The sequence below is a fragment of the Phyllobates terribilis genome, unplaced genomic scaffold (assembly GCF_046119375.1).
Source record: "Phyllobates terribilis strain yellow unplaced genomic scaffold, ASM4611937v1 Scaffold_8__6_contigs__length_399053987, whole genome shotgun sequence".
In the NCBI taxonomy this organism is placed as follows: Eukaryota; Metazoa; Chordata; class Amphibia; order Anura; family Dendrobatidae; genus Phyllobates; species Phyllobates terribilis.
The window spans coordinates 147,776,729-147,848,817 of NW_027362768.1; positions in this window are offsets into that span (position 1 = coordinate 147,776,729).

Sequence of the window (72,089 nt, forward strand, 5' to 3'; positions counted from 1 at the left end):
ACCATGCCTGGCTGTAGGTTCAGCGGTTTGAGTCACAGATCGGCCTGCTCTTTCAGAGCTGTCTACAACTCTTCAGCATTGTGCGGTTTGTCACCTAAGCATATTAGCTTCAGCACAGCCTGTTGCCGCTTGGCCGAGGCATTGCTTCCAGCTTGTGACTGATGTAGTCATTTCGGAGATGGAGGCTGAAAAGGAGGAGGAGGCTGAGGAGGAGGAGGTGCAGGAACTGTAGACTGTGGGGGCAACCTTGATTGACCTAGGGCCCGCAATCCTTGGCGTTGGGAGGACGTGCTCCGTCCCAAGGTCCCACTGGGTCCCGGCTTCCACTATGTTAACCCAGTGTGCCGTCAGCGAGATGTACCGTCCCTGCCTATAAGCAGTTGTCCACGTTTCCGTGGTTAGGTGGACTTTCCCGGTAACTGCGTTGTTGAGGGCACGGCTAATGTTTTGGGACACGTGCTTGTGTAATGAGGGGACGGCACACCTGGAGAAATAGTGGCGGCTGGGGGCCGAGTACCGAGGGACTGCCGCCACCATCAGGTTGTGGAATGCTTCTCCACGAGCCTAAAAGGCAATATTTCGAGCGTAAACAGTCGTGAAATGTGAGAATTTAGTAGTGTGGCCTGTGGGGCGTTGGCTGCGTATTTGCGCTTGCGTTCCAAGGACTGGGGTATGGACAACTGAACGCTGCGCTGGGACAAGGACATGGACGTGCTTCCTGATGCTGCTACTTGAGAGTGTGCAACCACAGGTGCACGGCAGGAGGCATCTTCGCATGCACCATGGACAGGGGATTGGCTTGCATGCACGACAGCAGAAGAAGCAATGGTGCCACCCGCAGACACTGTTCCTGGACCCTGGGGTTCGTCCCACAGAGTCGGGTGCTTTGCTGCCATGTGCCTGATCATGCTGGTGGTGGTCAGGCTGGTCGTTTTGCCACCCCTGCTGATGCTGGCCTGGCAGGTGGTGCAAATGGCCTTTTTGGGGTTATCGGCAGAGTCTTTAAAAACAACCAGACTCGGGAAGATCTAACAGTTGTACTGGCAACTTCCTTTGTGTTGGTGTTACGGGGAACGGTTGCCTTCCTTCTGTCTGCAGCCACCACACTGCTTCTTCCTGCCTGTTAGGGTGCTCTGCCTCCCTCCCCCTGTGTGCTGCTCTCCTCACTCTGCATGTCCTCTTGCCAGGTTGGGTCAGTCACTATATCATCCACCACCTGGTCTTCCACTTCCGCACCCTGGTCCTCCTCCTGACTTTCTGGCAATTGTGTCTCATCATCGTCCACCTCTTGTGACACTTTCCCACCGTCGCCTTCATGTGACCGTGGCTGCTCAAATATTTGGGCATCGCTACATGCGATCTCCTCTTGCCCCACTTCAAGTGGACCAGACGAGAGGCCCGAATCAATAAATGGAAAAGTGAACAGCTCTTCAGAGTGTCCAAGTGTGGGATCAGTTGTCCCTGGGTACTCGGCATGGTGGGAGGAAGGAGGATCAGGGTGAGGAATATGTGGTCCAGACTCACATCTACCGAGACTTGACCGTGTGGAAGACAGGGTGGTGGTGGTGGTGGCTAAGTGACTGGAAGTGACGCACCCCTGGGCCTTCGTCGGCACCCCTGGGCCTTCGTCGCGCGGCATCGCGCGCACGGGAGCTTACTCGGAGCCGGATCTGTTGAGGGTTGTAGTCTCGTGGCGGTGACCCGGTCCGTGCCCAGGGAGTCAAACTGAGCGGCGATGTATTAGCGGTAGATGTTGGACGACTACGCCACCCGTTGAATGCAGCGAAGGAGCTGCCGCTGCAGGGCAGACCGCTGAGGCCGGTGGTAGGATTGTGCAGCGTGATAGTATCACCCCCAACGGGAGGGGTATGGCCTCAGGGCAGTCGACGTGGATGATGGGGGTAGCAGGAATCACTCAGAGACGATGCGGTGTAATTCAGGGTCTTTACTGGTGATAAAGATAGACCCTCCCGGAGTACTGGCTAGCGATCGGGGCCTGGTCAGTCCTTGAGCAGATGGGATCTCCCCTGGCCAGGCGGAGTTGTAGGCCTCCCAAACTGACTGTACTCTTCTGGCTACCTTGCTAGAGGCGGGTATAAGTAGCCCACGTCCCTGAGTGTACCGTGTGGTGCTCACCCGTATGGCCGGTGACTCGGGGCCTTCTAGTGGCGTCCGCTCCACGACGGCGGTGCTGGTCCCACGCGTGTGACCGTGCCTTCGGGTTTCTTGGCCAGAGGACCTGAAATCCCCTGCCGGGCGGTTTCTGCTGCTGGGTAAAGATTAGTCCCCACAGCCTCGGACTCCGGGTCCGGTGATAGCTTCTCAGTCAGGGCGAGCTCTGCAGCTGCCAGCCCTGACTCCTTATAGCACTGCTCCCACAGAGCTCCTGATGTTCTTTTCCTAGATCTGCTTCTCTTCTCTGTCTCTACTTCTTCTCTACTCACTAACCCTGCCTCAGCCCTAGGTTTATATAGGGGAAGTTCTTCCCCTCCCAGGACTGGGCAGGAGGTGTGGCATGCACAGGATCCCTGACCAAGAGACCTCCCACCTGCTCTCAGACATAACATTGCTGTTACTGTGGAAACCAGACCCCTGGGGTGCCACATTCCCCCCTAGTGAAATTTAGTACTCCGGGACTAAACATATTTTTAGAAAAACATAACAAGGTATAAACAATAATAATACAATAAGAAAAACACATAAAGATGGTTACGGCGTGTCCGCAACCGGGTGCAGTCTTTGAAGAAAACAAAGGTGTCCATTTCACCAAAACAGGGAGACGTAACCAGGTAGCAGTCTTTTAGTCCATTCCTGGGTTACGCTCCAACCAATTGTACAAGGATTCCCGGTAAATCCACCAAGGACTCCTAAAAATAACTAGAAACACATAATTATTTACAAGTAACAGACAGGTGACCACAAATAAAACAATTTAAACACTTCAAATCCTCCAACGTGCGGGTAACTGGCCTCTAGTGGCCCTAGTGGACCTACAGAGTTGACTGTCTGGCCCTGAACTACAGGGTGTAGGAGCTGTCAAGGGTAAACTGGGCAGCTGTCTACGGGCTCTTTGGCTCACTAGGGGTACGGCAGGCTCACTATGAGCAGAGGGTTGATCCTCCTGTTCTGCTTGTGTGGAGTCTGCTGCCTCCTGGACCGGCTGCTCTTCCAGCTCTACCTGTTGCTCCGTAGGCACTTGGGATGCTGGTTGGAGGAACGTGAGGACGGGTACCACAACTGCACCACTGACTTGAGTCCAGGATCGAGGGAAGTCTCCGAGCACAGTACTAACCATATCTTCCCTTTCCTCTACGGGTCGAGGGTCTTCTTGCTCTCCTTCTGGGTTCCGTAGCTGTTCGGGACACTTCTTCAGGTGATCCCGGGATACAATGGCTGTGGTTTCCCCTCCGTCTTTACTGATGGTACAAACCTTTGGGTTGTCGTGGCTTGAGGGCAGTACGGTGTACGGGTCCTTCTCCCACTGGTCGTCCAACTTGTGGAGCCGTCTCTTCCTCTTCAAGACCTGCTCTCCGGGTACCAGGGGAACAGCGGGAGCATACTGGTTGTAATTTTTCTCTTGTCTTTCCCTAGCGAGACAGAGACTTCGCTCCACGCTCTCCTGTACTTTCCGGTACTGCTGCTGCCTCTCTGTGTCCCAGTCTGCTTCCGGTGAAGTGTCCTCGGGTGTCAGGACTCCCATCTCCAGGTCAACAGGTAGCTTACCAGGCCTTGCCCTTATTAGATAAGCCGGGGTACAGTTGGTGGAACCTACAGGGATGTAGTTATATAGGTCCACCAGGTCGGGCAGCTTCTCAGGCCACAGACTGCGTTCTTCCAGGGGCAACGTTTTCAGAAGATCCATTACCACCTGGTTCATTTTCTCACAAAGTCCATTAGTTTGCGGATGATAGAGTGTCGTCCTTATCTTCCGGCAGCCATACAGATTGCAGAATTCCTGGAAGACCTCCACTTCAAAGGCAGGTCCCTGGTCCGTCAGCACTTGGTCCGGGTACCCGTGTGGACGGCAGAAGTGCTGCTGGAAGGCTCTAGCTGCTGTTTGGGCTGTTAAGTCCTTAACGGGGACGACAACCACGAACCGGGAGTAATGATCCACAATGGTTAACGCGTAGACGTAGCCACTTCTGCTTGGGGTCAGTTTTACATGATCCAAGGCTACCAGTTCCAACGGCTGCTTGGTGACAATGGACTGAAGGGGGGTCTTCTGGCTGGCACGGTCCTTCCTTCTTAGGTTGCACGGGCCACAGTCTCTGCACCACCTCTCGATGGTTCCCCTCATGCCTACCCAGTGGAACCGCCCGCGCAGCAGGAACTCCAGCTTCTTCCATCCGAAGTGTCCAGCCCCGTCGTGGTATGCCTCCATCACCATGGCTGCGTCTCTTCGTGGCACCACTACTTGCCAGATTAGTTCATGCGTCCGGGAGTTAACCATTCTGCGGCACAACTTCCCCTTGTAAAGGAACAGTCGACTCTTCTCAGCCCACAGTTGTTTGGCTTCCTCCGGAGCGTCTGGGTCAAGGCGGGCATCTGGCTGAGTGAGCATCTCCTTCACTAGTCGGACGGCAGGGTCACTGTCTTGCGTTTCCTCCCAGTTGTAGTGAGGCAAGGGGTTAAACGTAGCGGCTTGCTTACTCCTTACCCGATGGGAATACTGGATAGTCCCATGACGGTGGAACGCGGGGAGTTCGACTTCTTCCAATCCCTCTGAATCTTCTCCTACGTCCGGTAGGTTTGGCATCCTGGACAGGGCGTCCGCGTTGGTATTGGAGCGTCCTGCCCGGTATTTGATTGTGAACTCGTAGTTGGACAGATGGGCCATCCATCTCTGCTCTAGGGCACCGAGTCTTGCCGTGTCCAGGTGTGTCAACGGGTTGTTATCCGTGTACACGGTGAACCGGGAAGAAGCGAGGTAGTGCTTAAAGCGTTCGGTGACTGCCCACACCACTGCCAGGAACTCTAGCTTAAATGAGCTGTAATTCTCAGGGTTTCTTTCGGTGGGTCGCAGTTTTCGACTGGCGTAAGCGATTACTCGTTCTTTCCCCTGCTGGATCTGGGACAGTACGGCTCCTAGCCCGATGTTACTTGCGTCGGTGTAGAGGATAAAGGGCTGGCTGTAATCAGGGTACGCCAGGATTTCATCCCCCGTGAGGGCCATCTTCAGCTGGCGGAAGGACTCTTCTTCTAACTTCTCCCATTTGAAGGGCGGCTTCTGGTTCTTGGCCTTCCGGGACTGGCCTATCAGGAGGTCCTGCATAGGAGCTGCCTTTTTGGTGAAACCGGGGATGAATCTGCGGTAATAGCCTACCAACCCGAGGAACTGCCGCACTTCCTTTACACTGGAGGGACTTGGCCATTCCTTAATTGCGGTGATCTTATCAGGGTCGGGAGCCACTCCGTCAGCGCTCACCACGTGTCCCAGGTACTGCACCTTTGGTTTTAGGAGGTGACACTTGGAGGGTTTTACCTTTAGGCCGTAGTTTGCCAGAGCTTCGAACACTTCCGCCAGGTGTTTCAGGTGGTCCTCATAAGTCTTGGAATATACGATGACATCGTCCAGGTACAACAGGACCGTCTCGAAGTTTCTGTGGCCCAGACAGCACTCCATTAATCGTTGAAAGGTTCCTGGTGCGTTACAGAGTCCGAACGGCATGCAGGTAAACTCGCTAAGTCCCATCGGGGTGGTGAATGCGGTCTTCTCCCGGTCCGCCTCTGCTACAGGAACCTGCCAGTACCCGCTAGTGAGATCCAAGGTAGAGAAGAAGTTAGCAGATCTTAAAGCAGCCAAAGACTCCTCTATCCTTGGTAAGGGGTACGCATCCTTGTGTGTGATACGGTTGATTTTCCGGTAATCTACACACATCCTCATGGTGTTGTCTTTCTTTTTGACTAAGACTAGTGGAGCTGCCCAGGGGCTACAGCTATCCCTGATCACCCCAGCCTCCTTCATGTCCCTAAGCATCCCCTTGGCGTGTTGGTAGTGTGCAGGGGGTACGGGTCGATACCTCTCTTTTATGGGAAGATGGTCTCCCGTGGGGATGTGGTGTTCTACCCCCTTGACTCGCCCGAAGTCTAACGGGTGTTTACTAAACACTCTCTCGTACTCTTGAACCACCCGATAGACTCCCTGTCTCTGGTGTGAGGGAGTGGAGTCAGTACCCAAATGTAGTTGCTGACACCAGTCCTCCATTGTTTCCTTAGAGCCGTTACTTTCCTCCGGGGAAGATGGAGGCAAGGGTTCTACGGACTGTATGGAATTTTGATTGATGGTATACAATTTGGCTAGCGTGGCATACCGGGGCAGGTACACTTCCCTCTTCCCGATATTTATTATGCGAACGGGCACCCTCCCATGGCGTACATTGACCACCCCCCGTGCTGTCAAAATGGTGGGCCTACTGTCTGAGTAAACTGGTTCTACCATTGCCTGGTAATCTCTACCTCTCAGACCAATAGCTGCCCGGCACCAAATCATCATTTTACTTTTTGGGGGCATGGCAATAGGAAAAGGGTCACACATTCTTACGCTACCAATCTCACCACCGGAGAGTTCTATCTGTTGCCGTCGCATCAGTGCCCGGATCTCTTTCTGGAGCACTCGCTGCTGGCCGGAGCTGGCGTTCTTGGCAACCTGCTGTAAAAGGAAAATCAGGTCTGCAAGACAATTTTCAATTACATTAGTTCCTAGAGTTATCTTTGGGTGACTCTCGCGCTTGTCAATGTCTACAATGATCAGTCCCTGTGCCGCCAATTCGACTCTACCGATTTTAATGGTTGTAGCACCCTGAGGATTCGGTTGCTACAGGGGTATTGCACCTCAACCCAGAGGTGTGATATTCCACTCCCGGGTAAGGATGGAGTGTGGAACTGAGCTCAGTTAGCTGCATGCACTACACACATCCCATTTCCGAGGAACAGACCGATGGTACTCCCACTAGAGAAATGTGCAGGTACAACAGTGTCTGTTCCTGGCTGGAGTGGGAGGGGGGTGGAACATCCCAGTAGTGTAGGGGCAGATAGGGGGAGCAGTCTGGGTAGTGCTAGGGGCTCATTGGGTGCTGGTCACCTGAGCTCACACATAGAGGGAGTATATAAGGTGGGCACCATCTTAGGACAGGGTCTTTTGCAGAGTGAGGTCAGTCTGTCAGAGCTGAGTCAGAGAAGCAGAGCAGAGGAGAAGAGCAGCTCCAAGGCCAAGAGTGAGAGAGGAGAAAGAAAGACCCAGAGGGGGAGAAAGAAGGAACTCCAAGAGCCCAAATTAGACCAGAGGGTGAAGAGTTGGCAACAGGGTACCGGATCCCAAGCTGGCAGAGGCTACAGCACACCTTAGCCAGGAACCGGAGGTCGTGGGCAGGATCTGCCACGATCACCCACTAAATCCACCCGGAAGGCAGACCACGAATAGGGTCAGGGAACCCAGAGACAAGGGTTTACCACCAAGAGGCCCGAGGGAGCCGGACATAGGTGGATCCCTGGTGGGGAAGGCCAGAGAAGAGGACAGGACAGAAAGGGAGCTCAGAACCATGCTCCAGAACTACTTGGGGGTTGGCCGAGTCCAGGACCTGGTGGACGCAGCACGGCTCGGGTGGTCACTCAAGGCCGGAGTGACCGGTACAAGAACAGCAGTAAGTAAACAAACCCTGAACTGCACAGCCCGACTCTGACTCTCATTACCATCCTCACTGCACCTCCACAACCACCATCCTCTGCACCTGACCCCCTGAGGCTATACCCCTCCCGTTGGGGGTTATACTACCTGGGCTGCACAAACACCATCAGCCTCAGCGGACCCTGCTGCAGCGGCGGCCGTAGTGACCGCAATTCAACGGGTGGCGTAGTCGACATAAAGAACTTTAGTAACATCAGTAAGGACTGCCACACACTGAGCTTGACACCCTGGGCACGGACCGGGTCACAGCCACTCGGAGACTACAACCCCCATCTGATCCGGCTCCGGGTATCCCCAACAACACTGGCCCAGGGGGCGCGTCAACTTTGGCGTAGTCGGCAGGATAACGTGCCCGCAACAACCGGGTACTGCGTGCCTGAAGAAAAGTACATCGTTACCTTAAAAAGAAGTCTCCTGCCGGTTCCGGAGGGTCCCCGCCATCGGACCCCATCACAGGTCGTTTCCCGCCGGTTGTCCGCCATTTGCAGCTTTTTCCCGCCATCCATGGAGTTTCCCGCCACTGGGAGACGATTCCCGCCATTTCCGAAGATTTCCCGCCTTGGGGGAGCGGACGCCATTATGGGCGTGCCGGAGGGTGGCAAGAGACCACCTCCCATCGTGGGCCAGGTCGAAGAATGGCGCCAAAAGCGGAAACCGCGCCCACCAACAGAGACTGTGATGCTGGAAGTGTCCATCAGCGTAAGAGAACTGCCCCTGGAACTGAAGTTGCCCCGGGACCACCCTCGATGTGGGCGGAGACAGAAGAAGAGAACAAAGATGGGTGTCGTCTGGAGCAGTCTGGAGAGAGCGCACCCGGAGACAAGACGTCTGGAAGAGAGTCCAGAGAGAGCCCACCCGGAGATGGAGGGAGAGCCAGGCAGCACCGACCCAGCGGTCAGGAGCCTGATGCGGGCCGCCACTCCAGGCAGCACCGACCCAGTGGTCAGGAGCCTGTTGCCAGTCGCCATTCCAGAAGGCCGGCTGGAGACAACGGGAGGAGAGCAGAGCAGCACCGACCCGTTGGTCAGGAGCCTGCTAGAAGCAACAACCCCACTAGGCTTAGTGGAGATCCTGGCACAGCTCCCCCGAGACCGGGAGTGTGCACAGACTGCGCTGGAGGGCCTCGCACGGAGGATGGCCCGGGTGCAGCGAGAGACGTTAGCAGAATGGAGCCGTGAGATGGCCCAGCAGACAAGAACCCGTCAGCGGAGCACGCCACCCGAGACGAGGAGACAGACTGCCTCTGAGGATGGCACAGGAGGACTGAAGGCCGGAGACGGCGCCGAGAAGGGAGCCGAACGAAAGGAGGCAGGTAAAGGGGACGTCTCTACCCCAAACCGGGAAACCGCGTACCTGCCCCAGCTCCCCGTCGCAGAGCCCGAAGTATCCCCTGCCGTGCCCGTCGCTGCAACGTCACCGCCGCAGACTAGGCCTCAAACGGGAGCCGCGACCCCTGTGACGTCACACGCCTCGACCCCGAGCGTGACCAAGCAGGAAGTACCATCGGCCTGGTCGCAAGGCCTAGTACCCCCGGGCGCCGCAATACCAACAGCGCCCCCTACCTCCGCGGAGCCACCGGCCTGGCCGCAGGGCCGAGTAACCACGGGCGCCGCAGTTCTTACGGTGCCCTTTGCCTTTAGGGTGCCCCAAGCCTGGTCGCAAGGCCTGGGCAACCCAGGCGCCGCTACCACCACGGCGCCCATAACACCTAAAGTACCGCACCTGGGTGAGAACCTGTTCGCCCAGCATACGTGCCCGGATGGGCAGCCCTTCGTATGGCCCCAGGAATACATCCAGCTGGAGCTGCAAAAAGCAAGGGCCATGTGCGAACCCCTGATCCCGGCTCCAAAGCCCATAAAGAGGATCTCGCCCCCGCTAGAAGAGACCCAGTTTGAGTGGGATCCCACCGGAGAAGACCTCATGGGGTTCACTCAGGAGACTCGGGCAGCCGCAGCGGAGCGTGCAGAGTGCTGCCGCCAGCAGCTCGAGGTCTTTGAGAGGGAGCGGAGAGAGAGGCGGGTCCGGGAACAACAAGCCCAAATAAGGAGCGCGGAGCAGAAGAGCCGGACCAGGAGAAACCCCCGTGCAGCGCATGGTCCCCGTACCATCGGGACTGTGATAAAGTTCAATCTGCAGCATGGGTGGGGTTTCATCAGGGATCACCGCACCCCAGGCGACGTCTTCGTGACCAGGAGAGACGTTGAGTCCCACCTACCGGAGGGACACAGAGGTCGTGACCTGTATTTAGGGGACGAGGTCACCTTCACCCGGCACAAGTGTGCCAAAGGACCCTACGCCCTCCATGTGCATCGCCTGACGGTGGAGGAGCTGCGGTGTGAGGAGGAGCAAGAGGACCCGGACGGGTCTGAAACTGAAACCAACCAACAAGAAAGAGCAGGAGGACGCCGTCGTTGAAGTACGGTAGAGAGAGACTGTATATAGTTACCCGTCAGGGTATAAGAACTGTTCTAGTTAAAATATAGTCCCCGTTGGGACCAGCCAAGAGTGAACTGTTAATCCCGTGTGTCCCTATTTCCACGGACTGAGAGCGGTCATTCCTCCCTAATACCTGGCCGAGGACTGAGAGCGGCCATATCCCCTTGTATATAGTTGCGCTTCCTAAAGCGCCCCCTACCGGTTTTATAGGAAACTGTTTTATTCCAAGAGAGACTGTCGCACTTTACCCGGTCACAAGTTGCACCGTGACCGGAGGAACCAGAGACAGGAATGTTTACAAAAATGTTATTTATATGAAAAGTTTATTGCTGCTGATGATGTTTTATATGTTTTATATGTTTATGTTTTATGAAAAAAAATGTATGTTTTTGGATGTTTATATCTTACAGCCCGAGGACGTGCTGTGATTTACCAGGGGGGAATGTAGCACCCTGAGGATTCGGTTGCTACAGGGGTATTGCACCTCAACCCAGAGGTGTGATATTCCACTCCCGGGTAAGGATGGAGTGTGGAACTGAGCTCAGTTAGCTGCATGCACTACACACATCCCATTTCCGAGGAACAGACCGATGGTACTCCCACTAGAGAAATGTGCAGGTACAACAGTGTCTGTTCCTGGCTGGAGTGGGAGGGGGGTGGAACATCCCAGTAGTGTAGGGGCAGATAGGGGGAGCAGTCTGGGTAGTGCTAGGGGCTCATTGGGTGCTGGTCACCTGAGCTCACACATAGAGGGAGTATATAAGGTGGGCACCATCTTAGGACAGGGTCTTTTGCAGAGTGAGGTCAGTCTGTCAGAGCTGAGTCAGAGAAGCAGAGCAGAGAAGAAGAGCAGCTCCAAGGCCAAGAGTGAGAGAGGAGAAAGAAAGACCCAGAGGGGGAGAAAGAAGGAACTCCAAGAGCCCAAATTAGACCAGAGGGTGAAGAGTTGGCAACAGGGTACCGGATCCCAAGCTGGCAGAGGCTACAGCACACCTTAGCCAGGAACCGGAGGTCGTGGGCAGGATCTGCCACGATCACCCACTAAATTCACCCGGAAGGCAGACCACGAATAGGGTCAGGGAACCCAGAGACAAGGGTTTACCACCAAGAGGCCCGAGGGAGCCGGACATAGGTGGATCCCTGGTGGGGAAGGCCAGAGAAGAGGACAGGACAGAAAGGGAGCTCAGAACCACGCTCCAGAACTACTTGGGGGTTGGCCGAGTCCAGGACCTGGTGGACGCAGCACGGCTCGGGTGGTCACTCAAGGCCGGAGTGACCGGTACAAGAACAGCAGTAAGTAAACAAACCCTGAACTGCACAGCCCGACTCTGACTCTCATTACCATCCTCACTGCACCTCCACAACCACCATCCTCTGTACCTGACCCCCTGAGGCTATACCCCTCCCGTTGGGAGTTATACTACCTGGGCTGCACAAACACCATCAGCCTCAGCGGACCCTGCTGCAGCGGCGGCCGTAGTGACCGCAATTCAACGGGTGGCGTAGTCGACATAAAGAACTTTAGTAACATCAGTAAGGACTGCCACACACTGAGCTTGACACCCTGGGCACGGACCGGGTCACAGCCACTCGGAGACTACAACCCCCATCTGATCCGGCTCCGGGTATCCCCAACAACACTGGCCCAGGGGGCGCGTCAATGGTCACCTCTTTAAATCCAATCTGTGGCACGGGCTGACCATTGCTGGCGATGATACTCAAGTCGTCGTCAGGGTAGCGGGTGATATCCGAGTCATTCCAGTACTGCTTGAAGAGCACGTACGGGATAGTGGTAACCTGTGACCCGGTGTCCAGTAGGGCACTCATGGGGATGCCATCCAGTACCACGGGAAAGACTGGACGTCCTCCCACATATTTGTCGCGCCAGTTCGATGGGCCTGATGATCTTTTTCCTGGGGTTTGGCCCTCTACCCCAGGTTGTGCCAGTTTAAAGGACAGTACCTTGCCATATGTCCGGGTTGATTGCAGCGGCGGCAGATGGGTTGTCCGTCCTCGTTGTATCGGTCGCTGGGTCTTCCTCTGGCCGGTGGGGTCCTCCTTGGTCGACGTCATGGGATGTCCTCCGGTCCGGATGCCAGCTGGATCTTCCCTGGAGTGGAAACCTGTAAAGACTGCACAGTTCGGGTTAGCGCGGCAACGCTTTTAGCTAGCTCTTGGACCTGATGGTGCAGGTCTGGAGCCGGGTCATTGTTCAAAGCCTGCGCATCAGCTCCCACAGGCCCTGCCGACAAGGGTGCCACCTCCTGGTGGTAAGTGGTAGTGGGGCGTCTGTGGGTCACAACGCCACCTGGTGCTGGTTCTCGGAGCACCCGGATGGCTCTGTCCTTGAACTGTGCAAATCCCAGATGAGGGTCTTGTAAGGCCATTGCCCGCAACTGGGTTCGGTGGGCATTGCAATATAAACCCTCTATAAATTGTTCAGTCAACAGCCTGTCCTCGTCTCCCACGCCGTCAGGGTCGGTCTGCTTAATGGCTCTCAGGGCCTCTTGTAGGTTCAGGGCATAGTCCCTTATACTCTCGTGTGCTCGCTGTGTGCACCAGTAGAATCTAAGCTTGATCTCGGCTGAGGTGCGGGTATCAAAGGTGTCCCTCAGCCGGGTTAGTATCCCTGCAACAGTCCTTCCCCCAGGTGGCCAGGACTTTACCTCCCTTTGGGCTGCCCCGGTTAATTGGGCCACCAGGATGCTCACTTTTTGGTCTTCTGTGAGGGGATACACCTGGAAGAGGCTATCCAGCTTTTCTCTAAAGTCATGCAGGGTATGTGACTACCCTGAGTACTGGGGTAGCCAGGCCGCTCCCGGGATATAGGGCATGGTGAAAGGCATGACTGCAGCAGCGATGGCGCTGGCGGGGGTTGAGGCAGTGAAGCTCTCCTCCGTATCCGACATCTTCCTCCCCCCTAGTGGACCGTGGCCTACCTTGCGATGATCCTCTTCCGTAGGCCGCGGCTCCACAGTGGATCGTCAGGGTTGAGGACCTTCCGTCGCGCTCCTGTGACGTCGGCGTCTGCTGGGCTCCTTCCAGGACCTTACGCAACGTCCGGACGTGAGGCGGGGCTTCAGTTCTCGCGCGCTTTCGGAGTCCACGCCCCTCTTCTTCCCGCGCGGCGTCTTCAAGATGGCGTCCAACGGCGGGAAAACTCCACGGATGGCGGGAAGAAGTCAGAAGATGGCGCCGGATGGCGGGAAAACTTCGCGGATGGCGGGAAGAAGACAGAAGATGGCGCCGGATGGCGGGAATCTTCACCACTGGTAAGTTTGAACAGTCTTTTTCAGGCACGCAGTACCCGGTGGTTGCGGGCACGAGATCCTGCCGACTACGCCAAAAGTTGACGCACCCCTGGGCCTTCGTCGCGCGGCATCGCGCGCACGGGAGCTTACTCGGAGCCGGATCTGTTGAGGGTTGTAGTCTCGTGGCGGTGACCCTGTCCGTGCCCAGGGAGTCAAACTGAGCGGCGATGTATTAGCGGTAGATGTTGGACGACTACGCCACCCGTTGAATGCAGCGAAGGAGCTGCCGCTGCAGGGCAGACCGCTGAGGCCGGTGGTAGGATTGTGCAGCGTGATAGTATCACCCCCAACGGGAGGGGTATGGCCTCAGGGCAGCCGACGTGGATGATGGGGGTAGCAGGAATCACTCAGAGACGATGCGGTGTAATTCAGGGTCTTTACTGGTGTTAAAGATAGACCCTCCCGGAGTACTGGCTAGCGATCGGGGCCTGGTCAGTCCTTGAGCAGATGGGATCTCCCCTGGCCAGGCGGAGTTGTAGGCCTCCCAAACTGACTGTACTCTTCTGGCTACCTTGCTAGAGGCGGGTATAAGTAGCCCACGTCCCTGAGTGTACCGTGTGGTGCTCACCCGTATGGCCGGTGACTCGGGGCCTTCTAGTGGCGTCCGCTCCATGACGGCGGTGCTGGTCCCACGCGTGTGACCGTGCCTTCGGGTTTCTTGGCCAGAGGACCTGAAATCCCCTGCCGGGCGGTTTCTGCTGCTGGGTAAAGATTAGTCCCCACAGCCTCGGACTCCGGGTCCGGTGATAGCTTCTCAGTCAGGGCGAGCTCTGCAGCTGCCAGCCCTGACTCCTTATAGCACTGCTCCCACAGAGCTCCTGATGTTCTTTTCCTAGATCTGCTTCTCTTCTCTGTCTCTACTTCTTCTCTACTCACTAACCCTGCCTCAGCCCTAGGTTTATATAGGGGAAGTTCTTCCCCTCCCAGGACTGGGCAGGAGGTGTGGCATGCACAGGATCCCTGACCAAGAGACCTCCCACCTGCTCTCAGACATAACATTGCTGTTACTGTGGAAACCAGACCCCTGGGGTGCCACAGAAGCATTATCCGCTATCCAACCGACAACCTTTTGACACTGCTCTGGGTTCAATAGTGGTGTGCTGCGGTCCCCTAGAAATTGAGACAGGAAGGTCGGGAGAGAAGATGTGGGTGTTTGTTGTGGCACAATTTCAGCTTGCCCACGGCCTTGTCCTCGGCCTCTGCATGCACCATTGCCATCACGTCCAGTTTCCCATACCTTGCCACGTGCTTTGCCCATTTTAAATGGAGGACAGCATATTCCACGCTCACTACAAATGACTGAGTTTGGAGGGAACTTATATGTGATCCGTGTGACAGAGAAAACAAAGTTTTATATACCTGGCCTGTAGGTAAGTAGTTTGAACAGCAAACTGGTGTGAATTGCTTCACTGACACACTGAAAGAAATTTTTAATGGAGGCCAGAAATGGCAGTATTTTCTGACAACGTATATGTGATCCGTGTGATGGAGAAAACACAGTTTTAAATAGCTGGATTTCTAGAGCTGTAATATAGAAAGGACCTGGCTGTATTCTGCAGTGCAACCATGGAGCTGTAAAACGGTGTTCTCTGGATTGCTTTTTAAGCAAATAATGAGGACTAAGATCCAAAAAAAAAGTATTCCTGGCCCCTGAAACCTGGGCCTTTGTATAGAAATATCTAACAGCAGCAGAAGGCAGAGCTGGAATGGAGCCTCTTGTGCTATATGTGACGCGCCCCTGGGCCTGTGTCGCGCTGCGTTGCGCAGGCGGGAGCTTACCCGGAGCCGGATCTGTTGAGGGTTGTAGTCTCGTGGCGGTGACCCGGTCCGTGCCCAGGGAGTCAGACTAAGTGGCGCTGTATCAGCGGTAGATGTAGGACGACTACGCCACCCGTTGAATGCAGCTATGGAGCTGCCGCTGCAGGGCAGACCGCTGAGGCCGGTGGTAGGATAGTGCAGCGTAGATGGTATAACCCCCAACGGGAGGGGTATGGCCTCAGGGCAGCCGACGTGGATGATGGGGGTAGCAGGAATCACTCAGAGACGATGCGGTGTAGTTCAGGGTCTTTACTGGTGACAAAGATAGACCCTCCCGGAGTACTGGCTAGCGGTTGGGGCCTGGTCAGTCCTTGAGCAGATGGGATCTCCCCTGGCCAGGCGGAGTTGTAGGCCTCCCAAACTAACGATACTCTTCTGGCTACCTTGCTAGAAGTGAGTATAAGTAGCCCACGTCCCTGAGTGTACCGTGTGGTGCTCACCCGTATGGCCGGTGACTCGGGGCCTTCTAGTAGCTTCCGCTCCACGACGGCGGTGCTGGTCCCATGCGTGTGACCGTGCCTTCGGGTTTCTTGGCCAGAGGACCTGAAATCCCCTGCCTGACGGATTCTGCTGCTGGGTAGGAGTTAGTCCCCACAGCCTCGGACTCCGGGTCCGGTAAGAAATCTTCTCAGTCAGGGCGAGCTCTGCAGCTGCCAGCCCCTGACTCCTTGTGACACTGCTCCCACAGAGCTCCTGTTGTTTCTTCCTATGCTGCTTCTCTTCTCTACTTCTGGCATGGCCCAGGAGCTGGGCCCAGCCGGAGCCACAGCTCCCTGTCAGCCCTCCTGGCTGCACTCTCCCTCTGAACTCTCCAACCCTGCCTCAGCCCCAGGTTTATATAGGGGAAGTTCTTCCCCTCCCAGGACTGGGCAGGAGGTGTGGCATGCATAGGATCCCTGACCAAGAGACCTCCCACCTGCTCTCAGACATAACATTGCTTGTTACTGTGGAAACCAGACCCCTGGGGTGCCACATTCCCCCCTAGTGAAATTTAGTACTCCGGGACTAAACATATTTTTAGAAAAACATAACAAGGTATAAATAATAATAATACAATAAGAAAAACACATAAAGATGGTTACGGCGTGTCCGCAACCGGGTGCAGTCTTTGAAGGAAACAAAGGTGTCCATTTCACCAAAACAGGGAGACGTAACCAGGTAGGGGTCTGTCCTGCCCCGAGTCCTTAACAGTCTTTTAGTCCATCCTGGGTTACGCTCCAACTATACACAAAGGATTCCCGGTAAATCCACCAAGGACTCCTATAAATAACTAGAAACACATAATTATACACAAGCAACAAGAAAAACAGGTAACCACAAATAAAACAATTTATACACTTCAAATCTTCCAACGTGCGGGTAACTGGCCTCTAGTGGCCCTCTACCCCAGGTTGTGCCAGTTTAAAGGACAGTACCTTGCCATATGTCCGGGTTGATTGCAGCGGCGGCAGATGGGTCGTCCGTCCTCGTTGTATCGGTCGCTGGGTCTTCCTCTGGCCGGTGGGGTCCTCCTTGGTCGACGCCACGGGATGTCCTCCGGTCCGGATGCCAGCTGGATCTTCCCTGGAGTGGAAACCTGTAAAGACTGCACAGTTCGGGTTAGCGCAGCAACGCTTTTAGCTAGCTCTTGGACCTGATGGTGCAGGTCTGGAGCCGGGTCATTGTTCAAAGCCTGCGCATCAGCTCCCACAGGCCCTGCCGACAAGGGCGCCGCCTCCTGGTGGTAAGTGGTAGTGGGGCGTCTGGGGGTCACAACGCCACCTGGTGCCGGTTCTCGAAGCACCCGGATGGCTCTGTCCTTGAACTGTGCAAATCCCAGATGAGGGTCCTGTAAGGCCATTGCCCGCAACTGGGTTCGGTGGGCATTGCAATATAAACCCTCTATAAATTGTTCAGTCAACAGCCTGTCCTCGTCTCCCACGCCGTCAGGGTCGGTCTGCTTAATGGCTCTCAGGGCCTCTTGTAGGTTCAGGGCATAGTCCCTTATACTCTCATGTGCCCGCTGTTTGCACCCGTAGAATCTAAGCTTGATCTCGGCTGAGGTGCGGGTATCAAAGGTGTCCCTCAGCCGGGTTAGTATCCCTGCGACAGTCCTCCCCCCAGGTGGCCAGGACTTTACCTCCCTTTGGGCTGCTCCGGTTAATTGGGCCACCAGGATGCTCACTTTTTGCTTCTCTGTGAGGGGGTACACCTGGAAGAGGCTATCCAGCTTTTCTCTAAAGTCATGCAGGGTATGTGACTCCCCTGAGTACTGGGGTAGCCAGGCTGCCCCCGGGATATAGGGCATGGTGAAAGGCATGACCGCAACAGTGGTGGCGCTGGCGGGGGTTGAAGCGGTGAAGCTCTCCTCCGTATCCGACATCCTTCTCCCCCCTAGTGGACCGTGGCCTACCTTGCGATGATCCTCTTCCGTAGGCCGCGGCTCCGCAGTGGATCGTCAGGGTTGAGGACCTTCCGTCGCGCTCCTGTGACGTCGGCGTCTGCTGGGCTCCTTCCAGGACCTTACGCAACGTCCGGACGTGAGGCGGGGCTTCAGTTCTCGCGCGCTTTCGGAGTCCACGCCCCTCTTCTTCCCGCGCGGCGTCCTCAAGATGGCGTCCAATGGCGGGAAAACTCCACGTATGGCGGGAAGAAGGCCGAAGATGGCGCCGGATGGCGGGAAAACTCCACCGATGGCGGGAAGGAAGCGGAAGATGGCGCCGGATGGCGGGAATCTTCACCACAGGTAAGTTTGAACAGTCTTTTTCAGGCACGCAGTACCCGGTGGTTGCGGGCACGAAATCCTGCCGACTACGCCAAAAGTTGACGCGCCCCTGGGCCTGTGTCGCGCTGCGTTGCGCAGGCGGGAGCTTACCCGGAGCCGGATCTGTTGAGGGTTGTAGTCTCGTGGCGGTGACCCCGTCCGTGCCCAGGGAGTCAGACTAAGTGGCGCTGTATCAGCGGTAGATGTAGGACGACTACGCCACCCGTTGAATGCAGCTATGGAGCTGCCGCTGCAGGGCAGACCGCTGAGGCCGGTGGTAGGATAGTGCAGCGTAGATGGTATAACCCCCAACGGGAGGGGTATGGCCTCAGGGCAGCCGACGTGGATGATGGGGGTAGCAGGAATCACTCAGAGACGATGCGGTGTAGTTCAGGGTCTTTACTGGTGACAAAGATAGACCCTCCCGGAGTACTGGCTAGCGGTTGGGGCCTGGTCAGTCCTTGAGCAGATGGGATCTCCCCTGGCCAGGCGGAGTTGTAGGCCTCCCAAACTAACGATACTCTTCTAGCTACCTTGCTAGAAGCGAGTATAAGTAGCCCACGTCCCTGAGTGTACCGTGTGGTGCTCACCCGTATGGCCGGTGACTCGGGGCCTTCTAGTAGCTTCCGCTCCACGACGGCGGTGCTGGTCCCATGCGTGTGACCGTGCCTTCGGGTTTCTTGGCCAGAGGACCTGAAATCCCCTGCCTGACGGATTCTGCTGCTGGGTAGGAGTTAGTCCCCACAGCCTCGGACTCCGGGTCCGGTAAGAAATCTTCTCAGTCAGGGCGAGCTCTGCAGCTGCCAGCCCCTGACTCTTTGTAACACTGCTCCCACAGAGCTCCTGTTGTTTCTTCCTATGCTGCTTCTCTTCTCTACTTCTGGCATGGCCCAGGAGCTGGGCCCAGCCGGAGCCACAGCTCCCTGTCAGCCCTCCTGGCTGCACTCTCCCTCTGAACTCTCCAACCCTGCCTCAGCCCCAGGTTTATATAGGGGAAGTTCTTCCCCTCCCAGGACTGGGCAGGAGGTGTGGCATGCATAGGATCCCTGACCAAGAGACCTCCCACCTGCTCTCAGACATAACATTGCTTGTTACTGTGGAAACCAGACCCCTGGGGTGCCACATATGCACTGCAGTTTGCTATATACACTGCCTGCCTATATACACCTGTGGCACCCCAGGGGTCTGGTTTCCACAGTAATGTAATGTTATGTCTGAGAGCAGGTGGGAGGTCCTTTGGTCAGGGATCCTGTGCATGCCACACCTCCTGCTCAGTCTTGGGAGGGGAAGAACTTCCCCTATATAAACCCGGGGCTGAAGCAGGGTTAGCAGTCAAGGAGAGTAGAGACAAGAAACAGCAGAAGCAATACTACTACGAGTCAGGGGCTGGCAGCTGCAGAGCTCGCCCTGACTGAGAAGCTTTCTTACCGGACCCGGCGTCCGAGGCTGTGGGGACTAACTCTTACCCAGCAGCAGAAGCCGACTGGCAGGGGATTTCAGGTCCTCAGGCCCAGAAACCCGAAGGCACGGTCACACGCGTGGGACCAGCACCGCCATCGTGGAGCGGAAGCCATTAGAAGGCCCCGAGTCACCGGCCATACGGGTGAGCACCACACGGTACACTCAGGGACGTGGGCTACTTATATCCGCTTCTAGCAAGGTAGCCAGAAGAGTACAGTCAGTTTGGGAGGCCTACAACTCCGCCTGGCCAGGGGAGATCCCATCTGCTCAAGGACTGACCAGGCCCCGTTCATTAGCAAGTACTCCGGGAGGGTCTATCGTTGTTACCAGTAAAGACCCTGAATTACACCGCACCGTCTCTGAGTGGTTCCTGCTACCCCCATCATCCACATCTGCTGCCCTGAGGCCATACCCCTCCCGTTGGGGGTTATACCATCTACGCTGCACCATCCATCCACCGGCCTCAGCGGACTGTCCTGCAGCGGCAGCTCCATAGCTGCATTCAACGGGTGGCGTAGTCGTCCTGCATCTACCGCTGTTACATCGCCGCTCAGTTTGACTCCCTGGGCACGGACCGGGTCACCGCCACGAGACTACAACCCTCAAGAGATCCGGCTCCGGGTAAGCTCCCGCGTGCGCAACGCAGCGCGACACAGGCCCAGGGGCGCGTCAACTTTGGCGTAGTCGGCAGGATTTCGTGCCCGCAACCACCGGGTACTGCGTGCCTGAAAAAGAGACTTTTCAAACTTACCTGTGGTGAAGATTCCCGCCATCCGGCGCCATCTTCAGCCTTCTTCCCGCCATCGGTGAAGTTTCCCGCCATCCGGCGCCATCTTCTGCCTTCTTCCCGCCATCCGTGGAGTTTTCCCGCCATTGGACGCCATCTTGAGGACGCCGCGCGGGAAGAAGAGGGGCGTGGACTCCGAAAGCGCGCGAGAACTGAAGCCCCGCCTCACGTCCGGACGTTGCGTAAGGTCCTGGAAGGAGCCCAGCAGACGCCGACGTCACAGGAGCGCGACGGAAGGTCCTCAACCCTGACGATCCACTGCGGAGCCGCGGCCTACGGAAGAGGATCATCGCAAGGTAGGCCACGGTCCACTAGGGGGGAGGAAGATGTCGGATACGGAGGAGAGCTTCACTGCCTCAACCCCCGCCAGCGCTACCGCTGCTGCAGTTATGCCCTTCACCATGCCCTATATCCCGGGAGCAGCTTGGCTACCCCAGTACTCAGGGGAGTCACATACCCTGCATGACTTTAGAGAAAAGCTGGATAGCCTCTTCCAGGTGTACCCCCTCACAGAAGAGCAAAAAGTGAGCATCCTGGTGGCCCAACTAACCGGGGCAGCCGAAAGGGAAGTAAAATCCTGGCCACCTGGGAGGAAGACTGTCGCAGGGATACTAACCCGGCTGAAGGACACCTTTGATACCCGCACCTCAGCCGAGATTAAGCTTAGATTCTACGGGTGCAAGCAGCGAGCGCATGAGAGTATAAGGGACTATGCACTAAACCTACAAGAGGCCCTGAGGGCCATTAAGCAGACCGACCCTGATGGAGTGGGAAATGAGGACAGGCTGTTGACCGAACAGTTTATAGAGGGACTGTATTGTAATACCCACCGAACCCAGTTGCGGGCAATGGCCTTACAGGATCCCCATCTGGGCTTTGCACAGTTCAAGGACAGAGCCATCCGGGTGCTCCGAGAACCGGCACCGGGTGGCGTTGTGACCCACAAGCGCCCTGCTATCACTTACCACCAGGAGGCGGCGCCCTTGTCGGCAGGGCCTGTGGGAGCTGATGCGCAGGCTTTGGACAATGACCCGGCTCCAGACCTACACCATCAGGTCCAAGAGCTAGCTAAGAGCGTTGCTGCGCTAACCCGAACTGTGCAGTCTTTACAGGCTTCCACCCCAGGGAAGATCCAGCTGGCATCCGGACCGGAGGACATCCCGTGGCGTCGACCAAGGAGGACCCCACCGGCCAGAGGAAGACCCAGTGACCGATACAGCGAGGACGGACGACCCATCTGCCGCCGCTGCAATCAACCTGGACATATGGCAAGGTACTGTTCTTTAAACGGGCACAACCTGGGGTAGAGGGCCAACCCCCAGGAGAAAGATCACCAGGCCCATCGAACTGGCGCGACAGATATGTGGGAGGACGTCCAGTCTTGCCTGTGGTACTGGATGGCATTCCCATGAGTGCCCTACTGGACACCGGGTCACAGGTCACCACCATCCCGTACGTGCTCTTTAAGCAGTACTGGAATGACTCGGATATTACCCGCTACCCTGACGACGACTTGAGTATCATCGCCAGCAATGGCCAGCCCGTGCCACAGATCGGATTTAAAGAGGTGACCATCAAAATCGGTAGAGTCGAACTGGCAGCACAGGGACTGATCATTGTAGATATTGACAAACATGAGAGTCACCCAAAAATAACTCTAGGAACTAATGTAATTGAAAATTGTCTTGCAGAGGTGATTTTCCTTTTACAGCAGGTTGCCAAGAACGCCAGCTCCGGCGAGCAGCGGGTGCTCCAGAAAGAGATCCGGGCACTGATGCGACGGCAACAGGTGGAACTCTCCGGCGGTGAGATTGGTAGCGTAAGAATGTGTGACCCTTTTCCTATTGCCATGCCCCCAAAAAGTGAAATGATGATTTGGTGCCGGGCAGCTATTGGTCTGAGAGGTAGAGATTACCAGGCAATGGTAGAACCAGTTTACTCGGACAGTAGGCCCACCATTTTGACAGCACGGGGGGTGGTTGATGTACGCCATGGGAGGGTGCCCGTTTGCATAATAAATATCGGGGAGAGGGAAGTGTACCTGCCCCGGTATGCCACGCTAGCCAAATTATATACCATTAACCAAAATTCTATACAATCTGTGGAACCCTTGCCTCCATCTCACCCGGAGGAAGGTAACGGCTCTAAGAAAAACATGGAGGACTGGTGTCAGCAACTACATCTGGGTACTGACTCCACTCCCGCACACCAGAAACAAGGAGTCTATCGGGTGGTTCAGGAGTACGAGAGAGTGTTCAGTAAACACCCGTTAGACTTCGGGCGAGTCAAGGGGGTAGAACACCATATCCCCACGGGAGACCATCCTCCTATAAAAGAGAGGTATCGACCCGTACCCCCTGCCCACTACCAACACGCCAAGGGGATGCTTAGAGACATGAAGGAGGCTGGGGTGATCAGGGATAGCTGTAGCCCCTGGGCAGCTCCACTAGTCTTAGTCCGAAAGAAAGACAACACCATGAGGATGTGTGTAGATTACCGGAAAATCAACCGTATCACACACAAGGATGCGTACCCCTTACCAAGGATAGAGGAATCATTGGCTGCTTTAAGATCTGCTAACTTCTTCTCTACCTTGGATCTCACTAGCGGGTACTGGCAGGTTCCTGTAGCAGAGGCGGACCGGGAGAAGACCGCATTCACCACCCCGATGGGACTTAGCGAGTTCACCTGCATGCCGTTCGGACTCTGCAACGCACCGGGAACCTTCCAACGACTAATGGAGTGTTGTCTGGGCCACAGAAACTTCGAGACGGTCCTGTTGTACCTGGACGATGTCATCGTATATTCCAAGACGTATGAGGACCACCTGAAACACCTGGCGGAAGTGTTCGAAGCTCTGGCAAGTTACGGCCTAAAGGTGAAACCCTCCAAGTGTCACCTCCTGAAACCAAAGGTGCAGTACCTGGGACACGTGGTGAGCGCTGACGGAGTGGCTCCCGACCCTGATAAGATCACCGCAATTAAGGAATGGCCAAGCCCCTCCAGCGTAAAAGAAGTGCGGCAGTTCCTCGGGTTGGTAGGCTACTACCGAAGGTTTATTCCCGGTTTCACTAAAAAGGCAGCACCTATGCAGGACCTCCTGATAGGCCAGTCCCAGAAGGCCAAGAACCAGAAGCCGCCCTTCAAATGGGAGGAGCTGGAAGAAGAGTCCTTCCGCCAGCTGAAGATGGCCCTCACGGGGGACGAAATCCTGGCGTACCCGGATTATAGCCAGCCCTTTATCCTCTACACCGACGCCAGTAACATCGGGCTAGGAGCCGTACTGTCCCAGATCCAGCAGGGGAAGGAACGAGTAATCGCCTACGCCAGCCGAAAACTGCGACCCACCGAAAGGAACCCCGAGAATTACAGCTCATTTAAGCTAGAGTTCCTGGCCGTAGTATGGGCAGTCACCGAGCGCTTTAAGCATTACCTCGCTTCTTCCCGGTTCACCGTGTACACGGATAACAACCCGTTGACACACCTGGACACGGCAAGACTCGGGGCCCTGGAGCAGAGGTGGATGGCCCGTCTGTCCAACTACGAGTTCACAATCAAATACCGGGCAGGACGCTCCAATACCAACGCGGACGCAATGTCCAGGATGCCCAACCTGCCGGACGGAGGAGAAGATCCGGAGGGACTGGAAGAAGTTGAACTCCCTGCGTTCCACCGTCATGGGACTATCCAGTATTCCCACCGGGTAAGGAGTAAGCAGGCTGCTACGTTGAACCCCTTACCCCACTACAACTGGGCGGAAACGCAAGACAGCGACCCTGCCGTCCGACTAGTGAAGGAGATGCTGACTCGGCCGGAGGCTCGCCTTGAACCAGACGCTCCGGAGGAAGCCAAACAACTATGGGCAGAGAAGAGTCGACTGTTCCTTTACAAAGGGAAGTTGTGCCGCAGAATGGTTAACTCCCGGACGCATGAATTACTCTGGCAAGTAGTGGTGCCACGAAGAGACGCAGCCATGGTGATGGAGGCATACCACGACGGAGCTGGACACTTCGGGTAGAAGAAGCTGGAGTTCCTGCTGCGCGAGCGGTTCCACTGGGTAGGCATGAGGGGAACCATCGAGAAGTGGTGCAGAGACTGTGGCCCGTGCAACCTGAGAAGGAAGGACCGTGCCAGCCAGAAGACTCCCCTGCAGTCCATCGTCACCCGGCAACCGTTGGAACTGGTAGCCTTGGATCATGTAAAACTGACCCCAAGCAGAAGTGGCTACGTCTACGCGTTAACCATCGTGGATCATTACTCCCGGTTTCTGGTTGTCGTCCCCGTCAAGGACTTAACGGCTCAAACAGCAGCTAGAGCCTTCCAGCAGCACTTTTGCCGTCCACACGGGTACCCGGACCAAGTGCTGACGGACCAGGGACCTGCCTTTGAAGCGGAGGTCTTCCAGGAATTCTGCAATCTGTATGGCTGCCGGAAGATAAGGACGACACCCTACCATCCGCAAACTAATGGACTTTGTGAGAAAATGAACCAGGTGGTAATGGATCTTCTAAAAACGTTGCCCCTGGAAGAACGCAGTCTGTGGCCTGAGAAGTTGCCCGATCTGGTGGACCTATACAACCACATCCCGGTAGGTTCCACCAACTGTACCCCGGCTTACCTAATGAGGGCAAGACCTGGTAAGTTACCTGTTGACCTGGAAATGGGAGTCCTGACACCCGAGGACACTTCACCAGAAACAGACTGGGACACAGAGAGGCAGCAGCAGTACTGGAGAGTACAGGAGAGCGTGGAGCGAAGTCTCTGTCAGGCTAGGGAAAGACAAGAGAAAACTTACAACCAGTATGCTCCCGCTGTTCCCCTGGTACCCGGAGAGCAGGTCTTGAAGAGGAAGAGACGGCTCCACAAGTTGGACGACCAGTGGGAGAAGGACCCGTACACCGTACTGCCCTCAAGCCACGAGAACCCGAAGGTTTGTACCATCAGTAAAGACGGAGGGGAAACCACAGCCATTGTATCCCGGGACCACCTGAAGAAGTGTCCCGAACAACTGAGGAACCCTGAAGAGGAACAAGAAGACCATTGACCCGTAGAGGAAAGGGAAGATATGGTTAGTACTGTGCTCGGGGACTTCCCTCGGTCTTGGACTCAAGTCAATGGTGCAGTTGTGGTACCCGTACTCACCTTCCTCCAACCAGCATCCCAAGCACCTACGGAGCAACAGGTAGAGCTGGAAGAACTGCCGGTCCAGGAGGCAGAAGACTCCACACAAGCAGAACAGGAGGATCAACCCTCTGCTTATAGTGAGCCTGCCGTACCCCTAGTGAGACAAAGAGCCGGTAGACAGCTGCCCAGTTTACCCTTGACAGCTCCTACACCCTGTAGTTCAGGGCCAGACAGTCAGCTCCGTAGGTCCACTAGGGCCACTAGAGGCCAGTTACCCGCACGCTGGAGGATTTGAAGTGTATAAATTGTTTTATTTATGTTTATCTGTGTATTGTTGCTTGTGTATAATTTTGTGTTTCCAGTTATTTTTAGGAATCCTTGGTGGATTTACCGGGAATCCTTGTACATAGTTGGAGCGTAACCCAGGATGGACTAGAGACTGTTAAGGACTCGAGGTAGGACAGACCCCTACCTGGTTACGTCTCCCTGTTTTGGTGAAATGGACACCTTGCTTTCTTCAAAGACTGCACCCGGTTACGGACATGCCGTGACCACCTTTATGTGTTTCTTATTGTATTGTTATTGTTATATCTTGTTATGTTTTTCTAAAATGTGTTTAGTCCCGGAGTACTAAATTTTACTAGGGGGGAATGTGGCACCCCAGGGGTCTGGTTTCCACAGTAATGTAATGTTATGTCTGAGAGCAGGTGGGAGGTCCTTTGGTCAGGGATCCTGTGCATGCCACACCTCCTGCCCAGTCTTGGGAGGGGAAGAACTTCCCCTATATAAACCCGGGGCTGAAGCAGGGTTAGCAGTCAAGGAGAGTAGAGACAAGAAACAGCAGAAGCAATACTACTACGAGTCAGGGGCTGGCAGCTGCAGAGCTCGCCCTGACTGAGAAGCTTTCTTACCGGACCCGGCGTCTGAGGCTGTGGGGACTAACTCTTACCCAGCAGCAGAAGCCGACCGGCAGGGGATTTCAGGTCCTCAGGCCCAGAAACCCGAAGGCACGGTCACACGCGTGGGACCAGCACCGCCATCGTGGAGCGGAAGCCATTAGAAGGCCCCGAGTCACCGGCCATACGGGTGAGCACCACACGGTACACTCAGGGACGTGGGCTACTTATATCCGCTTCTAGCAAGGTAGCCAGAAGAGTACAGTCAGTTTGGGAGGCCTACAACTCCGCCTGGCCAGGGGAGATCCCATCTGCTCAAGGACTGACCAGGCCCCGTTCACTAGCAAGTACTCCGGGAGGGTCTATCGTTGTTACCAGTAAAGACCCTGAATTACACCGCACCGTCTCTGAGTGGTTCCTGCTACCCCCATCATCCACATCTGCTGCCCTGAGGCCATACCCCTCCCGTTGGGGGTTATACCATCTACGCTGCACCATCCATCCACCGGCCTCAGCGGACTGTCCTGCAGCGGCAGCTCCATAGCTGCATTCAACGGGTGGCGTAGTCGTCCTGCATCTACCGCTGTTACATCGCCGCTCAGTTTGACTCCCTGGGCACGGACCGGGTCACCGCCACGAGACTACAACCCTCAAGAGATCCGGCTCCGGGTAAGCTCCCGCGTGCGCAACGCAGCGCGACACAGGCCCAGGGGCGCGTCACACTGCCTGCCTGATATCTCTGCAGATGGATTAGTCCTCAGAAGGACTGTTTGTTGAGATTGATATGTGTAATGTATGGGTTTTCTCCCTACACTACCTAATACACAAGCAAATCTCTCCCTAGCTCAGCAGCTCCTCTCCCTACACTGCCTGATTCCGGAGTGACTGTGACGAGCACAGCAGCGCCAGGTCTGATATAGACCTGATGACGCTGTGCGGTCAGCTAATCACTGTAATGCCACAACCAACATGGCTGCAGCATTACAATGCATAGCAGGCAATCCCTGCATGTTGATTGGTGCTCTAAAGAGCGCCAAACATGCAGGGAGGGGACCCGAGCATCCGCCCGAGCATCTCGCAAGTACTCGGCGAGCTCCGAGCATCTCGAGTACTGAGATGCTCGGTCGAGTACCGAGTACTTTCAAGTATGCTCGCACATCACTAGTAGCACTATAGACAAAGGCACATGGCTTTGTGGCTACAGCCTATAGCACATACTGTAGTTTGCAGTTACAGTCTATGGCACACAGTTTCAATTTTTAGCATTTAGCTTGGTAGTTATAGTCTATGGCACACAGCTTGGGGGTTACATTCTATGGCACACAGCTTGGTGCTTTCAGTCTATGGCACACAGCTTGGTGGTTAAAGTCTATGGCACATAGTTTGGTAGTTACAGTCTATGGCACAGAGCTTGGTGATTACAGTCTATGGCACACAGCTTGGTGGTTACAGTCTATAGCACACAGCTTGGTGGTTACGGTCTATAGCATACAGCTTGCTAGTTATAGTCTATGGCACACAGCTTGATGGTTACAGTCTTTAACACACAGCTTGCTAGCTATAGTCTATGGCACACTGCTTGGTGGTTACAGTCTATGACACACAGCTTGGTAGTTATAGTCTACGACACACAGCTTGGTGGTTACAGTCTATGGCACACAGGTTGGTAGTAATAGTCTATGGCACGCAGCTTGGTGGTTACAGTCTATAGCAAACAGCTTAGCAGTTAAAGTCTGTGGCACAAAGATTTTTTGTGTCAGTCTATTGGACATTGCTTAGCAATTATAGTTATTGGCACACAGCTTGTTGGTTACAGTCTATGGCACACAGTTTGGTAGTTATAATCTATGGCACACCGATTGGTGATTACAGTCTATGACACATGGCTTGGTGGTTACAGTCTATAGCACACAGTTTGGTGGTTACAGTCCATGGCAAACTGCTTAGAAGTTAAAGTCTGCGGCACAAAGCTTTGAGGTGTCAGTCTATGGCACACTGCTTGGTGGTTACAAACTTTGTTTTAGCTTTTAAAGCATTCACTATACGCCAAAAATGACATGTTTGTGATGGGGTGGCGGAGCTATGGAGATAAATTGTTCATTCCGGTGGCTTCTTTTAGAAAAAGGGTTGACTTTGATGAGACAATCAGTTAACCACTCCAAGGGATAAGCCGATTATAAGGACGAGACAGTTATAATCCTCAAAACTTGGTGATTATCAGTAGTAAAAGCTGCATCGCATTTCCTCTGCAGTGATCCTTACTATGAGATCCCTATGTTGGAGATAAGAGGTGCCATGTGTCTGGATGCCCCTTATCCATTATATCTACTAAAGTAATGTGCACAATAGTCGAGTCTGCTAGCTGCTAACCTTCATCTGTGGCCACCTGCAGGAAATTAGCCTTTATTGGGTATAAATAATCTAATTATTAACCTATTAGTATGTAATTGGATACGATACAATTCCTGAATTCGGGAGGATCTCCTCCCACCCCTCCAACATTCTTCTTGGAAATGTAGTGAGAATTTTTCTATTTGAAAGTTTTGATGACATGAATGCACAAATGTGTCTTTTGTATGCTCCGAACTGGTTAATACAGGAATCAGTTACTGGATTTCATGCCTGCTACCAGCCAAAACCGTTTTGCATCAACCGGTCAGAAAAGCATCCAAGTTTCGAGGTATCGAAAAACTGCCAAGATAGCAATCTGGTGCTGTTCGCGCCATTTTCTAGACGACAATCCCCTTAGGAAGCTCTCTGGGCCAGCAGACCTCCCGCTTCCCCCTTCTTCCCGCTTCCCCATACTGTTACATGTAATATTTCTACATTGTATGTATTCTCAGCTTCACTAGTCCCCCAGTGTCATAATGCAGGACATGACAACCTCTCAGTGTCTGGGCTTCAGAAGGGGAGGATGAAATGGACTTTTAATTGAAAGAGGCCGAGCGACTGCGGCTGAGTGTGGGCTTTGATGTGGTCGGCGCGAGCGCTGCTGTTGGGATGAATGTAAGGCTCTCATTGTATTGCAATAACACAGCTGCTCGGCAGCCCGGGCACACCTGTATCCGTCTCTCGCATGCTCCCAGACCGCTTTCTGCAGACGTATAACCTGGAGAACATCACAGGATGTGTTCCTGCACATTGCACAGAAATATGAAACACCCTCCAAAAACAGTCTATACCCTTATAAAACCCAGATGACATTAATATTTATAGGAAAAGTCATTTATATCCGGATAATACACTTTAAACCAACTTTGGCCTATATATAACTACACCCCATGACAGTATAGTCTGCATTTTACGATCCTTTCCTCGATTCTTTGCTTTAGAACCTACTGTTCTGTTCATCCTGCTCTCCCTGGTTCATGAATATAAGAAGCACAGGGAAGGGAGCAATGATGTCAGGCTGAGAAGATGGGTGGACCACGCAAAATTTGCTCTGATGGATCAGTCTAAGTAGTACAGGTTTTCCCAAATAATACCGCAAGTAGTGCACTAAATGATATAGGCGAAATACTAACCGCAAGAGATGGGAATGCATTTATTCTTTAAATGGTGCCCGTAATCGTTTCGTAGGACCCGGGGTAATAACTATAATAGGTGCAGGGGTTGCAATCACACCCAGGCCCTGGATCCTAGGGGCCCGAAAAGTCCCTTTGATCTATATGAAAAGAACAATACTATTAAAGACTTGAAATAATTGGGGGCCTAGTCGGAGCTTTTGTATTGAGGCCTGTAAGCTTAAATTTACGCAACTGGTAGGACCCGGTCCAGCAGCCATGTCATTGATCTGTGGTCACTGATTGGGACCCCTCCTACCTGCCAGCACCCGCAGTTCTTCTGATTAGCCATCAGAAAGTTCCAGCTCCTATAGTGCTGGCAAAATGATGATGAGTGGCAGCTGCTCACTAAAAAAAAATTAAAGGCAAGTTACAGACCATGACAATTAGGAATGTTTCCAGACATATTAGACTAGTATAGAATGACTTTTAAATATTGTGAGAAATAAGGAAAATTATCATGAAAAAAATCTGTAGCTTTATTATATAACAAAAGTGGATCTGTCACTAGATTTTACAATACAAATCACAAATTATTAAATAGATATCTTACACCTGGTGAGGCTGGTGTACTTACTGTCAAATCCATGTTAGAATGGCTGTATAGTCCTGATAATAAAATGAGCATTTTATGAGACCAGTTTAAGGCCACGTTCACATGTTCAGTATTTAGTCAGTATTTAACATCAGTATTTATAAGCCAAAATCAGAAGTGGGTGATAAATACAGGCGTGGTGACGTGTTTCTATTATACTTTTCCTCTGATTGTTCCACTCCTGGTTTTGGCTTACAAATACTGATGTAAAAAACTCACCAAATACTGAACGTGTGAATGTCGCGTAAAAGTGAGATTTCAGCTATAGCAGCAGCAGGGAGGAGGGACACTGAGGAGCTGTCAATCAAGCAAGTTAGGTGGAGATTCAATTTAAACTTTCACAAAGCATTATACAGCAATTATGACATGGATTTTCAAAGTAAGTACATCAGCTTTATCAGGGCTAAGATCAATTTAGTAATGTATACAGTTTATTTTGTGATTTTAGATATTTATTGACTGCCAGAGTAAAAAATAAATATAATGGAAAAAAACTTTTGGATGCAACTGAATGTAAGGCTGGATTCACACTTCCATTCAGACATTCTTTTTGTCTTGTTCTGTTTTATGGAACAGACAATGGAATTATTGTCAGACTTAGATCCATTGCATAATTGATTTAAACAGAAACAGAAGGGTCCCATTGATTTCTATGGGCACCATATTACAGGTCCGTACCACAGTGATATATGTGTGCATGGCACGACTGCAAGTTTTTATGGATTCTAAAACATCTTGTCTGATCGGCTGATTTCCTCTTCTTCCGCGGTTTAGGTGTAGTTGGTCTTCTCCTCCTCAATGAATGAGATAATACAGGTCTGGCAGCCCTGCTCCCTGGAGTACAGCTGTTTATGTAACTCTTATACACCTGTATTTGAGGAGCAGGTAGACGCTCCTAATTTTCAGTAATCTGACACAGCCTTTCCATTGCCGCAGGACTTTTTGAAAGCTCGGGTTTATTATCATACTGCAACATTCTGTTGCCAACTAAAATTCTACTTTCGCCCCTCTGAAGGTTGCAATCAAAGTTTGGCCGAGTTCCCAACCTGTGAGTGATGACTGAGATTTTTTTTTTTTTTGTAGGTTTCCTTGGTTAAACTGAAATTGGCAAAGGAAAAGCAGGTAGAATCCAAGAGGAGAAGTGGAGAGCGCGGCGCGGCCGAGGAATCTTTGTCGCAAACATGAGATCAGTAATTTGTCTAGACTGTTATCTAATCCCGTATGAGTAGCCGACTTGTTATCTGAGCAGCTTTGTTTAGCTGTTGTAATGGTTTTGGCATCAAAGGACACCTGTCTGAGCCACCTATCAGGGTTTTTTTTTTTTACTAATGCCCTGTACACAATAGCGAAAAAAAATCCATATTTTTAGTTTTTACTCACTGGGTACGGAAAGTATTCAGACCCCTTTAAATTTTTCACTCTTTGTTTCATTGCAGCCATTTCGTAAATTCTAAAAAGTTCTTTTTTTTTCTCATTAAAGTACACTCTGCACCCCAACTTCACTGAAAAAAAACAAATGTAGAAATTTTTACAAATTTATTAAAAAAGAAAAACTGAAATATCACATGGTCATAAATATTCGGACCCTTTGCTCAGTATTGAGTAGAAGCCCCCTTTTGAGCTAGTACAGCTTCCCAAAACTTCTTCTTGGGAATGATGCAACAACTTTTTCACACCTGGATTTGGGGATCCTCTGCCATTCTTCCTTGCAGATCCTCTCCAGTTCCGTCAGGATGAATGGTGAACGTTGGTGGACAGCCATTTTCAGGTCTCTCCAGAGATGCTCAATTGGGTTTAGGTCAGGGCTCTGGCTGGGCCAGTCAAGAATGGTCACAGAGTTGTTCTGAAGCCACTCCTTTGTTATTTTAGCTGTCTGCTTAGAGTCATTGTCTTGTTGGAAGGTGAATCTTCAGCCAAGTCTGAGGTCCAGAGCACTCTGGAAGAGGTTTTCATCCAGGATATCTCTGTACTTGGCCACATTCATGTTTCCTTCAATTGCAACCAGTCGTCCTGTCCCTGCAGCTGAAAAACACCCCCATAGCATGATGCTGACACCACCATGTTTCACTCTTGGGATTGTATTGGGCAGGTGATGAGCAGTGCCTGGTTTTCTCCACACATACTGCTTAGAATTATCACCAAAAAGTTCTAGCTTCGTCTCATCAGACCAGAGAATCTTATTTCTCATAGCCTGGGAGTCCTTTATGTGTTTTTGAGCAAACTCTATGCGGGCTTTCATGGAGAGGCTTTCGTCGGGCCACTCTGCCATAAAGGCCCGACTGGTGGAGGGCTGCAGTGATAGTTGACATTGTGGAACTTTCTCCCATCTCCCTACTGCATCTCTGGAGCTCAGCCACAGTGACCTTGGGGTTCTTCTTTACCTCTCTCACCAAGGGTCTTCTTCCACGATTGCTTAGTTTGGCTGGACAGCCAGGTCTAGGAAGACTTCTGGTGGTCCCAAACTTCTTCCATTTAAGGATTATGGAGGCCACTGTGCTCTTAGGAACCTTGAGTAATGCAGAAATTCTTTTGTAACCTTGGCCAGATCTGTGCCTTGCCACAATTCTGTCTCTGAGCTCCTTGGGCAGTTCCTTTGAGCTCAAAATTCTCATTTGGTCTGACATGCACTGTGAGCTGTGAGGTCTTATATAGACAGGTGTGTGCCTTTCCAAATCAAGTCCTATCAGTTTAATTAAAACACAGCTGGACTCCAATGAAGGAGTAGAACCATCTCAAGGAGGATCACAAGGAAATGGACAACATGTGACTTAAAGATGAGTGTCTGAGCAAAGGGTCTGAATACTTATGACCATGTGATATTTCAGTTTTTCTTTTTTAATAAATTTGCAAAAATTTCTACATTTCTGTTTTGTTTTAGTCAAGACGGGGTGCACAGTGTACTTTAATGAGAAAAAAATGAACTTTTTTGAATTTACCAAATGGCTGCAATGAAACAAAGAGTGAAAAATCTAAAGGGGTCTGAATACTTTCCATACCCACTGTATATAGCACCATTAATTCCACAGCACTTTCTGTACATTATCATCACTGTCCCCATTGGGACTCACAATGTACATTCCCTTTCAGGATGTCTTTGGAGTGTGGGAGGAAACCGGAGAACTCCGAGGAAAGCCACGCAAACACAGGGAGAACATACAAACTCCTTGCAGATGTTGTCCTTGGTAGAATTTGAGCCCAGGACCCCAGCACTGCAAGGCTGCAGTGCTAACCACTGAGACACCATGCTACAAATGTCAAAACTGCCACCTTTATGGTGCCAGGGTCTACAATTTGGGACCGTAGGGTCTGTTATTCGCTTTCCCCCTCATCCACTTTTCCAGCCAGTTTTAAAAAAATGGACAGAATGACATAAAAAAACACTAAATAAGTGACACTCCCTTGACTCACCCCCTCTGCTCTCATACTGGTGCTCTCTGTGTCCCAATGGTCCTTAATTTCTGGTCCCTCTTGACACACTGGAAATGACCGCTCATCCAATCTTTGGACGTGGTGGTGACTCATCTTAGGGCGCCATATAAATCAGGCCAAGACTGGACCGCAATGCTTAGACTGACCGGCCGCTCTCCCGACCTGAGCATGACAGCTGCATAGAAATATATGAAGCTGTCACACTCGGGTCAGAATTGCCGCCGGCCAGTCCGTGAATTGCAGTTCGATCTCGGTCTGATTTATACGGCTGTCTGACTGCGTCCTTAGACAATGATTGACTAAGCGGTCATATGATGTGTGTAGAGATGGACCAGAAAGTAGAGATCAGCGGTGATCCAGGGAGTGGCAGGGGATCAATCAGGTGAACACCACGGTGCAAAGTCCACATGTCCTTCTAACCCTGAGCGTCAAGAAATACAACAGCTTCCTGCAGGATGAATTGGGAGCCCACAATTCCTGCCCTCCATTGTGTTGGACCTACTCAAAAGTACCACTCTACGGCTTAGAACTAGCCCCAAAACTTTCTCTTTGTAGAACCGTCACCAAGCTACAAAGTTTTGCATTACAGTAAAATAAAAGTCACAATATACATACAATACACTTGGCACACTCCAAGGCTAGAGTCACACGACCGTTTTCTCTCTATCCAAGAAATATAATCTGATTTTTCTGATCAGAGTTTGATCAAAGTGGTATTAATTTTTCTCGGAGGTGGAGAGAAAAAAAAAAAGTTTTCCCACCATCTCCATTATGTCAGTCGATGAAAATCGTACTGCACTCGTATGTCATCTGAGTGCAGTCTGATGTTTTTCGTGGACCAATAGAATTGCGTAGACGATTTTGATCTGACACTCAGCTCGATGAAAATTGGACATGTCACTGATTTTTTTCATCCGAGAACAAAAGTTGGACATATGCACAGCCCCATAGAAGAACACGGGTACGAGTGCTATCTGTGAAAACCATGGATAGCACTCATCATGTGCACAAACCCTTACACATACTTGAATCAGCCAAGCGTGCATGTGTTTTCGGTGATAGAGGGGAGTAAGCTGCTGCCATACATCCCTGTCAGAGGTTTGTATCTTATATGACCTAGGATTGGGCATGTTAAAATCTGCTTGATCTGGTGACATCCTTGCACATTAGATGGTCAGCTGATTCTCCCAACATCGACTTATTTATCAGACATTTACCTAATTTGTATGAGAACCTTAAAGAGTTTGTGCCACGTTTTGAAGTCATTCCCTATCCTATAAGATAAATCATAACTTCCTGATCACTGGTGGTCTGACTTCTGAGACCCCCACCAATTCCCAAGAAGGGGGCTTTAAATGGAGTGGAAGACGAGTGTGCACTTTGCCTTCGCTCCATTCATTTTCTATAGGACTGGCGGAGATAGCCAAGCTCATTTTTTTTACTGGCAGTCCAATAGAGATTCAAAGGAGCGAAGTGCAAATGCTCGATCTTCAGTCTCTTCCGTCCCGTTCTTGGGCGAGGTGGGAGTCCCCACAGTCGGACCCCCAGTGATAGGGAAGTTTTCTACTATATTATGAATAATGTGGCTCTTCCACATTTGCGATCGATGCTTACTCTAATTTTAGGCTTAGTGCCAAGCTTCTGCCTTAGTGTCCATGTTATAAAAGTCTCCAGTATTAAGACATTTATTAAGATCTCAAATCAACTTACAATAATACTTTAGTTGCATAACTAATCATCTAACGATGTAACAACAGGTTTCTCTAATAGATCAATGTCACCCAGACGTTCTTTTATTTGGTTTTCTCATTTTTTTTTAGTCTGCTAATACAATAATTTTATTGTTCTATTAAAATATAATAAAAAAAAATAGCTAAAGCAAACCTATCACCTTGGAAAACACTTTTTAACTACAACTACAGGGTTAATCTGCTGGGCAATAGAGTTACAATGCTGCTCCGCTGTCCTTCTGAAAATGCAGCTACCAGGGAGAAAATGGACTTATTTCCTCCTGGGAGCCGCCGGCTTTCAGTCATAGGGGCGTGCAGAGAGCAGCTACAGTCACAACTCATAGAGCTGTAAGACCGCACCCATCCTGCACTTTGATTGACAGCTTGCTGTGCTGAGATATTCTGCAGAGTTAGCTTTAAATCAGTGCCAGGTCATCCTTACAGCCGCCACTCACAGTATAGGGAGTGGTGCTGTGAGTGGTGACTGTAATCGCTCCATGCACGCCCCCATGACTGAAAGCCGGCGGCTCCCAGGAGAAAATTGCTGCATTTTTTTCCAGTAGCCGCACTTTCAGTAAGGCGGCCGGGCAGCATTGTAACTCTATTTACTTGCAGATTAACCCCATATCTGCTTGTAAATAGCGTTTTGCAAGACAACAGGTTCCCTTTAATTCAGGGTTGTCCATAACTTATCAATAAAATACTAATATAAAGACATTATGGAGATGAAAGATTATACAACTGCAACAATAGAAAAAATGTTTCTTTGCATCATGTGAATTACACAATACGATTACAGCTGCAAATTAAATCCCCCTGAACCCTCACTATCTACTGCAAGTTTGGTTTGCAACATTTTAATACTTTCTGCTGTTTGCAATAAACTAATGAAACAAGAACAAGTAATGTAGCTCAACACAACTAATATAACAAGTGACTCTTTTTTTTTGCAACTGTAACTACACTGGCATCCTTACTGGACAGGAGTGTAGCAAATTCATGCAATGCTCTCTGTCCACCTGAGGGCGCCAACATTCATTGTTTTGAAATAATTTAGAAAGGCAAATGTGTATGAGAATGTGTCTTCTCTGCCCAAGGTTGGCACATAAACTATTATATTTATTCAACATTACCGTAAAAATGTTGAAAAAAAAAATCAAAAATGCAAGTCAAGATTTTCAATTTTTTGTATGTTTAGAATGGATGAGTGACAATACTGACAACACCGGTGCAGTTTGGAACAGCAGTTCTATATACATGTGTATCTCACTCAATTAGAATATCATCAAAAAGTTAATGTATTTCAGTTCTTCAATACAAAAAGTGAAACTCATATATTATATAGAGTCATTACACACAGAGTGACCAATTTCATGTGTTTATTTCTGTTAATGTTGATGATTATGGCTTACAGCCAATGAAAACCCAAAAGTCATTATCTCAGTAAATTAGAATACTTTATAACAACAGCTTGAAAAATGTTTTTAAAATCCGAAATGTTGTCCTACTGAAATGTATGTTCAGTAAATGCACTCAATACTTGGCCGGGGCTCCTTTTGCATCAATTACTGCATCAATGCGGTGTGGCATGGAGGCGATCAGCCTGTGGCACTGCTGAGATGTTATGGAAGCCCAGGTTGCTTTGATAGCAGCCTTCAGCTCGTCTGCATTGTTGGGTCTGGTGTCTCATCTTCCTTTTGACAATACCCCATAGATTCTCTATAATAGATTCTCTATGGAGTTAAGGTCAGGCGAGTTTGCTGCCAATCAAGCACAGTGATACTGTTGTCTGTAAACCAGGTATTGGTACTTTTGGCAGTGTGGACAGGGGCCAAGTCCTGCTGGAGAATGACATTTCCATCTCCAAAAAGTTAGTCGGCAGAGGGAAGCATGAAGTGCTCTAAAATGTCCTGGTAGGCGGCTGCGCTGACTTTGGTCTTGATAAAACACAGTGGACCTCCACCAGCAGATGACATGGCTCCCCAAACCATCACTGATTGTGGAAACTTCACACTAGACCTCCAGCAGCTTGGATTGTGGCCTCTCCACTCTTCCTCCAGACTCTGGGACCTTGATTTCCAAATGAAAATTGGAACTCTGGGACCTTGTGGAGTGTGTCAGTGACTGCCTTCTGGACATCTGTCAAGTCAGCAATCTTCCCCATGATTGTGGAGCCTACTGAAACAGACCAAGGAACCTTTTTAAATGTTTAGGAAGCCTTTGCAGGTGTTTTTTGTTAATTATTGTAATTTACTGAGATAATGACTTTAGTGTTTTCATTGGCTGTAAGCCATAATCATCAACATTAACAGAAATAAACACTTGGAATAGATCACTCTGTGTGCAATGACTCTATATAATATATGAGTTTCACTTTTTGGATTGAAGAACTGAAATAAATTAACTTTTTGATGATATTCTAATTTAATGAGATGCACCTGTATGTATTGTACAAAAGGAATAACATTCGTGCATCCACGTGAGCTCTTCATCCTTTGGGGTCCATAGCAGTTGTACAGTGTCCATTTTAGGACATGATCAGATATCAAAATCAAACATCAGAATGATGTCAGTTTGAGGCTAAATACCCTGTCTGAGAACTGATTTTGAAAAGTGATTCTGACAAGTGATTTTGTTTCAAAATATTTTTATTGAAAAAGTTTTTAAAGTAGCCAGGGGATGGGAAGGAGTAGGGTACATAAATAAAAAAGGAGGGAAGGGGAGGGAGAGGGGGGGGGGGGAACAAACAATCTACATATTGTAGACAAAAAAAGGTTTAGAAATCCCTGTATTGTACAATATAGTATACTTTCAAATACAAACAGAAAATAGATAAGTACTCTATTAATGAGTCTAGACATAAAATCTATGAAGACAAACTTTAGGTTTATTAAAGAAATACATTAAATGTGTCTATAAAAATAAAAAGAAGATTCATTAAAAATTTAGATTTTATTTGAGCTAAAGGAAGTTCTGTATTACCATTAAAATGAACAAAGGAGAGAGTCAAACAATTGGTTCACTTGATAATATATGGAATGTCAATTGGCCTTATGTAAGAGTAGCGGTAAGTATTTAGAGATCCAGGGGGTCCAACGATCTAGGTATTTTGACAAGTGATTTTGACGAGTGATTTTGATGAGTGATTTTGACAAATGATTCTGACAAGTGATTCTGACAAGTGATTTTGACGAGTGATTTTGATGAGTGATTTTGACAAATGATTCTGACAAGTGATTCTGACAAGTGATTTTGATGAGTGATTTTGACGAGTAATTCTGACAACTGATTCTGACAAGTGACTTTTACAACTGTAATAATAATAATAAAAAAGTAACTGTTCTCTGATGGGACTTGAACCCAAAATTCTATGTCCCAAAGCCAGTGTACTAACCACTAAGCGACTAACTCAGTTATAAAAAACCAGGGAGTTCTATTTGGTTATATGATTTTCAGTGAAAACTTGTCTAAAACTCATTGGGACTTATGCACAGACTGCAAGCAATTCAAATGATGTTTGATTTTGATGTGTGAGTCTGATGTGTGACTTTCTTCAAACATCAGAATCACAATGACTTTTAGTCACCCTGAGTATGTTCATGATTGATCTCATAAAACAAGAAAAGCTATCAGTTAGTATCATTTGACTGGATAGTGCAATGAAGCAAAACCTACAAAAGACAAAAAATATATTTCATACCCTACCATCATTATATATAAATGTAAAGCAAAGTTGCATATGAAATATAGGGTACTTAGTGAACTATTTTTGATCAAAAAAAGTATACAAGCCGTCCCACCAGCGACAAGGTGACCCTAAATTGGGACGGTACCTACACTGTCTATATTAAAAACCTTACTGTATATCAAAGTTGAAGTAATGCATATAAAAGGGTAGACAAATAGGACCGGGTCCCAACTTCAGACCACCTAGGCCCGTGGTAAGCTACATATATACTAATCAGCTCAACAAAGGGGATGCCACACCCTTAAATTGCACAGAATGCAAACAAGACAAAAAACCAAGCAATGTGAACTGAGGTCTAAGATGGTACACATGCAAGAAATAGGAGCATGTTCACACTAGCAAAAAGAAGCAAAACCTACAAAAGACAAAAAATATATCTCATACCCTACCATCATTATATATAAATGTAAAGCAAAGTTGCATATTAAATATAGGGTACTTAGTGAACTATTTTTGATCAAAAAAAGTATACAAGCTGTCCCACTAGCGACAAGGTGACCCTAAATTGGGACGGTACCTACACTGTCTATATTAAAAACCTTACTGTATATCAACAAAGGGGATGCATTCTGTGCAAATTAAGGGTGTGGCATCCCCTTTGTTGAGCTGATTAGTATATATGTAGCTTACCACGGGCCTAGGTGGTCTGAAGTTGGGACCCGGTCCTATTTGTCTACCCTTTTATATGCATTACTTCAACTTTGATATACAGTAAGGTTTTTGTCCACTACTTTTTGATTGATCACCTATCCTGCCGACACCCGGCACCCCCCGCCGATCAGCTGTTATCGGTGTTGGCTGCAGTCGGAAGTGCTCACTTGAGGAGCTGCTCCATCTTTTGATAGTGGCGGCCGCAGGGTACTACACATCCACCTCTTATTCAAATCAATAGGAGGCAGATGTGTAGTACCATGCCGCGGCCACTATGAGAAGACGGCCAGATCTGCAAGTGAGTACTTTCGCCGTCGACCCCAAAAACAGCTGATCGGTGGGGGGTGCCAGGTGTCGGACCCCGGCCAATCAGACATTGATGTAAAATTAGTGGACAACCTCTTTAAGATCAGTACATTGAGGGCCCTTTTCATCATTTGTGGGGGGTTTTAAGTCACCTTTGTTTTTGTTTTTTTTGCATTGTATATTTGCTGATGTTCTTTTTTAAACCAAAAATCATCAAAATGATGCAAGTTCATGAATTTTGCGTAAAAATAACAATTGCTCTTATTTTTTTCACTAACCCGTTTAGGAAGCCTTTATTGCAAAAAGTTGCATGTTCCGCTAAAATGTTGCAAAATTTATGCTAAAAACATACATTAAATCACTACAGGGGGTGGAGGAATGGAGTACAAATTTTGAAAGTTTTTGAAAATTCACAAACGATGAATCAGCAGAAAACATCTGGAAACCCCAAACCATGCCCGAAATGAAGAACTTAAAAAGAAAACAGACGAGCACATAAAAAACTCACTTAACGGGCTCACTCACACGAGCGTAGATTTTCTCATGCGAGAGAATCGGATCGCTATGTTAATGACACTCGGATCAAACTCTGATCAGAGTTTGAGCCAAGTGTCAGCATAGTGTTATGCGATTCTCTCGCATGAGATAATTGCAGCGCAGGTGAGGAGAAGATGGAGAGCAAGATTTATCTATCTTTAACAATGAGTGAGCCTGCGGAAATCATATTGCACTCGGATGACATCTGGGTGCAGTCTGATGATTTACACGCACTCATAGAATTAAATGGGTGAGTGTGATCCGATTTGTGCAGCCATGCAGCAACTTTTTTCTCATGTCGCATCAGCAGAAGAAAAAAGTTGCAGATCTGCATTGCCCGTAAAATAACATTGGTCCAAGTGCTATCCGATAAAAGATTGGATAGTACTCATCCGATTTATATGCTCATGTGAACGAACCCAAAAAAAGGAGAAAAATGAAAGTGTCTCAAACAAAAAAGGCATAAAACATTAAAAACTCAACAAAAAGCAGGAATAAATGCAACAATGAATTGGGCCCATAGTACATAGGTCCTTCAATTTATCTATAGGTTAAGTGGCGGTCTAGTAGTCCAGGGTTTTCTCTTGTATGTGTAAAGAGCTCAGTTCCCAACACATACATATATAAATAAACTGTATATATTTACAAAACAAGTAGTTATTACTGCTTTTCTGCAATTTAGTACTATAAGTTCATTAATATTAGATACAACCTGTTTACAAAATAACTTACAGAAAAGTCATGCCTTAATTGAGAAGACGTCTGTGCCTTCATGTTGAAATAGCAGATTTCATATTGTCCACACAAAGGTTATTAAAAACGCAAACTGCTCATGGGACAGTCAGCTGGCAGAGGATGGCATTCTTGTGGCTTTCATTATCAGATACATGTCGAAATCCTTCTCCCATGTGTTTGTGTTAAAAGGTCTTGTAAGAACTTCTGTGTTGGAGGAGGTAGACCAGGTCATGTCCCACGGATATCACAGATGTTTTATTGTAAGAAAATAAATAAATCAATAAAATAAAAGGGAAAAATACATATTTTAGTTTTAGCAAATAAATATTATTAAATAGCTACTGTTGTTTTATTTCTTTATTTTTCTCCAAAAAAATCAATAGTACACGTGAAAATAAGAAACTTTGTAATATATTTTATCAGAGAAATCCACTTCTTTATCCTCCTGGACTGATCTTTCATTCTGAAAATTCTCACTTCATGGGAAAAATTCAGATTTTTCCCATTACTGGGATAGGAGATGACAGTTGGTGTTCATGAAGTTCTATGCAACTTGCAGCAGAATATTTGTGTCTGTCTCAAGCTCCTCTCTCCTCCTCCCCTCTCCATAGAATTTTACATGCACCAATTTTCATCTCCTATGTCCGTAATGGTAAAATCTCTCTTTGTTGAATACAGATTTTACCCATGAATTGAGAGCAAAAGATCAGTCCAGGAGGAGAAAGAAGCTAATTTCTCTGATAAGATATGTTACAAAGTTGCTTATTTTAATGTGTACTATTGATTTATGAAAAATGTACATGACAGCTACTCTTTAGGGTGAACTTTCCTAATCTAGTATTATTCAAGTTTTCATCCAGTAGGAAATCTTAGGCCTTGATTAATCATTTGAGAGTTTTTTTTTAGTCACTTGCCTTTTTTGTCTTGTGCTATTAGTTGCTGTCTTTGGCACAAAATTCTTCAAAATGGCACACGCGTTTCATGAATTTGATACAAAGTCAAAAATGGTCTTTTTTTCTGTCTTGAACTGCTATTGCAAGTTTTTGGCAGCAAACTTTTCGCAAAATAGTGCAAAAATTGCGGCAAAATACTGATATACTCAGAATTCCAACTCCAGGCGGGGGGGGGGGGAGTGGAGTGGAGTGGAGTTGCGCCAAATTTTGTGACTTTTTAAAAAATCACGATTGATGAATTAGGTGAAAACATCTGAAATTCTTTGACTCAGCCCGCAAAGTGGAAAAAAACAGGAGAGCACATGTAAAAGGAATAATGAATTGGGTGCAAACAAAAAAGATACAAAACCCACAAAACTAGACAAAAAACATATATCCTATATAAACAACCGATTATGACTGAGTATATTTGAACATTGTAAAATTTACTTTCTACAAGATAAAAAATAAAAAAAACAGAAAGCTCCTTGTTTGTAATTTGTGTTTTCTTACTCCTGTTTTGCTAGTCATCAGTTCATCATCATTCTGTTTATGTCAAACTTATATCTAGATGAGTTTTAAATTTCCATAAGAATTTTTGTTTTTACTATTTATTTATTTTAAGGAAGTGCAACATCAGTAACAATGTAGTTATAATGCCCATGTACATATGCTTTCTAAAGCAAAATACTCGCTACATACCGTGCCTTCCTTCATCAACTCAAAACATCTAAATGTATACATTTTTAAAATCTGACAATTATTTATATTTTCTGACACTTTTTGAATTTGAAACCGTTTCTATACTTTTCTCTCATAGTAATAATTTAACCCTTTATTGCACATTTTGCATGCATCAGTTTTAAAAAATGTTTAACTGTCAATGCACAGCAGTGTAAATGTTGCTAGTGCTACACATTTACAATTATTATTTGTTTTGCCCAGATGGCAGCATGTAAAAAAAAATCTTTTTTTTTACTCATATCTGTATAAACTGCACAAACTGTATGTTGCCTGGAGTTCACAGTGTGCAATTTCAGGTTCAGGTGGGTCCAAAGTTATTGCAGCTAAATTTCTCACAAAGAAGTTGATGTAAATACTTTTATGGCCAAAAATGACGAAAGTATTCTAGGAGTGATTCTAGGTTTTGGATTCTGATTAGTTTTATGATTCTAGGAGTAAGTAAAGAAGTAAGTAAACTTGCCTCCTCTGTGCTCTGAAAGCTTGCAAATATAATTTTTCTGGTTAGCCAATAAAGGTATCACTCCTAAAATACTTTTGTCATTTTTGGGCATAAAAGTATTTACATTGATTTTTATGGCTAACACGGTAGCACAATATATCTTTTTTATTGTATATCATCACAAGGAAGTTAAAATAACAAAAAGAAAAAAAATATAATGTACTTATGCCCAATATTTCATGGTCTGCTAAAATAGAAAGTTATAAAATGACTATTGAATAGGGGCAGCATGAAACGCGTAAGTGGTGGTCACTGTGGGTAAAATGGAAGGATTTTATGGATATTACACATTGAAACTATTTGAAGTGTTAAATTGGATGCTGGATTTTTTTTCCTTTTTCACTGTTTGTCAAGTGCTACCCTGCATCTCTGAGCACCTACTCTTTGCATAGTGGTGAGCTAGACTCGGCTGAACTTCTAAATGTCATAGATTATTACATTTTTCGGGAAGTGATGACACACAGTCCCACCCGCACAGACCAGGGAGCATCATATGTACAGTATGTATAATGTACACCATTAATATCTTGCCTTATGTAGACCCCCAGTACTATAATAGAGCTGTCATTAACTTATCCACCCTCTAATCATGATGAAATAACTCTGCTCATCCTGTCCCAGTCTATTCAAGCAAAACAAAAAAGTGACCTACACAAAACAGGAACTTCCAGGCTATGATGTGCTTCCAGTAGCCATTGTGAAAAGTGGATTATGCTAAGATGTGGCCGCTATAGGGTCTATAGAGAAACAGAACCCACCCCTTCATTAATGGGTGGTGAGAATCTGTATATGACTCCCCTTTCTAGATAAATATTGATACGAAACTTAGGGAGTTGAAAGTCAGCCCAAGAGTCATGGAAAGAACCTTTTGGGGTAAACAATACAGAGGAGTCATTTTGATTTTTGCTATTGGGCCCCTTACCTTAGTTGTCAGGATCGTGGCGTCCTCTGATTTTGGAAAAAACATAGGTGAAGTAATTTCAGCTCCAGGTAAAAAAATATATATATTTTTTCATATTAATATTAAAAATTACATCCAAAACAATAGAATAGAGAGCGACGCATTTCAAACGTACTTCAATGTTCTTTGTTAAAGCTTTGACAAAGAATGTTGAAGTATGTTCAATACGCGTCACTCTCTGTTCTGTTGTTTTGGATGTAATTTTAATATTAATATGGAATAAAAGAGAAACGTTTTACCAGGAGCTGGAATTACTTCACCTATGTTTTTATCAATTTCCACACGAATTGTCGCATTGTGCTTTCCATGTACACTGGACTACAGTCATTGGTGAGCTGGCATATTTTTCCTTTTTCTATTCCTCTGAGTTCATTGCCTCTTGTAGCTGTACTGACTTGTCAGGTAGTAGATTTACAAGGTCAGTTACTTTCTTGGAAAATGCCGGTGTCTCTCATATTTTATGCATTCAGTACATGTATGCCAGGAGTTGCCATGAGATCGCCCCAGCTCAAGGTCGAGTTTAACAACAACTCAATGTAACAATTCTTCTACCTGCTCAGATTTTGTTAATTGTGGACAGTAATATACAGTAGCAGCATGGAAGTTACTACCAAGTTAGCAGACATAGCAACCGTTAGGGGACCAAACAAGTAAGGTGGGCCATAAGGTTCTGAGCATTATCCCAGGATTGTGACATCACTGTGTGCATTATCCAATTATTGTGACACCACTATGTGCATTGTCCAATTATTGTGACATCACTGTGTGCATTATCTCATGATGATGACATCACTGTGTGCATTATCCAATTATTGTGACACCACTATGTGCATTATCCAATTATTGTGACATCACTGTGGGCATTATCTCATGATAGTGACATCACTGTGTGCATTATCCAATTATTGTGACATCACTGTGAATTATTGTGACATCACTGTGTGCATTATCCAATTATTGTGATATCACTGTGCATTATCCAATTATTGTGACATCACTGTGTGCATTATCTCATGATAGTGACATCACTGTGTGCATTATCCAATTATTGTGACAGCACTATGTGCATTATCCAATTATTGTGATATCACTGTGTGCATTATCCAATTATTGTGACATCACTGTGTGCATTATCTCATGATCTCTCAGTTTTTTACTGAACATTGAGAGAATTAGGGAGAGCAGCTCGTCGGCACGTGACTAATCTCATATGTGCTTGGGAATGGTGGTGGTGGGGGAGGGGGGAGGCCACAAACCTGATTTCTTGCCCCGGGTGCTGGAAATGTTAGATACACCTCTGCTATATGATCCTTGTGTTCCTCAATGAGTCCATAGTCCCTCGTAGGGACTTCCTTATGATAAAAATTGTTGTCAACTCTACCCAAACTAACAGCCTTCTATATGCCTATGATGCAATTAGTTTAGGTCACAAGATCTCAGTCCAGGCCAGGACTTGCAGCTATAATACATCCACGAAAATGTGACCACCATACAGCCATGTGATTAGCCCTGAGTCACCAGATGTCTCTATGTCTCCCATGTAACCTTGCTGCAGTGACTTCCCCTCCTAAATTTCTTGCTTTGACTGACCCTTGTTACTCTCTGCCATAGAAAGTACTTAGAAGTCATTAAACTTGACAATACCCGTAAAACCTATGATTCTATTCTGGTTTTCATAATGCATAAGAATAATGCACACAGTGATGTCACAATCATTGGATAATGCATACAATGATGTCACAGTCATGGGATAATGCACACAGTGATGTCACAATAATTGGATAATGCACACAGTGATATCACAATAATTGGATAATGCACACAGTGATGTCACATTCATGAGATAATGCACACAGTGAAGTCACAATCATAAGATAATGCACACAGTGATGTCACAATAATTGGATAATGCACACAGTGATGTCACAATCATTGGATAATGCATACAATGATGTCACAGTCATGGGATAATGCACACAGTAATGTCACAATGATTGGATAATGCACACAGTGATGCCACAATAATTGGATAATGCACACAGTGATGTCACAATAATTGGATAATGCACACAGTGTTGTCACAATCATGAGATAATGCACACAGTGATGTCACAATAATTGGATAATGCACACAGTGATGTCAGAATAATTGGATAATGCACACAGCAATGTCACAATAGTTGGATAATGCACACAGTGATGTCACAATCATGAGATAATGCACACAGTGATGTCACAATAATTGGATAATGCACACAGTGATGTCACAATCATGAGATAATGCACACAGTGATATCACAATGATTGGATAATGCACACAATGAAGTCACAATCTTGAGATAATGCACACAGTGATGTCACAATAATTGGATAATGCACACAGTGATATCACAATAATTGGATAATGCACATAGTGCTGTCACAATAATTGGATAATGCACACAGTAATGTCACAATAATTGGATAATGCACACAGTGATGTCACTATCATGAGATAATTCACACAGTGATGTCACATTATTGTGACATCACTGTGTGCATTATCTCATGATAGTGACATCACTGTGTGCATTATCCAATTATTGTGACATTACTGTGTGCAGTATCCAATTATTGTGACATTACTGTGTGCATTATCCAATTATTGTGACAGCACTATGTGCATTATCCAATTATTGTGATATCACTGTGTGCATTATCCAATTATTGTGACATCACTGTGTGCATTATCCCATGGCTGTGATATCATTGTATGCATTATCCAATGATTGTGACATCACTGTGTGCATTATCCAATTATTGTGACATCACTGTGTGCATTATCCAATTATTGTGACATCACTGTGTGCATTATCCTATTATTATGACATCACTGTGTGCATTATTCTTATGCATTATGAAAACCAGAATAGAATCATAGGTTTTACGGGTTTTCATCCTGCCACTGAAAGTTTTCACAGGGGAGTGGGGCTCAGTCACAGGTTTTGGTGTGGGGTCTCATGGTTTCTTGCTGTGGCCCTGGGTAAGAGTTAATGCTGATGTAATAATGATACCGTTAAGAGTTAAGCCCTGTAATACACAATAGATAGCTGTGGGACGAAAACCATCTGGCCGCAGCCTCATGGCCAACATTGCTGTAGTAATGGGGTATTGTCAAGTTTAATGACTTCTAAGTACTTTCTATGGCAGAGAGTAACAAGGGTCAGTCAAAGCAAGAAATTTAGGAGGGGAAGTCACTGCAGCAAGGTTACATGGGAGACATAGAGACATCTGGTGACTCAGGGCTAATCATGACTAGCCCAGGGGGATGGGGGCGACTCAGTACCCGGGCCTTTGCCTGGCCTTGGGGATGTTGCGGTGGTCGGCTCCCGGGCCCGTACCCTGGGGTCAGCTTTTAAAAGGGGATTGTTTGTTAATTTTATGAAAGTTTGTGACGCAACCTGTGATTTCTGGTGAGAATCACCAGCGCTGCGGCAGTCCACTGAGGCCGGTGATAAGGTAGCTCAATGGTATAGCTCCCCACAGGTGGAGCTAGGCCTCAGGGCAGCGTACGGAGAGGGGGATGCAGGACAGGCGAGACCCAGCCGGGTCAGAGCAAGAACAGGGACAGACACGATAGTCACTTCAGTACCTTTCACTGATGGAAATTCAGGCACAACCCGGAGCACTGTAGGGTGAAGGGTGCATATCAGGATCCTCCCCAATGAGCGGGTGTAGGGCCTCCTGTTTCTTGCCTCTGCGTAGTAAGTTTCTGACCTGCCTGGAGCTAGGCCTAACTTTATCTCTGTTCTGCACCGGCTGCGGCTGACGTTGTGGTAGGGCCTTCTCTTGGAGTGCACGCTCCCAGTTAACGGGGCCTATGTGTCTCCTGGCTCTGTTACGTATCAGCTCTCTGGTGAACCTGGGACCTGTAGTTCTCCAGGGATTCCGGTTATGCCTTACTGGGTCATAGAGATCCCGGTAAGCTCGGACCCGGTGTCCGGTATATGTTTCGGGGTGAGCTGGGTAAGCTCCTCTGCCCCCACTGCTACTTACTTTCCACTCGCCTTCGGCCACGCTCGGGCCCTCACTAGGCTACTCACACTAACGGCAGCTTGCCGCTCCTCACCGATCTTATGGCGCCGGCACACCTTAAGCTCACTATTCTGAGCTACAACTGAGTCTTAGTCTGGATGAGCTCCACTGCAGGATAGCAGCTGCAGGAGCTGGAACAGGCTCTGTCCTCTGAGGTAACTCTTCAGAGAAACTGCTGAATCACTCTGTACTCTAAACTAGACTTGACTAGACTCAGCTACCTAGCACCACCTTCCCTATTTATATCCCTAACGGGCTCCCTCTGCTGGTCTGAGGTGGAAGGTGGGGATGTGTGAATGTTTATGGGGGCCTCTTGTGGAGGAATCCATCAATGCACTCTTCTAGGATCTGTGAAACCAAGCGCAGCTGGGCGTCACATTCCCTCCTAGCAAAGCTCAGCACTCCTGGGCTGAAGTACATTTTAAAACAACAACAATAGGAAACATGAACAATCTTCCCTTTATGGGAGGCACCAAGCTTAAACGTTGCATAACAATATAAACTAATACAAAGCGTCCTCAGAGTCCAAGTCTCTTATGGTGAGGTTCCCAGACAGGATGTCCATCTCACAGGGTAGAGTACTTGGTGGCTTGAGGGACCTGTCCCAAACCCTCAACGTAGGCCGTGGGGTGGCTGCAGGGCATGAAGATCCCGAGTTGGACCTCCAGTAGAGCCACTCCAGACAGGTTTTTCTTCTGAGATCACCTAAAGGGGCACTCCAGGGAGCGCAATTATATACAAAAAAACAGTTTTTGGGCTGCACATAGTCCTCAGCCACTGAGTTCTTAGGTAAATAAGGAACTAAATAGGCAAAGTGTCCATATCACTTAAACTGTTCAGTAATAAAGCAAAGCACAAAATAATATACATATGCATGAAAACACACAATAATTCAGGACAATAATACACAATACCCCAGGGGTAACTATCTATACTTGTCAGAGTTTAGCTATTTTACTGCTTATATCTGGCAGGGGGTTGGCCTCGCGTGCTACGTGTTGATCTGCGTAATGCGGTGGTTTGTGTGGTGACAGAGTCTGTATTGTCAGTTACCCTACCAGTTCTACTTGTGACTAAGTTGTAAAACTGCCTTAACCTCTCTCTGGGACTGGCAAGTTCACCATTGGCTGGGCCCTCTTGCTCTGCTCCTACCGGGGATCCTTCATCCGGGGATACTTCTTGAGCTGGCTCTTCTGCAGCACTTACAGGTTCAACTTGCTGTGGAGGGTTTTCTGGCTGTTCGAAGAATTGGAGTGTTGGAATGATTACTGCTCCTCCTATTTGAGGCCAATCTGCCGGGAAGTCTCCCAAATCAGTATGTATTACTGGTTATTCAGGTTCCTCCGGTACAGTGAGAGGCACTTCTTCTTGAGGTTTTCGTAGGTCTGGACACAACTTTAGGTGGTCCCTGGACACTGTTGCAGACGTTCTTCCTCCATCTTGACTAATTATGCAGGTCTTCTTATTATCAAATCTTGACTGTAACACAGTGTAGGGTTCTTTCTCCCACTGGTCATCAAGTTTGTGGTTTCGTCTTTTCCTTTTCAATACTACTTCACCAGGTGTGAAGGGTTCTGCGGGCGCGTTTTTGTTGTTGTGCGCCTCCTGCTTTTCTCTCACCCGAGTGAGACTGTCCTCGACACAGGCCTGTACTCTTCTGTACTGCTCCTGTCTGGTCGTGTCCCAGTCCTCAGTGGTCATATCAGCTTCAGGCTCAACAACACCAAGCTCCAGATCCATGGGCAGCTTTCCTGGCCTTGCCCGCATGAGATATGCCGGAGTGCAATCGGTGGAACTTACTGGTATATGATTATACAGATCTACTAGGTCACGTAGTAGGTCTGGCCACTGATTTCTCTCCTCAAGTGGTATGGTCTTTAGCAGGTCGATGATGATGTTATTCATCTTCTGACAGAGACCATTGGTTTGTGGGTGGTACGGTGTAGTTCTTATCTTCTTACACCCGTAGAGATGGCAGAACTCCTTGAACAACTCAGCCTCAAAGGCCGGGCCTTGGTCCTTCAGCACCTGCTCAGGATAACCATGGGGTCTGCAGAAATACGCTTGGAACGTCTTTGCTGCTGTCTCTGCCGTCAGGTCTTTGACGGGGGCGACCACCAGGAAACGTGAGTAGTGATCCACCATGGTCAAAGCATAAGAGTACCCTGACCTGCTGGGGGACAGCTTGACATGGTCCAGGGCCACGATCTCCAGGGGTCGAGTCGTCTTGATGGGTTGCAGGGGTGCCTTCTGGCTGCTGTAGTATTTTCTTCTAAGGCCACAGGGTCCACAGTCCCGGCACCACCGCTCAAAGGAGCTGCGCATTCCTACCCAGTAGAATCGACACTTCAGCAGGGTCTCTAGCTTTTTCCAGCCAAAGTGCCCCGCCTGATCGTGGTAGGCCTCCAACACCATTTGGATGTCTGTCTTGGCGACCACTATCTGCCATACCATCTCATGGGTTTTTGGATTGACGTACCTCCGGCACAGCTTCTCACGGTAGATAAACAGCCGGCTTCTCTCGTTCCACAGCTGCTTTTCTTGCCGAGAGGCTTCTTTTTCCAGGGAGGAACCTTCTTGGGTTATCAGCTCCTTGATGCGGCTGACAACCGAGTCACTGTCCTGGGTTTCTTTTCAGCTGTGGTGAGGCAGGGGGTTTAACGTCTTTCCATGCTGCCTCCTGGTGGCACGTTGCTCGTGGATCATCCCATTCCGGTGAAAGGCAAGTAGCTCAATCTGTTCCAGGTCATCCACTTCTTCTTCCGTGTCTGACTGGTGAGGCATCCTGGACAGGGAATCGGCCTTGGCGTTCTTGCGGCCCGCCTGGTATTTAATTGTGAATTGATAATTTGACAGCTGAGCCATCCATCGTTGTTCCAGTGCTCCTAGCTTAGCTGTTTCAAGATGGGTCAAGGGGTTGTTATCAGTGAAGGCAGTGAACTTACTGGAGGCTAGATAGTGCTTGAACCTTTCAGTGATGGCCCAGACCAAGGCCAGGAACTCCAACTTAAAGCTGCTATAGTTCTCTGGGTTCCTTTCAGTCGGGCGGAGCTTCCTGCTTGCATATGCGATCACTTTCTCTTGGCCATTCTGCTTCTGACTTAAGACAGCTCCCAGTCCTTCGTTGCTGGCATCTGTATACAGCAAGAACGGTTGGCTGTAGTCAGGGTAGGCCAGGATCTCGTCGCCTGTCAGGATCTCCTTCATCTCCTGAAACGACTCGGCTTGCTCCTTACCCCAATGGAATGGGGGATTTCTGCCTTTGGGGGACTGCCCTACCAGGAGGTCTTGCAGAGGAGCTGCTTTCTTAGTGTAGTCTTTTACAAACCTCCGGTAGTATCCTACTAGTCCCAAGAACTGATGCACCTCCTTGAGGTTCTTCGGCTCCGGCCACTTCTGGATGGCAGTGACCTTCTCCGGGTCTGGTGCTACCCCTTCTGGACTGACAATGTGCCCCAGGTACTGTACCTTTCTCTTGAGCAGGTGGCACTTTGAGGGCTTCAGCTTCATCCCGTACCGGGACAGTGACTCAAATACCTCTGCCAGGTGCTTCAAGTGGTCCTCGTACGTTTTGGAGTACACTATCACGTCATCCAGGTATAGTAACACAGTCTCGAAGTTGCGGTGTCCCAGGCAGCACTCCATCAATCTCTGGAACGTTCCAGGGGCATTGCAGAGTCCAAACGGCATACTGTTGAACTCGCAGAGTCCCATCGGGGTAGTGAAGGCCGTCTTCTCACGATCCTCCTCAGCCACAGCTACTTGCCAGTACCAACTAGTGAGGTCAAGGGTGGAAAAGTAATTTGCAGACTTTAAGGCAGCTAGGGACTCCTCTATGCATGGTAAAGGGTATGCATCTTTATGTGTAATGCGATTTACTTGTCGGTAATCTACACACAATCTCATGCTCCCGTCATTTTTCCTGACTAGCACTAGGGGAGCTGCCGTGGGACTACAACTATCCCTTACTACCCCCGCCTTTCTCAAGTCGTGCAACATTTCCTTAGCCTTCTGGTAGTGTGCTGGTGGTATAGGCCTGTAACGTTCTTTGATGGGTGGATGGTCACCTGTGGGGATATGGTGTTGAACCCCCTTAATCCTCCCGAAGTCAAGTGGATGTTTACTGAACACCTACGCGTATTCTTGAACCACCCGGTGTACACCCTGTTTCTGATGGGCAGGAGTGGTGTCTGTCCCAACATGGAGCTGTTGACACCAATCCTCCACCTGGGTTGCAGGGTCATCATCCTTCACTTCGTCTGGTGAGGTTAATGACTCCGCCTTGTGAATGCAGTTGTTATTTACAGCATGTAATTTGGCAACAGTGGCATAACGTAGCAATCTGACCTCATCTTCCCCACAGTTGAGAAGACGGACGGGCACCCTCCCATTGCGTACATCTACCACTCCTCTGGCGGTTAAGAGCATGCTATGACTAAGGGTCAAATATGATCCGAAACATGTAAGCCTACACATGCTTTTATCTCTGTTGGAATTGTATTTTTTAACGATGGATTAAATAAAGGCTTTTTTTAATTTTTCTACATCGTGTGCTGGAAAACTATTTTTTACTTTCACTGAGGGTTAAGAGCGTGGGTCTATGCTCGGAGCAAAGGGGTTCTACTACCGCCTGGTAGCTCTGTCCTCTAAGACCTATAGCAGCTCTACACCAGATAAGCATTTCACTCATTGGGGGGATCACAATGGGTATGGGGTCCATCACCCGCACATTACCGATTTCACCATCCGTTAACCTTACTTGCTGTTGGTACATCAGGGCTCGGATCTCCTTCTGCAGCGCCCTCCTCTGTCCTGGTCTGACAGTGTCAGCTATCTGTTGGAGCAAGAACACAACTTCTCCCAAACAGTTACCAACAATGTTAATGCCTAGTACCATATACGGATTGGTATCATCAGGATTAGTCTCTACTACAATTAGTCCCTGGTCCTTAAGCTCCACTCTCCCCACCTTTACAGTCACATTCTTAACCCCGATTAGGTTAAGGGGGAGTCCATTTGAGGCATACAGGCGTGCAGAATTATTAGGCAAATGCGTATTTTGATCACTTTGATACTTTTTATATATGTTGTCCTACTCCAAGCTGCATAGGCTAGAGAGCCAACTACCAATTAAGTAAATGTGGTGATGTGCATCTCTGTAATGAGGAGGAGTGTTGTCTAATGACATCAACACCCTAAATATGGTGTGCTTAATTATTAGGCAACTTCCTTTCCTTTGACAAAATGGGTCAGATGAGAGATTTGACGGGCTCTGAAAAGTCCAAAATTGTGAGATGTCTTGCAGAGGGATGCAGCAGTCTTGAAATTTCCAAACTTTTGAAGTGTGATCACCGAACAATCAAGCGTTTCATGGCAAATAGCCAACAGGGTCGCAAGAAGCGTGTTGGCCAAAAAAGGCGCAAAATAACTGCCCATGAATTGAGGAAAATCAAGCGTGAAGCTGCCAAGATGCCACTCACCACCAGTTTTGCCATATTTTAGAGCTGCAACGTTACTGGAGTATCAAAAAGCACAAGGTGTGCGATACTCAGGGACATGGCCAAGATAAGGAAGGCTGAAAAACGACCACCTTTGAACAAGAAACATAAGATAAAACGTCAAGAATGGGCCAAGAAATATCTTAAGACTGATTTTTCAAAGGTTTTATGGACTGATGAAATGAGAGTGACTCTTGATGGGCCAGATGGATGGGCCAGAGGCTGGATCAGTAAAGGGCAGAGAGCTCCACTCCGACTCAGGCGCCAGCAAGGTGGAGGTGGGGTACTGGTATGTGCTGGTATCATCAAAGATGAACTTGTGGGACCTTTTCGGGTTGAGGATGGAGTGAAGCTCAACTCCCAGACCTACTGCCAGTTTCTGGAAGACAACTTCTTCAAGCAGTGGTACAGGAAGAAGTCGGTATCGTTCAAGAAAAACATGATTTTCATGCAGGACAGTGCTCCTTCACATGCATCCAACTACTCCACAGCGTGGCTGACCAGTAAAGGTCTAAAAGAAGAAAAAATAATGACGTGGCCCCCTTGTTCACCTGATCTGAACCCCATAGAGAACCTGTGGTCCATCATAAAATGTGAGATCTATAGGGAGGGAAAACAGTACACCTCTCGGAACAGTGTCTGGGAGGCTGTGGTGGCTGCTGCACACAATGTTGATAGAAAACAGATCAAGCAACTGACAGAATCTATGGATGGAAGGCTGCTGAGTGTCATCATAAAGAAAGGTGGCTATATTGATCACTAATTTTTTGGGTTTTTGTTTTGCATGTCAGAAATGTTTATTTCTAAATTTTGTGCACTGATATTGGTTTACCTGGTGAAAATAAACAAGTGAGATGGGATTATATTTGTTTTTTATTAAGTTGCCTAATAATTCTGCACAGTAATAGTTACCTGCACAAACAGATATCCTCCTAAGATAGCCAAATCTAAAAAAAAACCACTCCAACTTCCAAAAATATTAAGCTTGGATATTTATGAGTCTTTTCGGTTGATTGAGAACATAGTTGTTGATCAATAATAAAAATAATCCTCTAAAATACAACTTGCCTAATAATTCTGCACACAGTGTAAACAGAAAGATTTGGAGCTGGCGGACGTAGGTCGTCCATGGACCAGAACCTCTTGTAGAGGAAGTCAGGCATTATGTTTACCTGAGATCCTGTGTCCAGCAGAGCGTGCGTCGGGATGCCATCCAGCACAATGGACAGGAAAGGTCTTCCTCCGACGAACCTGTTGTACCAGTCTGATGGGCCTGGGGAGTTTACTCCTGGGTGTTGGCCCTCGGACCCAAGTTTTTCTCGTTTAAAGGACAATTCTGGGCAGTGTGTCCAGTCTTGCGGCAGCGGTAGCAGGTAGGGTCCTTCTGTGGACGGCGCTGGTCACTGATCCTCGTAGAGGGTGGTGTTGTCCTCCTCCTCCTTCGCATCCAGGGGACATCCTCAGGGCTATCGGCTAACAGGATTTTCCCTACTTCCTTGGGCTCCGTCTGCAGCTGCAGAGCACTCAGCACAGTGGTCAGGGTTTTGCTCAACTGGCGCACTTCAGAGCGCAGACTGTCCAGCTCTCTAGGGGATGTTGCTGGAACCTTGGCTTCAGCAGCCACTGGGGAAAAGGTTGGTGTAGCAGGCACTGGGGTAGTCCCACCCTGGTAACATTGGATGGCATTTGTTTCCAGGGGCGGCAGTCCTTTTATAGCCATGTCCTTAAGATTGTCAAAGGTGGCATCTGGATGATCTAAGGACCACCAACGCACAGTCCTGCTCTCCTCTGGAGACTTCAGTTCCCGGACAAACTGTTCCTTCAGCATTTTGTTTTCATTTTCGGTGCTGGTCGGACTAACCTGTTTCAGAGCCCGCAGGGCCCCTTGTAGATGCCAGGCATAGTCCCGAACATTGTCCTCCGGCTATTGAGAACAGTTGTAGAACCTCATCCGGAGGTCCGCCTCAGTATGATCCTCAAAAACAGTCTGTAGCTTTTTAAAGATTGCGGACACTAACTCCTGGTCTGCGGCTGACCATGTTTCCATTTCCCGTTTCGCAGCACCAGTCAGTTGTCCTAATACTACAGCGGCCCTCTGCTTGCCTGTCATAGAGTACATGTCTAAGATACCGCATATCTTCCGTTTGAATTCAGACAGGGTATCTGGTTTGCCGTTGTACTGGGGGAGCCACTTTGCTCCAGGAATGTACGGTAGAGTTATGGGGATGACAGGAGTTACAGGCGCTGCTGGTGGAGCGGCCGCCTCGGCCTGCCCGGCGTCGGGCGCGGGTTGAACATCAAGGCCGTTAACCGGTATTCCGGCGTCGTGCTGTTCCTCGGACATTCTGGCACCCCCCTAGCGAACCGTGGCCTACCTTCTTCTCTTTTCTTCTGGTAGGCCGCAGCTCCGCAGGTGACAGTCGTCTTCAGGATCAGTAGTATTGAAAAGTCTTTTCCTTTTCAATACTACTTCACCAGGTGTGAAGGGTTCTGCGGGCGCGTTTTTGTTGTTGTGCGCCTCCTGCTTTTCTCTCACCCGAGTGAGACTGTCCTCGACACAGGCCTGTACTCTTCTGTACTGCTCCTGTCTGGTCGTGTCCCAGTCCTCAGTGGTCATATCAGCTTCAGGCTCAACAACACCAAGCTCCAGATCCATGGGCAGCTTTCCTGGCCTTGCCCGCATGAGATATGCCGGAGTGCAATCGGTGGAACTTACTGGTATATGATTATACAGATCTACTAGGTCACGTAGTAGGTCTGGCCACTGATTTCTCTCCTCAAGTGGTATGGTCTTTAGCAGGTCGATGATGATGTTATTCATCTTCTGACAGAGACCATTGGTTTGTGGGTGGTACGGTGTAGTTCTTATCTTCTTACACCCGTAGAGATGGCAGAACTCCTTGAACAACTCAGCCTCAAAGGCCGGGCCTTGGTCCTTCAGCACCTGCTCAGGATAACCATGGGGTCTGCAGAAATACGCTTGGAACGTCTTTGCTGCTGTCTCTGCCGTCAGGTCTTTGACGGGGGCGACCACCAGGAAACGTGAGTAGTGATCCACCATGGTCAAAGCATGAGTACCCTGACCTGCTGGGGGACAGCTTGACATGGTCCAGGGCCACGATCTCCAGGGGTCGAGTCGTCTTGATGGGTTGCAGGGGTGCCTTCTGGCTGCTGTAGTATTTTCTTCTAAGGCCACAGGGTCCACAGTCCCGGCACCACCGCTCAAAGGAGCTGCGCATTCCTACCCAGTAGAATCGACACTTCAGCAGGGTCTCTAGCTTTTTCCAGCCAAAGTGCCCCGCCTGATCGTGGTAGGCCTCCAACACCATTTGGATGTCTGTCTTGGCGACCACTATCTGCCATACCATCTCATGGGTTTTTGGATTGACGTACCTCCGGCACAGCTTCTCACGGTAGATAAACAGCCGGCTTCTCTCGTTCCACAGCTGCTTTTCTTGCCGAGAGGCTTCTTTTTCCAGGGAGGAACCTTCTTGGGTTATCAGCTCCTTGATGCGGCTGACAACCGAGTCACTGTCCTGGGTTTCTTTTCAGCTGTGGTGAGGCAGGGGGTTTAACGTCTTTCCATGCTGCCTCCTGGTGGCACGTTGCTCGTGGATCATCCCATTCCGGTGAAAGGCAAGTAGCTCAATCTGTTCCAGGTCATCCACTTCTTCTTCCGTGTCTGACTGGTGAGGCATCCTGGACAGGGAATCGGCCTTGGCGTTCTTGCGGCCCGCCTGGTATTTAATTGTGAATTGATAATTTGACAGCTGAGCCATCCATCGTTGTTCCAGTGCTCCTAGCTTAGCTGTTTCAAGATGGGTCAAGGGGTTGTTATCAGTGAAGGCAGTGAACTTACTGGAGGCTAGATAGTGCTTGAACCTTTTAGTGATGGCCCAGACCAAGGCCAGGAACTCCAACTTAAAGCTGCTATAGTTCTCTGGGTTCCTTTCAGTCGGGCGGAGCTTCCTGCTTGCATATGCGATCACTTTCTCTTGGCCATTCTGCTTCTGACTTAAGACAGCTCCCAGTCCTTCGTTGCTGGCATCTGTATACAGCAAGAACGGTTGGCTGTAGTCAGGGTAGGCCAGGATCTCGTCGCCTGTCAGGATCTCCTTCATCTCCTGAAACGACTCGGCTTGCTCCTTACCCCAATGGAATGGGGGATTTCTGCCTTTGGGGGACTGCCCTACCAGGAGGTCTTGCAGAGGAGCTGCTTTCTTAGTGTAGTCTTTTACAAACCTCCGGTAGTATCCTACTAGTCCCAAGAACTGATGCACCTCCTTGAGGTTCTTCGGCTCCGGCCACTTCTGGATGGCAGTGACCTTCTCCGGGTCTGGTGCTACCCCTTCTGGACTGACAATGTGCCCCAGGTACTGTACCTTTCTCTTGAGCAGGTGGCACTTTGAGGGCTTCAGCTTCATCCCGTACCGGGACAGTGACTCAAATACCTCTGCCAGGTGCTTCAAGTGGTCCTCGTACGTTTTGGAGTACACTATCACGTCATCCAGGTATAGTAACACAGTCTCGAAGTTGCGGTGTCCCAGGCAGCACTCCATCAATCTCTGGAACGTTCCAGGGGCATTGCAGAGTCCAAACGGCATACTGTTGAACTCGCAGAGTCCCATCGGGGTAGTGAAGGCCGTCTTCTCACGATCCTCCTCAGCCACAGCTACTTGCCAGTACCAACTAGTGAGGTCAAGGGTGGAAAAGTAATTTGCAGACTTTAAGGCAGCTAGGGACTCCTCTATGCATGGTAAAGGGTATGCATCTTTATGTGTAATGCGATTTACTTGTCGGTAATCTACACACAATCTCATGCTCCCGTCATTTTTCCTGACTAGCACTAGGGGAGCTGCCGTGGGACTACAACTATCCCTTACTACCCCCGCCTTTCTCAAGTCGTGCAACATTTCCTTAGCCTTCTGGTAGTGTGCTGGTGGTATAGGCCTGTAACGTTCTTTGATGGGTGGATGGTCACCTGTGGGGATATGGTGTTGAACCCCCTTAATCCTCCCGAAGTCAAGTGGATGTTTACTGAACACCTACGCGTATTCTTGAACCACCCGGTGTACACCCTGTTTCTGATGGGCAGGAGTGGTGTCTGTCCCAACATGGAGCTGTTGACACCAATCCTCCACCTGGGTTGCAGGGTCATCATCCTTCACTTCGTCTGGTGAGGTTAATGACTCCGCCTTGTGAATGCAGTTGTTATTTACAGCATGTAATTTGGCAACAGTGGCATAACGTAGCAATCTGACCTCATCTTCCCCACAGTTGAGAAGACGGACGGGCACCCTCCCATTGCGTACATCTACCACTCCTCTGGCGGTTAAGAGCATGCTATGACTAAGGGTCAAATATGATCCGAAACATGTAAGCCTACACATGCTTTTATCTCTGTTGGAATTGTATTTTTTAACGATGGATTAAATAAAGGCTTTTTTTAATTTTTCTACATCGTGTGCTGGAAAACTATTTTTTACTTTCACTGAGGGTTAAGAGCGTGGGTCTATGCTCGGAGCAAAGGGGTTCTACTACCGCCTGGTAGCTCTGTCCTCTAAGACCTATAGCAGCTCTACACCAGATAAGCATTTCACTCATTGGGGGGATCACAATGGGTATGGGGTCCATCACCCGCACATTACCGATTTCACCATCCGTTAACCTTACTTGCTGTTGGTACATCAGGGCTCGGATCTCCTTCTGCAGCGCCCTCCTCTGTCCTGGTCTGACAGTGTCAGCTATCTGTTGGAGCAAGAACACAACTTCTCCCAAACAGTTACCAACAATGTTAATGCCTAGTACCATATACGGATTGGTATCATCAGGATTAGTCTCTACTACAATTAGTCCCTGGTCCTTAAGCTCCACTCTCCCCACCTTTACAGTCACATTCTTAACCCCGATTAGGTTAAGGGGGAGTCCATTTGAGGCATACAGGCGTGCAGAATTATTAGGCAAATGCGTATTTTGATCACTTTGATACTTTTTATATATGTTGTCCTACTCCAAGCTGCATAGGCTAGAGAGCCAACTACCAATTAAGTAAATGTGGTGATGTGCATCTCTGTAATGAGGAGGAGTGTTGTCTAATGACATCAACACCCTAAATATGGTGTGCTTAATTATTAGGCAACTTCCTTTCCTTTGACAAAATGGGTCAGATGAGAGATTTGACGGGCTCTGAAAAGTCCAAAATTGTGAGATGTCTTGCAGAGGGATGCAGCAGTCTTGAAATTTCCAAACTTTTGAAGTGTGATCACCGAACAATCAAGCGTTTCATGGCAAATAGCCAACAGGGTCGCAAGAAGCGTGTTGGCCAAAAAAGGCGCAAAATAACTGCCCATGAATTGAGGAAAATCAAGCGTGAAGCTGCCAAGATGCCACTCACCACCAGTTTTGCCATATTTTAGAGCTGCAACGTTACTGGAGTATCAAAAAGCACAAGGTGTGCGATACTCAGGGACATGGCCAAGATAAGGAAGGCTGAAAAACGACCACCTTTGAACAAGAAACATAAGATAAAACGTCAAGAATGGGCCAAGAAATATCTTAAGACTGATTTTTCAAAGGTTTTATGGACTGATGAAATGAGAGTGACTCTTGATGGGCCAGATGGATGGGCCAGAGGCTGGATCAGTAAAGGGCAGAGAGCTCCACTCCGACTCAGGCGCCAGCAAGGTGGAGGTGGGGTACTGGTATGTGCTGGTATCATCAAAGATGAACTTGTGGGACCTTTTCGGGTTGAGGATGGAGTGAAGCTCAACTCCCAGACCTACTGCCAGTTTCTGGAAGACAACTTCTTCAAGCAGTGGTACAGGAAGAAGTCGGTATCGTTCAAGAAAAACATGATTTTCATGCAGGACAGTGCTCCTTCACATGCATCCAACTACTCCACAGCGTGGCTGACCAGTAAAGGTCTAAAAGAAGAAAAAATAATGACGTGGCCCCCTTGTTCACCTGATCTGAACCCCATAGAGAACCTGTGGTCCATCATAAAATGTGAGATCTATAGGGAGGGAAAACAGTACACCTCTCGGAACAGTGTCTGGGAGGCTGTGGTGGCTGCTGCACACAATGTTGATAGAAAACAGATCAAGCAACTGACAGAATCTATGGATGGAAGGCTGCTGAGTGTCATCATAAAGAAAGGTGGCTATATTGATCACTAATTTTTTGGGTTTTTGTTTTGCATGTCAGAAATGTTTATTTCTAAATTTTGTGCACTGATATTGGTTTACCTGGTGAAAATAAACAAGTGAGATGGGATTATATTTGTTTTTTATTAAGTTGCCTAATAATTCTGCACAGTAATAGTTACCTGCACAAACAGATATCCTCCTAAGATAGCCAAATCTAAAAAAAAACCACTCCAACTTCCAAAAATATTAAGCTTGGATATTTATGAGTCTTTTCGGTTGATTGAGAACATAGTTGTTGATCAATAATAAAAATAATCCTCTAAAATACAACTTGCCTAATAATTCTGCACACAGTGTAAACAGAAAGATTTGGAGCTGGCGGACGTAGGTCGTCCATGGACCAGAACCTCTTGTAGAGGAAGTCAGGCATTATGTTTACCTGAGATCCTGTGTCCAGCAGAGCGTGCGTCGGGATGCCATCCAGCACAATGGACAGGAAAGGTCTTCCTCCGACGAACCTGTTGTACCAGTCTGATGGGCCTGGGGAGTTTACTCCTGGGTGTTGGCCCTCGGACCCAAGTTTTTCTCGTTTAAAGGACAATTCTGGGCAGTGTGTCCAGTCTTGCGGCAGCGGTAGCAGGTAGGGTCCTTCTGTGGACGGCGCTGGTCACTGATCCTCGTAGAGGGTGGTGTTGTCCTCCTCCTCCTTCGCATCCAGGGGACATCCTCAGGGCTATCGGCTAACAGGATTTTCCCTACTTCCTTGGGCTCCGTCTGCAGCTGCAGAGCACTCAGCACAGTGGTCAGGGTTTTGCTCAACTGGCGCACTTCAGAGCGCAGACTGTCCAGCTCTCTAGGGGATGTTGCTGGAACCTTGGCTTCAGCAGCCACTGGGGAAAAGGTTGGTGTAGCAGGCACTGGGGTAGTCCCACCCTGGTAACATTGGATGGCATTTGTTTCCAGGGGCGGCAGTCCTTTTATAGCCATGTCCTTAAGATTGTCAAAGGTGGCATCTGGATGATCTAAGGACCACCAACGCACAGTCCTGCTCTCCTCTGGAGACTTCAGTTCCCGGACAAACTGTTCCTTCAGCATTTTGTTTTCATTTTCGGTGCTGGTCGGACTAACCTGTTTCAGAGCCCGCAGGGCCCCTTGTAGATGCCAGGCATAGTCCCGAACATTGTCCTCCGGCTATTGAGAACAGTTGTAGAACCTCATCCGGAGGTCCGCCTCAGTATGATCCTCAAAAACAGTCTGTAGCTTTTTAAAGATTGCGGACACTAACTCCTGGTCTGCGGCTGACCATGTTTCCATTTCCCGTTTCGCAGCACCAGTCAGTTGTCCTAATACTACAGCGGCCCTCTGCTTGCCTGTCATAGAGTACATGTCTAAGATACCGCATATCTTCCGTTTGAATTCAGACAGGGTATCTGGTTTGCCGTTGTACTGGGGGAGCCACTTTGCTCCAGGAATGTACGGTAGAGTTATGGGGATGACAGGAGTTACAGGCGCTGCTGGTGGAGCGGCCGCCTCGGCCTGCCCGGCGTCGGGCGCGGGTTGAACATCAAGGCCGTTAACCGGTATTCCGGCGTCGTGCTGTTCCTCGGACATTCTGGCACCCCCCTAGCGAACCGTGGCCTACCTTCTTCTCTTTTCTTCTGGTAGGCCGCAGCTCCGCAGGTGACAGTCGTCTTCAGGATCTTGCGTCGCTTGCGTCCTACGTCAGAGCGTTCAGCGGCGCTCCTTACAGGATCTGGCGCTTCTTGGTTTGACGTCGAGACGTGGGACGTGTCAGGGGCTTCGCGCGCTTTTGCAGGTACGCCCCTCAGTTTTCCGCGGTTACGCCCTTCTTCTCGCTCGGCGGACCAACAATGGCGGCAGTCTTCACCACAGTCAAAACACAGTTTTTAATTAAAGGCGCACAGTACCCGGTGGCAACGGGCATAACACTCCGTCATTGCAGCGGGCACGCGATCCTGTTCGTGACACCAGGAAAGATGACTAGCCCAGGGGGATGGGGACGACTCGATACCCGGGCCTTTGCCTGGCCTTGGGGATGTCGCAGTGGTCGGCTCCCGGGCCCGTACCCTAGGGTCAGCTTTTAAAAGGGGATTGTTTGTTAATTTTATGAAAGTTTGTGACGCAACCTGTGGTTTCTGGTGAGAATCACCAGCGCTGCGGCAGTCCACTGAGGCCGGTGATAAGGCAGCTCGATGGTATAGATCCTCACAGGTGGAGCTAGGCCTCAGGGCAGCGTACGGAGAGGGGGATGCAGGACAGGCGAGACCCAGCCGGGTCAGAGCAAGAACAGGGACAGACACAATAGTCACTTCAGTACCTTTTACTGATGGAAATTCAGGCACGTCCCGGAGCACTGTAGGGTGAAGGGTGCATATCAGGATCCTCCCCAATGAGCGGGTGTAGGGCCTCCTGTTTCTCGCCTCTGCGTAGTAAGTTTCTGACCTGCCTGGAGCTAGGCCTAACTTTATCTCTGTCCTCCACCGGCTGACGTTGTGGTAGGGCCTTCTCTTGGAGTGCTCCAAGTTTACGGGGCCTATGTGTCTCCTGGCTCTGTTACGTATCAGCTCTCTGGTGAACCTGGGACCTGTAGTTCTCCAGGGATTCCGGTTATGCCTTACTGGGTCGTAGAGATCCCGGTTAGTTCGGATCCGGTGTCCGGTATATGTTTCGGGGTGAGCTGGGTAAGCTCCTCTGCCCCCACTGTTACTAACTTTCCACTCTCCTTCGGCCACGCTCGGGCCCTCACTAGGCTACTCACACTAATGGCAGCTTGCCGCTCTTCACCGATCTTATGGCGCCGGCACACCTTAAGCTTACTATTCTGAGCTACAACTGAGTCTTAGTCTGGATGAGCTCCACTGCAGGATAGCAGCTGCAAGAGCTGGAACAGGCTCTGTCCTCTGAGGTAACTCTTCAGAGAAACTGCTGAATCACTCTGTACTCTAAACTAGACTTGACTAGACTCAGCTACCTAGCTCCACCTTCCCTATTTATATCCCTAACGGGCTCCCTCTGCTGGTCTGAGGTGGAAGGTGGGGATGTGTGAATGTTTATGGGGGCCTCTTGTGGAGGAATCCATCAATGCACTCTTCTAGGATCTGTGATACCAAGCGCAGCTGAGCGTCACAATCACATGGCCGTATATGGTGGTCATATTTTCGTAGATGTTTTATAGCTGCAAGTCCTGGCCCGGACAGAGATCTTGTGACCCAAACAAATTGCATCATAGGCATATAAAAGGCTGTTAGTTTGGGTAAAGTTGACGACAATTTTTATCATAAGGAAGTCCCTACAAGGGACTATGGACTAATTGAGGAACACAAGGATCATATAGCAGAGGTGTATCTAGGATTTCCAGCACCCGGGGGCAAGAAATCAGGTTTTTGGCCTCCTCCCTCCCCCACCACCACCATTCCCAAGCACATATGAGATTAGTCACGTGCCGACGAGCTGCTCTCCCTAATTCTCTCAATGTTCAGTAAAAAACTGAGAGAACAGGAAGAGAAGCTCGTTATCACGTGACCGTAAGTATGAAAATCTCATATATGTGAAGGAGCCATGTGATGACTGCTGGAATCTGCAAGCAGAGCTGAATCCTGACAGTGAGGATATTACACGCTGTTAGGATTGGCATGCCACTGTGCTTTATTTTATAATTAAAGGTCTTGTCCAGGTTTGAGATGAAAGTCTGTAATCACTCTAGGTGACTGCAGGCTTCTAAATTCTCACAGCACATGCATTGCACACTTTTAGGATTTTTCCTTGCAAGAGTGGACAGCCATAGGAGCACAAGTATGAGATTTGTATACTTCTGGCCACATTCCGACTAGACGTATCCAGCCTCGTTCAATTCACTTTCATTGAGTGACGCCACGTATGTCTAATGGGCACGTGATGACATGTATGCAAATTGCATACTTGCGGTTTTGTGACCTCTCACTGCCGGCACCAGCGAATCCTGACATTGTGCAGTGCGCACTGTGAGAATTCAGAAGTCTGCAGTCACATAGAATAACTGCAGACTAATCACACATTTGGACAACCCCTTTAATGCTCCTAACATAAATAAAAGCATAGTAACCTCTAACTTGTCAGACAGCGCAACACTTTAAGATAGCCATGTATCATGTAACCACCATCCATGGTACATCAAGTGTAATGTCAGGTCAGACCCATATACACTTGTATCGCATGAACTTACGACTTCCAGTACGTCCATAACATTCTGTGTCCCCACCAATTCCCCTACTCACCATATTGTGTCTGCACACATCCCCCCTCACTGTTTCCTCATACATTCCCCCCTCGCTCCTCATTCTGTGCCCGCACCCATTCACCATACTGTGTCTGCACCCATCCCCCCTTACTGTTTCCTCATACATGCCTCCCATCTCCTCCCTTGCTCCTAATACTGTGTCCTCAAATTTCTCCCACTCCCCAAACTGTGTCCTCTAATCTTCCCCCCATTACACTAAATCTTTGACACCCCCGTTGCACTAAATTTTCCCCACCCCTCGTTTCACTAAATTTTCCCCAACCCTTAGTTTCACTAAATCCCCCCCCCCATTTCACTAAATCTACCCCCCATCCACCATTTCACTAAATTGTTGGTGTCTGGAGCACTTACCCCCAGTCTTGTATGTGCGCCGGCGAGTGACATCAGCAGTGTGATCACATGACCTGATCACACTGCTGACGTTGCCCTGAGCCGTCATTCAAGACTTCAATTGTACTTGCGTCTGATAGAAAGACCCGGCATGCTGCACCTTCTCTGAGCCGGCTGTCAGCTTGATAGCCAGCTCAGAGAACGGCCAACTCCCAGTCCGGGGGGCAACAAAATGCCATCGCTGGGGAGACACCTTGGACTGCCGCATCAGGTGCTCCGATGGCGCCCCCCTGCCAGCTGCGCCCGGGGCACATGCCTTGCCCCCCCCCCCCTCTATTTATGCTTCTAGATTTTGAATGAAAGTGTACTCACTTCTTTCTTTTCTTCTGATATAGGTAGCATCAGAAGTTACTGGCTGGTCATCCCAATAATAGATATAGTTAAGGGGTGATGTAAGGGCAGTTTATGTCTAAAGCCCTGCATAGGCATAAAATACCTATCGGTCGAGCAATCGTTTGCCCAACTGCTATCTCCCCTAACTCTCCTTTACAAAGGAATGCTTGGCTCAGCCGAGTGCTCCTGTGTTCTCCATAACAGAGACGTTGCCAGATCCCTTTTGCCCATATATGAAGACATACTATTTAGGACCAATGACAGATGGGGGCCCTATTGGAGATTTAGCATTTTACAATAATAATCAATCTAGACAGAGTGGGCATAATGAGGGTATTGCAGGATATAAGAATATAATAGACAAGACCTCTGTACATAGTATAACTCCAGACACATGACGTTCACAGATATCGAAACTTGAAATTTCGTGGTTCTGCAATTGCAATTACAGTAATCACAATCAATAGTCATGTAGGCTTTAGACACAAAAATTACAATCACTATTAGCATTTACTTGAATTATAGCAATCTGCAATATCAGACATAACCTATGTACTAGAGTGCAGCTGTTTTCCAAAAAATGGAGAATAGTTTTTCTAAAGCTCCTCATACACAGATTGGCCGGCAGCCATCTCGACCATCTTTTCCATATACAAGAGTGCTTGCACAGCTGAAAAACAGGCAAATACAGTGTAAAAGTTTGGGCACCCCTGGTCAAAATTATTATTATTATTGTGAACAGTTAAACAAGTTGAAGATGAAATGATCTCTAAAAGGGCAAAAGTTAAAGATGACACATTTCCTTTGTATTTTAGGCAAAATATATATATATTTTCATCTTTTACATTTTAAAAATATAAAAAAAGGAAAATGGGCTAATGCAAAAGTTTGTGCACCCTTGGAGATTTGTGTGCTCCGATAACTTTGACCAAGGTTTCAGACCTCAGTTAGCCTATTAGGGTTATGGCTTGTTCGCTGTCATCATTAGGAAAGACCAGGTGACGCAAATTTCCCAGCTTTATAAAAACCCGGCCTCCTCTAACCTTGTGGCAAAAAAACAGCAGCCATGGGTTCTTCTAAGCAGCTGCCTGGCACTCTGGAAATGAAAATAGTGGAGACCCACAAAGCAGGAGAAGGCTATTAGAAGATAGCAAAGCGTTTTCAAGTTGCCCTTTCCTCAGTTTGAAATGTAATTAAGAAATGACAATTAACAGTAACAGTGGAGGTCAAGATAAGCTCTGGAAGACCAAGTAAAATTTCAGTGAGAGCTGCTCATAGGATTGCTAGAGAGGCAAATCAGAACCCCCGCTTGACTGCAAAAGATCTTCAGAAAGATTTGGCAGACTCTGGAGTTGTGGTACATTGCTCTACTGTTCAGAGACACCTGCACAAATATGGCCTTCATGGAAGAGTCATCAGAAGAAAACCTCTCCTGTGTCCTCACCATAAAATTCAGCGTCAGAAGTGTGCAAAAGAACATCTAAACAATAGGATAATCTATTTGTCTTGAGAAGTGAACAACTCAGCTACATCTGGATGCATAGCTGAGCGGTGGCATGATGCGACCACTCAGCCACGCAACCAGGATACACTGAGCTGAGCGTGAGGTGACTGGCAGTGATATCATTGAAGGTGCCACCGGTCACATGCTGCAGTTCTCACTCACAGCTCAGTGTCTCCTGGATGCATGGCTGAGCGGCCAAATCATGCCAGCGCTCAACTATGCATCCAGATGTAGCTGAGTTGGGCTCTTCGTGGGACAAATGTATTATCGCCGGACAGGTGAGGAATATGGTGTTTTTTTTATTTTTATTTTGAAAATAATAAATGGATAAAAGAGGGTGTGGAGTGTTTATTTCAAATAAAGGACCTTGAGTCTTTATTACATTTGACTATGGGGTTAGTAGTGGGGGTGTCTCTCCATTACTAACCCCTGGGCTTGATGTCAGCGGCCATAAATCAGCTGACATGAACCCCACAAATATTACTACATTTGCCACTGCACCAGGGCAAGTGGGAAGAGCGAGGCTAAGCATCAGATTTGGTGCATCTTATTTCTGGGGCAGCTGAGGGCTGATGTTCTTATTCTGGGAATGAGACCAGTATCCATGGCCCCTTCCCTGGCTATTAATATCAGCCCACAGCTGTCTGTTTAGCCTTTGCTGGTTAGTAATTATAGGGGGACCTTACGTCATTTTTATTCTGGGGTCCCCCGTAAACTAACCAGTAAAGGCTAAGCAAACAGCTGTGAGCTGTTATCAATAGCCTGATAATCTTTAGGGTTATTGGCCATTTTTCCAGATTATTAACATCAGCTGCCAGCGGTCGGCTTTCCCTCTGCTGTTCATGAAAATTACAGGGGACCCCCATGCTGTTTTCTTTTAAATGTATTTATTTATACACGATGTACAAGGTGCTAAATACAACTCCCATCAGCATCGCCTGGTCGCACTGATCTCAGGAAGACCAGGCGACAATGATGAGAGCTGCCTTCAGCACCCGGCGCCTGGGAACAGCGCAAACTGTATGACTTTTCTCAGGCGCCGGTACATGTCACTGATGATACACGGATATCATCAGTGTGTACGTGTGCGGCACACATTTCGTTCATGGTGCTGGTAAAAAACTGACATGTCTGCGGGTTTTTCACACAGACACATGGTCAGTGTGTAAAAACCTGACGTGCGCACTACCATTGAATACAATAGGTGTGCGTGTGACCGTATTTGCTGTCATTAAAAAAACGGATCACATACGGACATGAAAAATGGACGTGTGAAGGGGGCCTAAGTAGAAGTACTGAGAAAAACTGATGAAGGCACAAGGTGGTCACCAAATATTGATGTGATTTAGATTCCTCTTTTCTTCATTCACTTTGCATTTTGTTAATTGATAAAAATATTATAAAATAATAATAATTAACTAAACTATTAACACTTTTTTATTTTTTAAAACATTCTTACTCTTCAACATGCAGTATATTCTTTCTTTGTCTTCCTATGTCCAAGATCCTTCAGTAAAGTGAATCTCTGCAACTGCTGTTCGCAGCTCAGACAAGATGGCTACCCCCATAATAAAATAAAAATATAATTATAAAAAAACAGACGAGAACAAAGTTTAATATTTCAGTATACATTTTTACAATTTGGCAAATAATAAGGTGACAAATTCTCTTTAAAAACTGATTAAATCTGAAACCAGATGAGATACAAACCGCAAAAACATGTAGAATATTTGATGCAAAGTAATTGTGAAAGTCTTTTCTGTCTCAGTGTTTTGTGTTTGCGTAAAAAAACAATATTATGGTACACCATATATTTACTAACAGGGCAGACGTGGTGTGAGACTGACATTGATTCCCTCTGTTCACCTCTTCTTTGGCAGCTACCGACAGTTAAAAAAGTTTAGTAATTTCAAGGAAGATGACAACTCGGATACACTGCTGCTGCTTAACTGCAAGACAATCTAGCATCAAAAATTGTCCTATTCTTCAATGGTTTTTATATTAAACTAGCTGTACCCGGCCACGCATTGCTGTTGCTCAGTCTGGTTAAATGGAAAAGAAAGAAAAGGGAAAGCACACATGCAACAGCTGATATATAAAAACATAGTAGGTATATAAAAACATGCATGTATTTGAATGCAACATTCATTTTTATTTATATAGATGTATTTATATCAGATGGGGCAATGCTGGCGCTGTTGATAGTTGTTCCCATCTGGCAGGCATGGTGGCAGCCTGTACCCTGTGACCCCTGCAGGCCTGTACTCTGCACAGGTCACTAAAGAGGTCGGTACTTGCTGTCGGGTGTCACAATGAAGCCGGTCATGTCAGAGATTGCAAGTTATGCAATTCCCTAGTACAGGGGGAATGTGATAGGAGGGGGTGTAGAGATGAAGGCAGGTGGCGGCAGAGGAGGAGGGGGTGATCCGCTTGACATGTCCCGGGCCAGATCACAGCGCCGCTCCCGAAGGTGGCGCAATGGGATTTGCATTCGCTCGCTATTTGCTCACTGCTGCGAGGCTCAGGCCCAACTCAGAGCCCAGAGCAGAGGTTGCGGCCTCTGCCTCTCCGTGCAGCCTCCCTCTCTCTTTCCCTCCCTCCCCAGCTTGTTGTTGCGCAGTCGGAAATAAGACTCACCTGCCGGAGGAGAAGAAGCCACGGCAGCAGCGGTGCCAGAGAGCACAGCGGTGGTGGTGATGAGCAGCAGCGTCTTTCGGCCTCAAACAGACGGTCTCATTATCCCCCCCCCCCCTCCAACCTCAAAGGGGGACACTAAAGAAGCAGAGGACAGGCAGCGGCTGGGGTGAATAAAGGAGAGGGAGAAGGGTTTATGAATGAGATATCACTAAGGGGGGGAGAATGCCGGGCGGCCGGGGAGAGTCAGCCTGGGACTGAGCTCGTAACACCCCCCTCTCGCTGTTGCTTTTACGTCCAACAGCTGGTATATAAAAACATAGTAGGTATATAAAAACATGCATGTATTCGAATGCAACGTTGTGTTAAAATTTCAAAGCAATCAGTGAAGAACTTTAAGATTTTGAACAAACGAACATTTACATTTTTATTTATATAAAATTTTATTTGAATTTGATACTTTTGTTCAACTTTCCATATTGCTATTTATATATATAAAAAATAATCTGAAATCTTGCAATTTTCACACTATGTCTTGTACTAGATTCATACTTCTGTTCTGTACAGACTTTTCAGCAGTCTCCTTATCATCACATACAGGATTACAATGTCAGATAAGGCCTTTAAAAATACATAATACTGAACTCACTACTCAAAATAGCTGATGTCACAGCTCACCTCCTGCCTCCTCCTTCACAGGGACCTTTGCACAGATCGGACCATGTACAGATAAGGCTTCTATGCAAACAAATAGGGTCTGAGTAAATTCATTGCTGTTAAAGTAGGACTCTCATCTATATTTTTTTTATTAAATGTGTGTATATTTTCATGCACTGTAGTGGGTGTATATTAATACAGTAACCTACTGCTTCTCTCTCCGGGATCCAGCGTTGTTCTGCTTCGCTTCTCAGTGACATCACTACAATTCTAGCTGGCTCACTCTACGCTAAATGCGTAAACTGGAAGTCTCTTTTACAATGTAAGTCTATGGAGCCTTCTTCTAACGCTCCATAGATTTACATTGTAAAAGTTACTTCTGGGTCATGTAGAGCGCAGCATGACCTGGAGAGTCTAAAGAGTGGCAATGTCACGTAAAAGCAGAACAGAAAGGCGCTGGACACTGGAGAGATCAGCGGGAGGTGAGTATATTAATAAACTGACTCTATATTACATGTGTTATGCATGTACCACACTCAAACATGGGTAAAGGGAGTAAGGAAGACTTTCTATAGAGAGAAGCCACACCTACACCCAACTGGTCCCTGTACAGACTAGTCAATCCCTAGCCGTGCAAATAAAAACACCACCTCAGACCTGACTCCCTAAACGGCAGTGGAGAGGTTTCTCTTGCATCCTGAGGAATCAGAGGGGAGACTGCAACATACTGCATACAAGGGGAGAGGAAGGTGTGCAGATGGACACAAAGACACAGGGTGAGAAACTTATAGCAAGTTCATAAAAGGAGAGAGAGGGAATTGTAAGGAGAAACACAAAATAAATAAAACTAGAATAACCCCCCAGAAA